The sequence below is a fragment of the Bombina bombina genome, chromosome 10 (assembly GCF_027579735.1).
Source record: "Bombina bombina isolate aBomBom1 chromosome 10, aBomBom1.pri, whole genome shotgun sequence".
In the NCBI taxonomy this organism is placed as follows: Eukaryota; Metazoa; Chordata; class Amphibia; order Anura; family Bombinatoridae; genus Bombina; species Bombina bombina.
The window spans coordinates 95,793,326-95,855,452 of NC_069508.1; the positions used below are offsets into that span (position 1 = coordinate 95,793,326).

A 62,127-nucleotide genomic window follows, 5' to 3' on the forward strand; every position below is an offset into this window, starting at 1 on the left:
TGTTAGCAAGTGAGGTGGTCGGGACGTGCTGTGGATTAAATTTTAGTTAACCCAATATTCCCTCAGACTCAGTTATCCTACCTAAGGTCCACTGTCCTCACACAAGTACTGACTGCAAGTGCAACTATCAATGATCATATGGGCCCGGTCCGGTCTCAGCAATGGCGACTGCATTCTGACTGCAAGTAGTTGTGTAGTTACGCCCCTGCTTCCTCTCCTCCCACACACATAGTCAGCTCAGCTCTTAGTGTGCGAGTGTCATGTGACAGCTGGCTCCCGCACACTAAGAGCTGTGTGAACAGGAAGGCTATGGGCTGGCTTGTAGGTGGCGCTGCAGTCAATGCAGTTTTAAAGTGAAAAGTGCTTTTGCCTATACTTCTATGTATCGCACTGCACAGTATGTGCGATACATAGAAGTATAGGCAAAACAGCCCTTTCCACATTCAGGTTTCAGCCTAATATGCATGATAGTTACACTGCACAGTCTCACAGACACAGACAGCACACAGGAAAATAATACATTTATTAATAAACATAATATAAAATAATATAAAAATAAAAATTTTCATAATTTTTTCTCCTCATTTTTTTTCTTCTGCTCATTCCCCCCCTCCTCTGCCCCTTGGGGGTTCACGTGCGACAGTGCACATATGGAGGAGCCTCCACTGATGGGAACTAGATTCCACAAATGGTCTTAAGAATTTATCCAGGAAAATGGATGAATTAGACAAGATGGACCCAATTCCAGCCACTATTGGGTGTCCAAGTGGAGAATTTTTCTCGGGTCTAAATAGAGCTACCCTTAATATCAAGTTTAAGCTGGTGTTCAGTGAGGAGTATATGAACTTCCTAGATACCAAGGTATATAAGTCAGCAGATGGTTTGTCTGTAGAGCTATACAGTAAAGAAACTGACTGTAATAATAAGCTACATTACATCAGTGCACATCCACCCACTCTCACTCAGTCTATACCGAAAAGCCAATTTTTGCATGTGAGACGCATTGTATCAGATGAGGTTTTGGCACAAAAAAGACTGAATGAGATTGGGGAGGCATTTCTAAAAAGAAGATATCCACCAACATTGATACAAAAAGGTATTGAGAGTGTTATTGAAACCCCTAGACAGAAATTATTAGAACAAAAGAGGAAAGAAAATAAGGAGATGAATAAGATGGTCTTTGTAAGTCAGTATTCTCATTTGAGCAATAAGATCCAAGGTATTTTGTGCAAACACTGGAAAGTTTTGAGTGAGTGTAACCCAGAAGTGAGGGAGTTTTAGGAATACCCACCTATAAAAGGTGTAAAAACCTAAAGGATACCCTGGTGAGGGCTGATGTAGGCCCAAAACAGAGAATGGTTCAGGGGTATATTAGTAAGAAGAACAATAGGGGTTTGCCATGTTTAAATTGTATCAACTGCACTAACATGATATGTGGTCCAACATTTACCCGTCCATGTACTGGCAAAAAATATTATATCGGGGGGGGGGGGTATTTTACCTGTAACACAGAGTATGCTGTGTACCTGATAAAATGCCCGTGTGGGTGGGGCTATGTAGGGGAGACCATCCACAAGGTGCCTAAAAGGATGAACCAGCATAAGAGCAGTATCAGAACTGAACAGTTGGATGCACCAGTGGCACACCATTTTATAACAGCAGGCCATAGCCTTAGCCAAATAAGGTTTCAAATAATAGAACAGGTGCAAAAACCTAGGAGAGGTGGGGATAGGGAATACTCTTGCCAGGTGGTATGAATAGGGAAATGGACTGGACTGTTTTTAATTGAGTCAGCTTAAATGAAAAGGGAATAATATTGACCTGAATATGTTACCTTTCTGCCCCATTTTACAATATATATTTGACTTGAATAAAATTAAAAAAAAAATTAAAAATGTATTGTGAATATAGGTATATAAAGGAGTAAAATGTATATATTGTGGGAATAATGTCCAAATTGGCTAGATTAAAGAACATAGAATATTGAGTGTTTAGCACTAGGGAGAACTATGTACAGGAGTGTGTTTACTTGATGTGATTAGGAGTGTGTGGTTTTTAGGTATATAATGTGGATTTGCACTGTTGTATCCTTATACATGACTAAGGACTGAGGTCCGAAACGTTGTATGTTGGAATTGGCTTGTTTCAATAGGATTTACCCCTGTTCATGGGAGGGAGGGAGGTTATTGTTAAAGGGACATTAAACCCTAAATAAATGCCAGACAGAATGGTGTATTTAAGAAAAGATTACCCTGATAATAATATGTAGATGCATTTTTTAAAAAATATATTATATTAGATGGAAAAAAATATGTAAAGTTTTTGTCTCAAAAACAGTGAGATTGAGTTTTTTTTATCTCCACTGCAACAAACTATGAACCATTATAAACAAGTCATTAGAATCTGCAACCAATTACTTTGTGGAATATAGCAGTGTTAAAAGTTTGGTCTGCACTTTTGACAGGAGTTAGAAACATCACAATTTTTAGAATTAAATTACTGTTAATATGAAACATTCGACAAAATAAATAATATAGTTTATTACAAAGTTGTTTTACTACATATAACATTATATATTATGTTCAAAGTGTGTAATATCCCTTTAATGCATACTTTTAACTATACCAATATATAATAAGAATAATTTATAAAATATTTTATTTTTTATATCCATATGTATACAGCATGCATATGCATAGAATATTTGGACAATATAGATTCAATAAAAAAAAAGTAAACTGAATTTCTTTTTTGATATATTGATCCCAGAGATTTCACATGGACAAATATGCATCAATTTACCTTGTTTAAAATAATAACAACCTTCTAATAATACATAGTTTAAAGGGACACAGTACTCAAAAAATCTGTAATCTGTTTGAAAAAGCAGAATCTAAACATGTTGAATACTTTTTTGAATGAAAAAAGTAATATCTTTTCTAACAATTGGTCAAAACAAAGAGGCAAACCAAAAAGACTTCTTATGACTCCAAAAAATGATACGTGGCTTTAAAACTTCTAGTTTTAAGATGCTGCATTGTCTTATGAAAGGGATATAATAGTCAAAAAATATATATTTTTTATATATATATATGAAAGAACATCCATTAATCATGTTAGAAATGTTTATTTTAAATGAAAACGGTTAAGTAAAAGCCATTTACATTTCATTTGAAACTATCAGGAAGTGAATGATTGTGTACAACTGTGTCCCAGGACTCTATTGGCTTATAAGGGCAACTCACTTAGAAAAATGTGGTTATATTATTCAGTATAATTTAACAAAAAAACACTATAATACATGTTGAAACATTGCCTTTTAGATGGTACAGAGAGCATAAGTGCCCAATACACTAGAGCAGGTTCAACTCCATGGTCAGCTTAAGATGTCTCTCTGAGGACTTGTGCAGGACAGTAGTTTATCTACTGATAGTTTGTCTGCAGAACTTCCAATATCTGTGCCTTTCTTGAGGCCAATTTTAGGAGGTTTGCTTTCCATTCTCGGGACCAATCGCAATTCTTTAATCAAGTCAAATTATTTATCTACAAAAAGCCCCCATAGACTTTATTGGTGAATTCTGTTGGAAAACCATTAGATAAAATTTTCTGAAGCAGTGTGATCGACCCATATGTTAGCATCTAATAATTTATATCTGTTTTTGGCATGTTTATGTGCATTTTGACGTATTCTTCCCGTCTTTGTATTTTACTTCTCTGTTAATGGCTGGTACTAGTTTTCTCAACATTAATTAATTTGTTCTTGCCAAAATTTCCATCGCAATTGAGTTCCCTTATTCGCTCTCTTTTATTGCTGATATCTAATGTAGATGGTAAGTAGCAGGAGGAGTGTGAGAACTTAAAGAACAGAGCCAAGATATGAAAAATGTAAGTATAATTTAATTTAAATTTTAGTTTTTATTTTTTTTTTATTATTTAGGGTTGACTAATTTATCTCCTAAATTAGTCTAATGTTAAGGAGTCCTATATTTTAATGGTATTTAGTTTGTGATGGATTTACCTTGTTAACATAATCTTATTTCATTTTTTAAGATTCCTATATTTGTATATCATTTAGTTTATGATGTACTTAAAGGAATATTAAACACTAAAAAATGCTGGATAGAATGATGCATTGAAAGAAAAGATTAGTCTGAGAATAACATGTAAATGTATTTTTTTAAAGTTTCATTAGCTGTTTAAATATTGGCAAAATAAGTGTAAAGTTTTAGTGTCTGTAAAACAATGGGAGCTGCCATGTTGTAACTTAGGTTACCTTCTCTGCTGTGGCCAATTAGGGACAATTATAAATAGGTCACTAGAGTGTGCAGCCAATGGTTGTGTGGAATATAACAGTATTCTGCACTTCTATTTCTAAGAGGAACTGAAAAGCTCACACATTTCAGAATGGAATTACAGGAAAATGGGACAAAATAAATAATGAAAGTATATTGCAAAGTGTTTTTTTTATATATATATATATATATACGAATTATCATTTTATATTACCATCTCAAAGTGTTAATGGAACTTTTTTTCCTATTTATTTCCCAATACAAAATATCTTGCAATTGTCATATTCAGATACCATTTAGTATTTTTCATTCTGTGTTTTCTCAAATATAATTATTGCATTTCTTATGTAATTTAAGTGATTTCACGTATATACAGTACATAAAATATTTTATTTTAATATACATACTTATACTGTGAGGAACATGTTCATGGGACCTTTTATTTTGTGTGTGTTTGTGTTTGTGTGTGTGTGTGTTTGTGTATGTGTGTTTGTGTGTGTTTCCCACACATTTCCCATTCAAAATATCTTGCTATTTTCATATTTAAATGCCATGCATTTTTCCTTTTGTGTTGACTTAAAAATAAATTGTGTTATACAGAATATCATAAAGGTTAAATATTTCAACCAAACAAAGAATAAGGAGCGCCACGTAGATAAATCCACTGGAAAGATTTAACAGTACAAAATAAAATGTTGCAAAATGTACAAAACAGTAGCAAATTTAACAGATAAATATATATATATATATATATATATATATATATATATATATATATATATATATATATATATATAAAAAGTCAGTATGTATATCAAGGGATACTTAGTCCTTTTAGAATAGTGAAATCCTCTTTGTTACGCGCAGCTCTTTCTTAGCACACTGGTGTGATCTCCATGGCTGAAAAAGGAATCCCAAATAATCTGAAAGACACAACAAATGGAGCACAGCAAAATGAACACAGGCGATCTAAGTGTAGATGTAGAGTTCAACAACTTTTAATAAAACAAATAAAGTATTACACTCACAAAGGTGACCTCAAACGTATGAGGTTTGTGTCAGCAAACGTATAGATGATTCCCTTGGAACCGTGGGACAGAAGCCACCTCCATATCAGATCTCCAAATGTCCACACCTGTCTTTGACCGGAAGTGCTCACAAGGAAGTTCCCAATAGTCCAAATACCAGGGGCACAGTAGAGTGAGGGTACTAACCCCAAGGGGTATATTTATCAATGTGCGAGCGGACATGATACAAAGTAGTGTATCATGTCTGCCGCACATCGATAAATGCCGACAGCATAGGCTGTTGGCATTCATCATTGCACCAGCAGTTCTTGTGACTGCCGATTCACGGCCAATCGGCCGCTAGCAGACGGTGTCAATCAACCCGATTGTATTCGATGGGGGTTGATTTCTGTCCGCGGCCTCAGAGCAGGCGGACAAGTTATGGAGCAGCGGGCTCGCCGGAAACAAAGGGCATCGAGCTCTATACTGAGCTTGATAAATATGCCCCCAAGTGTTAAAAATTATGAACTTGCTTGTGATCGCTTCCAGCCAAAGACAGGTGTGGACGTGTGATACGGAGGTGTGCTTCTGTCCTACCGTTCCAAGGGAATCATCTATACGTTTGCTGACACAAACCTCATACGTTTGAGGTCACCTTTGTGAGTGTAATACTTTATTTGTTTTATTAAAAGTTGTTGAACTTTAAATATACACTTAGATCGCCTGTGTTCTTTTTGCTGCGCTCTATTTGTTCTGTCTTGCCGATTATTTGGGATTAATATTTCAACCACTTTGATTTGACTGAGCATCATTAATCTTACCCAGCAGGCACATTTTGAGTATGTGAAATATAACTTTAAGACAAAAAAATATGTTTGAATTGAAATAAAATAATACTTTTTCAGTGTGCTTGCAATATGAAGAAAAAAATTAGAGGAAAACAGAAACAAAGAATCTGAAAGGACTACAAAAGCAATGTATTCAACTTTTTATATCTGTAGTGTAGGCTTAAAGGGGCATATATGTCAAAATAAAAGTTTAATGATTATCAAAAGTTTAATCTATAATCAAATATACCTTTTTTTTCCCTCCTTTTCATGAGAGCATACTGATAGGGACATTTCAACAAAGGATAGGAAGGTGAAGTTATATGTTTAATAACACAAGTAATTTGATTATTAAAAGTAATTTGGTTTTTAAACTGTGTGTTCTTTCTGAATCATGAAACTTTAAATTTGACTTGGATGTCCCTTTAATTAATGTTCACACTAGCCCTATACCTATCCAATGCATTCTTGAATATAAAAACCCTTTGTTCTGAAAGCAGAGGTTACCTTTTTGGATAGAGTTATTTTAAAACATGTTTTTAAATTCAAGACATGTATCGTAATGTGAACTCTATGAGTGCTGCTAATAATTAATAACATTAAAAGGCATTGACTTTGCAAGTGATGTGAAAGTTGACCTGAAAAATATTTGCACTTGTTTAAATGTCACTGTGACATCAGTATTGAAGTCAATGTAATGTCAAAGCATATTGCAAATTAAGATTTTTAACATTTATTTTAAGTGCTGACTATATATATTTTTCATTAAAAATGTTGTATTCATATATTTTTACAATTAACTTCCCTGCACAGTTCAGTTTTTACCAGGTCCAGGGGCGGACTGAGACCAATCAGAGCCCCGGCCCCTGGGCAAAATTAGGGAAAGACCCCCACTGTCTCACACGGACGGACCAAAATGTATTCACATTTATGCAAATGAACATGGTAACATCCCTGTCCCCACCAGGACCCCAAACCTCCAGGGTTAGGACCCCCAACATCAAGGGCCAGAGACAGGGCCCCAAACCTCCAGAGCCAGACCCCACACTCCATGGCCCTCACAGGGACAAATCCCCAACAGGATCCCCCACCCTCACACTCTAGGGCCCCTTTGAGCAACAAACCCCACATCCAAGCAGTCAACACTTTACTGCTTAGTAACTGATAGGGCAGCTGTGAAACCAAGCTTAAAGGGACATTAAACCCATTTTTTTAAAAAGGAAGATACAAGCCAAAGTTAAACTTTTATAGTTCAAATAGAGCATGACATTTCATAAAACTTTTTTAATTTAAATTTGTTAAAAATGTGACTCTATTCTTTTAGTATCCTTTGCTGAAAAGCATGCATAGGAAACCTTAGGAGCTGCAGTGCATTACTGGTAGTTAGATGGTGATTCATGGCTACACATATAAGAAATCTTCTCATTGGCTCACTGTGTGTGTTCTGCTAACTCAGTAGTGTATCGCTGCTCTGGAGATTACTTTAACTATGTGTTTAACATTTTTTTAGGCGTTAAACACATAGATATATGCAAGCAATAGTGCAATAATGAAATGCTCAAATGCATTAGAACATTTCTTTTTGTACTTTTTACGTCCTTTTAATGTGAAACTTTATTTTATTTTACTGTCAATTTTTTTATGGTGGCACCTAAAACAGTAGATAGTAATGTTTGTGAGCATTTTCCTTTTTGTACATTTATGTCTCAATTCTTATTAAAAAAATAATATATATATATATATATATATATATATATATATATATATATATATATTTATAATTGTTCACGTTTTATCAGTTATATTTATTGAGGGCCAGATTACAAGTGGAGCTCTATTTAAAGGGATAGTCTAGTCAAAATTGAACTTTCATGATTCAGAAAGGGCATACAATTTTAAGCAACTTTACAATTTACTTTTATCATCACATTTTCTTTGTTCTCTTGGTATTCTTTGTTGAAAGCTAAACCTAGGTAGGCTCAAACTGATTTCTAAACTGTTAAAAAATGTCTCTTCTCTCATTTTGACAGTTTTCACAGTAAGACAGTGCTAGTTCATGTGTTCCATATATATAACATTGTGCTCGCTTCCGTGGCATTATTTAGGAGACAGCACTGATTGGCTAAAGTGCAAGTCTGTCAAAAGCACTGAGATAAGGGGGCAGTCTGCAGAGGCTTATGCATGGTTATGCAAAACTGGGGAATGGGTAATAAAGGGAATATCTATCTTTTTAAACAATACAAATTTTCAAGTAGATTATCCCTTTAACACCCGCTAAAATTTGCCTTTCTAATATTCTTTGAAGAACCTAAAAGTACTGAAAAAACTTCTTAGATGATCTTGTCAGACAAATTTAGAGAATCGGCTCTTAGGCTTAATAAATCTAGGATTCTATCTAACCCAGTGGTAAGATAAGATAAGGTAATAGGTACTTAGATGAATAAAATCAATGAAATTAATCTAATCTACGAAACAATAACATCACAATAATATTGCAATTCAATGCAAATCATCCTAACTACACCTCTCTAAAGAATTTTAGTTCAATAAATAAAATCTAATTCTGATTTTGACCAAAAAGATCCAATTGTATGTTTGTTCCAATCTGAAGTTTAAACAAAATTCATATCACATTTCCAACTGAATTGAAATGTAACATTTTGATGATTTTGTGCAAAAAAAAAGCATCTTTTTGGGCATAAGACACATCTGTCTAACAAAAGGGGATAGAGAATATATTAAGTACGTTTATCAACTTCCCCTTAATTTTTCTGGTCACCCAATCAGCAGTGTTATTCAAGTAGCTCGGTTGGGGCACAAGCGTTGCTGATTGGTCATTGGAAGTTTCGCACAAGACTATCAACTCTCTGAGACTATTGAGGGTACTTTAACTATGTGGGAGTTAAACACACAGCTTTGATGGGTTGGCTGTGCTAAAATTGCATGCTGTTACAAATTAGAGTGTAATTTTTGCACTACAATTATCAAACAACCAATCAGATATTGGGGCCTATTTATCAAAGGTCTTGCAGACCTGATCCGACAGTGCGGATCAGGTCCACAAGATCTCGCTGAATGCGGAGAGCAATACGCTCTCCGCATTTAACATTGCACCAGCAGCTCACAAGAGCTGCTGGTGCAACGCTGCCCCCTGCTGACTTGCGGCCAATCTGCCTCCAGCAGGGAGGTGTCAATCAACCCGATTGTACTCAATCGGGTTGATTTCCGGCGATTCCTGTCCGCCTCATCAGAGCAGGCGGACAGGGTTATGAAGCAGCGGTCTTCAGACCGCTGCTTCATAACTGGTGTTTCTGGCGAGTCTGAAGACTCGCCAGAAACACAGGCCCACAAGCTCCGTTCGGAGCTTGATAAATGGGCCCCATTAACTGACTGGATTATGTAGGCACAAAAAAAGTTACAATACTCTCTAAAAGCTTTTAATCATGCACTTCTTTATATTATTTATAAAATAACAAACAAAATAACACACTGAATAACTGATTTAAAAACAATTATATAGAAATGTATCTCAATTTACAAACTTTAATTTTTTACTATTTCCCCACCTTTATCATTTCTTTCATGTAATTGGCAAGGGTCCATGAGCTAGTGACGTATGGGATATACAATCCTACCAGGAGGGGCAAAGTTTCCCAAACCTTAAAATGCCTACAAATACACCCCTCACCACACCCACAATTCAGTTTTACAAACTTTGCCTCCTATGGAGGTGGTGAAGTAAGTTTGTGCTAGATTCTACGTTGATATGCGCTCCGCAGCAGGCTGAAGCCCGGTTTTCCTCTCAGAGTGCAGTGAATGTCAGAGGGATGTGAAGAGAGTATTGCCTATTTGAATACCATGGTCTTCCTCTAGGGGATCTATTTCATAGGTTCTCTGTTATCGGTTGTAAAGATTTCTTCTCCTACCTCCCTTTTCAGATCGACGATATACTCTTATATACCATTACCTCTACTGATTCTCGTTTCAGTACTGGTTTGGCTATCTACTATATGTAGATGAGTGTCCTGGGGTAAGTAAGTCTTATTTTATTCATGACACTCTAAGCTATGGTTGGGCACTTTATATGTAAAGTTCTAAATATATGTGTTAAACTTATATTTGCCATGATTCAGGATAATAAGTATTCCTTCTTTCAGACTGTCAGTTTCATTTTTTTGGGGAAAATGCATATGAATTTATATTTTTCTTACCTTAAAAATTTTCGATTTACTTTTTTTCTAAATTGCGGGCTGTTAGGCTCGCGGGTGCAGAAAATGCTTCAATTTATATAGACTTTTTTTGGGCGCAAAAATTTTGTCATTTCCGGTGACATAGTTGACCCCGGAAGTTTTCACGTGGTTGCGTCATTTTTTTTACGTATGTGTGTTGCGGACGTTTTTGGCGCCAAAAATATGGGTGTCATTCTTGGTGCCAAAATATCTGGGCGTTATACTTGGTGCCAAAAATGTGGGCGTCATACTTGACGCCAGTTTTTTTCACATTATTTCAGTCTCACTTTTTAGTTGCTTCTGGTTTCTAGAGGCTTGTTTTGTTTTGCATTTTTTCCCATTCCTGAAACTGTCATTTAAGGAATTTGATCATTTTGCTTTATATGTTGTTTTTTCTATTACATATTGCAAGATGTCACTTCCTGACCCTGGATCAGAATCTACTTCTGGAAAGACGCTGCCTGATGTTGGTTCTACCAAAGCTAAGTGCATTTGTTGTAAACTTTTGGTAACTGTTCCTCCGGCTGTAGTTTGTGTTAGTTGTCATGATAAACTATCAAACGCAGATAATATTTCCATTAGTAATAATCCATTACCTGTTGTTGTTCCTTCAACATCTAATGTTCAGGATGTTCCTGTTAATGTAAGAGAATTTGTTTCTAATTCTATTCGGAAGGCTCTGTCTGTTATTCCTCCTTCTAGTAAACGTAAAAGGTCTTTTAAAACTTCTCATATTTCAGATGATTTTTTAAATGACCGCCATCATTCTGACTTATCTATATCTGATGATGATCTATCTGGTTCAGAAGATTCTGCCTCAGATATTGACACTGATAAATCTTCATATTTGTTTAAGATGGAGTTTATTCGTTCTTTACTTAAATAAGTGTTAATTGCATTAGATATGGAGGAGTCTAGTCCTCTTGATATTAAAACTAATAAGCGTCTAAATTCAGTTTTTAAACCTCATGTAGTTATTCCAGAAGTTTTTCCAGTTCCTGATGCTATTTCAGAAGTAATTTCTAGGGAATGGAATAGTCTGGTACTTCATTTACTCCTTCTCCAAGGTTTAAGAAATTGTACCCTTTGCCATCTGATAGATTAGAGTTTTGGGAGAAAATCCCCAAAGTTGATGGGGCTATCTCTACTCTTGCTAAATGTACTACTATTCCTACGGCAGAAAGTACTTCTTTTAAGGATCCTTTAGATAGGAAGCTTGAATCTTTTCTAAGGAAGGCTTATTTATGTTCAGGTAATCTTCTCAGACCTGCTATTTCTTTGGCTGATGTTGCTGCAGCTTCCACCTTCTGGTTGGAGGCTTTAGCGCAACAAGTGTCAGACCATAATGCTTATAGCATTGTTAAACTTCTTCAAAATGCTAATAACTTTGTTTTTGATGCCATTTTTTATATCATTAGAATTGATGTCAGGTATATGTCTTTAGCTATTTTAGCTAGAAGAGCTTTATGGCTTAAGTCTTGGAATGCAGATATGACTTCTAAGTCAACGTTGCTTTCTCTTTCTTTCCAAGGTAATAAATTATTTGGTTCTCAGTTGGATTCAATAATTTCAACTGTTACTGGGGGGAAGGGAGCCTTTTTGCCTCAGGACAAAAAAATCTAAAGGTAAATATAGGGCTGCTAATCGTTTTTGTTCCTCTTTTCTCAACAGATGTGAGTCTTTTAGGTTGGGGAGCTGTATGGGGATCTCTGACAGCGCAGGGGGTTTGGGAATCTCAGGAGGCGAGATTACCAATTAACATTTTGGAACTCCGTGTGATTTTCAGAGCTCTTCAGTTCTGGCCTCTTCTGAAGAGAGAATCGTTAATTTGTTTTCAGACAGACAATGTCACAACCGTGGCATATGTCAATCATCAAGGTGGGACTCACAGTCCTCTGGCTATGAAAGAAGTATCTCGGATACTTGTATGGGCGGAATCCAGCTCCTGTCTAACTTCTGCGGTTAACATTCCAGGTATAGACAATTGGGAAGCGGATTATCTCAGTCGCCAGACGTTACATCTGGGCGAATGGTCTCTTCACCCAAAGGTATTTCTTCAGATTGTTCAAATCTGGGGACTTCCAGAAATAGATCTGATGGCTTCTCATCTAAACAAGAAACTTCCCAGGTATCTGTCCAGATCCAGGGATCCTCAGGCGGAAGCGGTGGACGCGTTGTCACTTTCTTGGAATTATCAACCTGCTTATATCTTTCCGCCTCTAGTTCTTCTTCCAAAAGTGATTTCCAAAATCCTAATGGAGCATTCGTTTGTAATGCTGGTGGCTCCAGCATGGCCACACAGGTTTTGGTATGCGGATCTCGTTCGGATGGCCAGTTGCAAAACTTGGACACTTCCATTAAGGCCAGACCTTCTATCTCAAGGCCCATTTTTCCATCAGGATCTCAAATCATTAAATTTGAAGGTATGGAGATTGAACGCTTAATACTTAATCATAGAGGTTTCTCTGATTCAGTGATTAATACTATGTTACAGGCTCGTAAATCTGTGTCTAGAAAGATTTATTACCGAGTTTGGAAGACTTACATTTCTTGGTGTTCTCATAAATTCTCTTGGCATTCTTTTAGAATTCCTAGAATTTTACAGTTTCTTCAGGTTGGTTTGGAAAAAGGATTGTCTGCAAGTTCCTTGAAAGGACAAATCTCTGCTCTTTCTGTACTTTTTCACAGAAAGATTGCTAATCATCCTGATATTCATTGTTTTGTACAGGCTTTAGTTCATATTAAGCCTGTCATTAAGTCAATTTCTCCTCCTTGGAGTCTTAATTTGGTTCTGAGGGCTTTACAGGCTCCTCCGTTTGAACCTATTCATTCTCTGGATATTAAATTACTTTCTTAGGAAGTTTTTTTTTTTTTTTTTTTTTTTTTTTTTTTTTTTTTTTTTTTTTTTTTTTTTTTTTTTTTTTTTTTTATTTTTTAAATATTTTTTATTGAGGTAAAGAATATAACAGTACATAGTAATCATTTAGAAAAACCCTCAACCCGTGAGGATATATAATAAGGTATACAGTACTGTACATATAGCATACATCTCCACAAAACTATAAACATAAATAAAGTCTTGCACTTCTACATGTAGAGAAAACAAAAACTAAAAACTGAACCAAACACTAGTAAACAAGTGCTACCTATGTGGTTAATAAAAGTAAAAAGGACTAACCTCAGATTTTCAAATAAAAATATGGGGCCCTTTTGGAGCCCTTATGACTGTAATTGCCAAAAGTTATGAAAAGAATTCAAATCTATAGCCTATAGGGCCATAATTAAGCCCATACAAATATAAATCTCCTTAGACGAGTGAAATCATTAGAAAATATACAATAAGAAAGGGGATTAGCAAGACTATTATTATGTAATACTTGAATGAGGCTATTACTAGCCGCTACATTGTACCAGTCTTGTGTTATATAGAAGGGAAATTCAAGGGAATCTACGTTCCTTGGTTTACTAAGTAAACATATACTAAGGCGGGAGCCCTAGGGGGGGAATCAGAGCCAACCAGTTTATAATATATAGTTAGACAGTTGAGGCTATAGAGGTAGACCACATATACCTACACTCTGTAACATGGATAATAACTTGCCAAATATAAGCAGCCACGGGCTATCATTGTTGTTTTACCTAAATCTAAATTATCTATATGGACTGGCAATTTTCATGTCTGGGAAGAGAATATAATTTATTTAGTCTCAATTCTGCTAAACTGAAGACACCTTATATTATTAGATTAGAGTACACTAGGGGTGTTGCTAAGCACTTCAAATTAAAAAAAAGACAGCATATTGGAAAGCCATGAATTACATATTAAACTAAATAAGAAAACTATAACACTGAAACTTAAACTATCAGAACAGTAGCATTACTAGTGTAGGGGGTATTAATCATATGTATTTGCATCAAAATACATCTACAAAGTAGATCAGAAAGTGTATAGTACCCCTACTTTTAATAATTAAATAAAACCTGTTCCCTAAAAACATATACTGAATAACTGCAGAAATCGGTGATATATCCTAGCGAATTCTTAAGAAGGTCTTATGTTAATATTATCCAATTGGTATATAGAATGTTAGAGTATAGATGTTCTAAAGCTAATTTTGACTGTAATAAGCCCAAGGGCTAGAATATGCTGTCCCGGCCGCAGGCAGCACACCAGCCCACATGACAGGTAGTGATGTAACACAAATACAGTAATACCTATTACACTAAAATTAGAAGCCTGGCAATGCTTAAATAATTTCAATAACGTAATTATTGCTACAATATAGGCCTACAATAGATTCAGTGCTAACATAGTAGCTGATGATTACAAGTCCACAATGCTTATATTCAACAAGGGACTTTCCAGAAAACCTATGTTTCAGACATTAACATCTTATCAGACTGTCCTAGCAAATATATAAATTTAAATGTTCGAAAGTCTTATCAGTACTATATATACTATACCCTAAAAGGGGTAGGGCAGTAGTCTATTATATAAATATACCCAGTGCAGATGCTCATTCAACATGTGGGTTTAAAAGCATACAAAAGCAAAACTAAACTGCCTGGATCGTAATAAATAATCTTATTTAAGCCCAGTATACTTCAGAATAAGCCTTAGGTCAATCTTATAAACCAATGTTCTACAGAGCTACAGCATTAAATAACATTGGTCTGTAGTACCCAGAGGTATTTGTACTGAAATGTTAGACTATACTATAGCTAGATATGTAAGTCAGGGATCATATTAGACATATAGAAACAATAAACTCCCCAGTATTAGGCACATAGATATTAGCAAAATAAACATGACAGAACTATCCTAGCACTAAAAGGGGTACAGAAAAAAAAAGGATTTAGAGTCCAAATATATTATTACAGTCCCAGGACAGCATTTCCATGAATAGATAATAAAAACATTTATAGCAACTGATCTTTGTCCATCCAGTGGTAAAAAGTGAGATTTATAATAGGTGTCAAACTAAATGATTAATCAACCTCTATTGAACTAGCTATGTTATGCATCAAAATCCAAAAGAACAGTCACACTAACTCACATACATGGGTTCAGAGGGCTGGAGGGAATATCGTTCTTACCAGTATCTTAGACACGGCTGGGAAATCTTATGTGTCTATACTGCCATCTAGTGGGCCAGGGAAGATATGAGCAGCAGAGGGGAAAAAAGGAAACCGATCACATTTAAATGAACACGGGCTCTATTAACTCAGAATGTTACCTATTCCCCCAATAAAGTAGCTACCTGAACATCAGAATATTGAAACCTACCCAGAGAACAGTCCAGAAATATACATTACAATCTAGAAAACAAAGTGTATGTAAACATTGTGAAAAAACTCTGCGTTAAACATCTAACATCATGAATCTGCCTATACCATATAACCCACATCTGCCATTCGATTTGTAGAAACAAAAAAACAAACAAAAAAAAAAAAAACACAGACTTAGAATATATTTGATCAATTCCTTGCTGGGGAAGATCAGTTCCATCATAAGTTCAACCAACTCCTTGCCTGGGGCTGCTCAGTCCGGTAAGCAATAAAAGAGAAAGGCAATAAAATATATAAGATAAATGACCTGACTAATATTTCAAACATGGGAGAATGATCTAGGAGCAGCTCCCAGTAAAGGGGACTCCCCTCCACATATCAGAACCTTTATCCGACACCAGCCCTGTTATGCTGGGGTAAAGTCTCAGCCATATCTCCGCCACCAAAATAAACAGTCCAGGTAACGTTCTCAGGGCCTTGACACTTGTAGAAAGAAACCTTCAGAACGATCATGTTAGTATCCAGGCCTCCACCACTGAGCACTTTGCAGATGTTCACTGCTGATACCATCTCAGTGTCTCCCATCCTCTCAGTAGTGATTAGTACAGATAGCCAGCTAGCACCAGGATCCTCATCTTTGTCAAATGAAAGTGAGACCGCACTGTCTCCCCGCAACTCTCGCTCTACTCCCATCACCTGTCTCACTGCAGATACACTATCCACCGATGGTGAAACAAACGGTTGTGGTTTTTGCTGGCTCTGTGCCACATATCCTCCGGTACTATGAGCGGGATCCCTCTCCAGTTTCACCTGTTGCTCAGCGCCGAGGTGCTGAGGGTAGGAATAGTTGGTAATAATCTGTAGAAGCTCTCTCCTCAGCTCCCCAAACACAGCATGCACGGTATTACAAAGATCTTCCATGGCTCAAGGTCTATTTCGGGATAGTGCTAGTAAACAATGTACAAAGGAGTCAGAATAGACTGGGCTATAGTGTGCCACGAGGGCAGTAGAAAGAACAAACAGGCAAGATGGCCGCTACCCCAGAGCTTCTATAACGATCAGTCCATTAACCAAGTATGCAGCTCTGTTGTCTCCGTAGCTCGCAGCATAAGTAACACCAGTAGTCAGGGCAGTCTCACCAGAGGTTGAACTCACTTTTAACGTATTATTCGTTCAGCTGGATGGCCATTGTAAGCATAAAAGGATAAAAGTTATATGGAGCTCTACTCATGTGCGTCCATTCTGTTGCCGAGCTAGCTCCGCCCCCCTTTCTTAGGAAGTTTTATTCCTTTTGGCCATCTCTTCTGCTAGAAGAGTTTCTGAGTTATCTGCTCTTTCTAGTGAATCTCCTTTTCTGATTTTTCATCAGGATAAGGCGGTGTTGCGGACTTCATTTAATTTTTTACCTAAAGTTGTGAATTCTAACAACATTAGTAAAGAAATTGTTGTCCCTTCTTTGTGTCCTAATCCTAAGAATTCTCTGAAGAGATCTTTACATTCTTTGGATGTAGTGAGAGCTTTGAAATATTATGTTGAAGCTACTAAAGATCTCAGGAAGACTTCTAGTCTATTTGTTATCTTTTCTGGTTCTAGGAAAGGTCAGAAGTCTTCTGCCATTTCTTTGGCATCTTGGTTAAAGTCTTTGATTCATCATGCTTATGTGGAGTCGGGTAAATCCCCGCCTCAAAGGATTACGGCTCATTCTACTAGGTCAGTTTCTACTTCCTGGGCTTTTAAGAATGAAGCTTCTGTTGATCAGATTTGCAAAGCAGCAACTTGGTCTTCTTTGCATACTTTTACTAAATTCTACCATTTTGATGTGTTTTCTTCTTCTGAAGCAGTTTTTGGTAGAAAGTACTTCAGGCAGCTGTTTCAGTTTGATTCTTCTGCTTATAATTTCAGTTTTTTTCATTATATGATTAAAACTTTTTGATTTGGGTTGTGGATTATTTTTTCAGTGGAATTGGCTGTCTTTATTTTATTTCTCCCTCTCTAGTGACTCTTGCGTGGAAGTTCCACATCTTGGGTATGTGCTATCCCATACGTCACTAGCTCATGGACTCTTGCCAATTACATAAAAGAAAGCATAATTTATGTAAGAACTTACCTGATAAATTAATTTCTTTCATATTGGCAAGAGTCCATGAGGCCCACCCTTTTTGTGGTGGTTATGATTTTTTTGTATAAAGCACAATTATTCCAATTTCTTTTTGATGCTTTCGCTCATTTCTTATCACCACACTTCTTGGCTATTCATTAAACTGAATTGTGGGTGTGGTGAGGGGTGTATTTATAGGCATTTTGAGGTTTGGGAAACTTTGCCTCTCCTGGTAGGAATGTATATCCCATACGTCACTAGCTCATGGACTCTTGCCAATATGAAAGAAATGAATTTATCAGGTAAGTTCTTACATAAATTATGTTTTTCTTTCATGATTCAGATAGAACATACACTTTTAGACAACATTCCAATTTACTTTTATTAGCAAAATATATTTATTATCTTGGTATCAGATGATCCAATGACAAGAGGCATATAGGTGCAGCCACCAATCACTAGTTAGCTCCCAGTAGAGCATTGCTGCTCTTGAGTTTGCCTATGTATGTTTTTCAACAAAGAAGTAGGTTTATCAACTTCCCCTTTATTTTTGCTGGTCACCCAATCAACAGTGTTATTCGAGTAGCTTGGTTGTGGCACAAACGTTGCTGATTGGTCATTGGAAGTTTCCACACAAGACTAACAGTTGTCTGAGACTCTTGAGGGGTACCTTAACTATATGGGAGCTAAACACATAACCTTGCAGGGTTGGTCGTTCTAAAATTGCATTCTATTACAAATTAGAGTGTAATTTTTGCATTACAAGAAGCAAACGACCAATCAGAAGTTTACTGACTGAATTATGTAAGCTCAAAAAAGTTAACTGCTTTTACTACAATACTCTCTAAAAGCTTTTAATCATGCACTTATTTATATTATTTATATAGGTATACAAATAACACACTGAATAACTGATTTAAAAACAATTATTTAGAAATTTAACTCAATTTACAAACTTAAATTTTTGACTATATCCACACCTTTATTTAAAAAGGATATTAAACCCATTTTCTTTCTTTCATGACTCAGATAGAACATAGAATTTTAGAAAACATTTTAATTTACTATTATTAGCTAACTATTTTTATTCTCTTGGTATCCTTTGTTGAAGGCACAATACTGGGAACTACCAGAATACATCAGATGAGCCAATGACAAGAGGCATGTAGGTGCCCAATCACCAGTTAGCTCCTAGTAGAACATTGTTGCTCTTGAGTCTGCCTATGTATATTTTTCAACAAAGAAGACCAAAAGAACAAAGCAAATTTGATAACAGAAGTAAATTGGAACTTTGTTTTAAATATCATGACTTTACTGTCCCTTTAATAATCCCACTAAACAAATCTATAAAATAATAAAATTAATAACTAATTAAAGATTTAGCATATTTCAAACCCTATTTTTTTTTCTAAATCAAATAAAAGTTTATAATTAGTTCCACCTCAAGGTGACAATAAAGCTAAATACATTATTTTGTATGAACTATCTGCATGTAAAACACTGAAGTGTTTTTCCACTGTTAAATCCTTGTTATACAGTTCTACATCATTAAAGGGACATGGGAGTCAAAGTAAAAAAAATGGTTTCAATAGATCATACAATTTTTTATAAAGTAGCCAAGAAAAATATACCTCTTTCTCATTATATGCTTTGTTAAAACCTAGCTACTTTACATGACTGCAACCTAGGAATACTCAGGAGTGTGCACTAAATGGCATCAGTGTTTGCAACAAAGTTTGTAACAGTGCTTTACATACAGTGTTCAAGATAGGTTCTCATGAGCCTCTCTGGGTATGCTCTTATAGAAAAAAAAAAACTTTCTACTAAGGATACAAAGAGTAAAGTGGTGATTTAATGATATAATCAAATTATAACATGTCTAAGATAACTGTTGTCTTCCATATCCATTTAAGGTAGTCTAGTCTAGTCATTTTTCCTACATACTGTACAGTACGAAAACAACACTCTAATAGGCAAATTCTAAAATTTGCATATCAATTAATGTCAGCACTTTCTCCTGTTAAAAGGTTTTACATTTTTTATCACCTTTAACATTTTACACCCATTGGATCCACATGTCCAATATCCCTTTGTTGTTAACCAATTGCGTCTAGGGTCTTTCTTATATATAATTAGACTCTAAGAAAGTTGTACAGTTAAGGTTTCTTAGAACACTTTTCACATTTTTTTTTACAAATAGTATGAAATTCTAAAATACTAAGTGTAAAAACAATATTTTCCTTTGTTTTGTTCTACAGTTTTTCTAAAGCTATTTTTTGTCTTGTTAGTTTACCCAAATCCCTTTATTTTCTTCTGTAATATTTCTTTCTCTGCATCTAAAACAATTTATGACATTTATTTAAATAAATCTGTATTAGATTTAAATAAAATACTCATACTACATCTTCACCAATTAGGAATACCTTTATTTTCTCTGCCCTAAGTCACCAAAAATCTGGAATAGAAAAATTCTAGCCCACTTTAAAAAACACTTTTCGATCACGCGCTAACCTGCCATCATATTAAACCCACAGGGCTATACCTGACAGGATTATTAATATTTCCCACATTTCAATGTTCTTCACATACAGGAAAATGTTCTTTTTATTTAAAAAAATAAATAAAATATATATATATATATATATATATATATATATATATATATATATATATATATATATATAAATAATATTTCTAAAATAATATTTAATATTGTGTTTAATTGTGAACTTACTGTAAATATTTCACATTAAATATGTTTTTAATAATATAAATAAAAAAAGTATTTGTAAAGAATCTAGGAATGTAAAATCTGCGTAACACTTTGGGTTTCGCGCTTTAGGTCTAACGCGGTGTTGGGTTAGTTAAAAATAGTGTCATTGAAATATTAAATATTAAAAAATAATTATTAAAGTAATTATTAAAATGATGATAGATTCTGTAAAAAATATATATATTCTCTGGATTATTTAGAATAGATTTAAGATAACTAACTCTTCATGTGTGCAAACCAGACACCACGTTAGACCTAAAGCGCAAAACCCGAAATGCATTACACATAGTTTACATTCCCATGTTCTTAAAATAGAATTTGTTTTAATTTGTATTATTAAATATATATTTCTATATACATATATGTGATTATGTAAATGTAAAATATATACCCATAGCTATATATCTATAGGAAAAGATATACAGATATATATGTAGAATTATCTATTTAAAATAAAAATTTCCTGTATGTTAAAAATATTGGAATGTGATATTTTAATAACTTCTGTCGGTCTAGCGTGTGAGCGATAAGTGTTAGTTTTATTTTCTTCAGCGCTGTCCATTAAAATCTATGGGGAGAAAAAGTGTGGTTGCGATATCTGAGGTCCTTAAATTAGTGCATGGTGGGTTTTGCTTATGTTTTAATAACGTCTGTCAGCCTAACGTGTAAGCGATAAGTGTTAGTTTTTTTTCTTTGGCGTTGTCCATTAAAATCTATGGGGAGAAAAAGTGTGGTTGCGATATCTGAGGTCCTTAAATTAGTGTGTGGTGGTTTTTGCTTATGATATAATAACTTCTGTCAGCCTAGCGTGTGAGCGATAAGTGTTAGTTTTATTTTCTTCAGCGCTGTCCATTAAAATCTATGGGGAGAAAAAGTGTGGTTGCGATATCTGAGGTCCTTAAATTAGTGCATGGTGGGTTTTGCTTATGTTTTAATAACGTCTGTCAGCCTAACGTGTAAGCGATAAGTGTTAGTTTTTTTTTTTCAGCATTGTCCATTAAAATCTATGGGGAGAAAAAGTGTGGTTGCGATATCTGAGGTCCTTAAATTAGTGCGTGGTGGGTTTTGCTCGTGCGCAACACTTTTACTTTCAAGTAGTAATACGCGTGCTAACCCATGTGCGCAAAAAGATTACGTTCGAGCAAGAGTGCTAAATAGCACGCCACTTGTAATCTAGTCCTATATATTTTTTTATATTTTATTTTTACACTAATTTGCTTCAAATTTTTCTAGTCTGGGTATAGTGGAATTTATTTTTCAGTCCTCCATGTAAATTTATATCTTTCTACTTTATAATTAATTTAAATCTATATAATTTAATATTGTGCCAATGATTGTAGATTGAATTCACATTTATATAAGAATGTATCTATTCCAAATTGAAATGAGCACATAGTTATTGATTAGCCTATTTTTGACACATGTACATTACCTAATTAGTAAAATATTTATTTCTTCATTTAAATCTTTATTACTATAAGGTATTTTTTATATCCTGCTTTAAAGTATTAATTTAAACAAGTCACACAAGGGACAGATATATATATAATTCTAAATTTGAAAAATGCTGTTAAAAATATTTGTATTATTGTGAATGTAGCTTTTAATAATAAAAAGTCTGCACTATGGCTTAAATTTTTTGTGTCCTTCATGCTGATATTTGTTTGATTATTCACAATCATTTTCAAAAGATAACAGTAGTTGATCATTATTGGGTCATTTTGACCCTGGCAAAGTTAATCTAATCTGTAACTTATCTAAAACCAGAATTTATACAATGATACAAAATACAATTATTCTTTTTTTAAGAACTAAATTAAAATTGAATTTAATTAGATATGTTTTGTTACTGCTGTTAACATATATTTGTTGTAGTTTTTTTTTTTTTTAAGAAATGTTCACAATTTTCTCTGAAATTCTTTTTCAATGTGAATTAAGAATTGTTTGCACAAACTGATAAAGAGATGTGAATGAGCCAAAATTGTATCACGTGTTTCAGATTTACTATTATAAATAGAGCAGGTTGCTCTTAGTTCTGCATTCGCCACCATGAGGGGAATCATCCTAGCATTTCTGCTTGCTGTGGCGGGTAAGTAAAATAATTCATAAATAAGGGATTCACATATGTGTACTGGGCTCAGTTTGGTTCATTCAGAAATCAACTCAACCATTGAATAATAATTATTTCACCAATACTTATGCTATCTTTTAAAATTTATTTGAGATGTGAAGTGACTTTCCAGATCTTTGTGGGCCAGCTCCATTTATAAATGTAGAAATCACAGAAAATAAAAGCAGCATTAGAGAGCATGAATCGTTCGGGGTTGCCATACTATTTGTCTTTATTGGCATGGCCAATATAGTATTAAAATCAATCCTATCAGCTATTATGCATGCTAACCAACTCTACTTGGGGTGATAATTATACAATCATATAGAAGTATATGTGGGTAAAGCAGTCTTTCATGTCCTAAATAAAACACACTTCTACCTTACTTTAAACATTCGAGAAGGTCACACAAAACATAAAAAAGACAGTAAGTTACATACAAGTAAGTCTACATACTTAAGCAAGTCAGCAGATGATATATATACACTAATCTCTGACTAGTAAGTAGTAATTGCAGCAGTTGAGATGATAAATTATGTATCCCCTCTATCTTTAAAAGGACACTAAACACTAAATAAACAAATGTTAGATAGAATGATGTATTCAAAGCAAAATTAGCCTGAGATTAATATATATATACATTATGTATAAATATATATACTGTATGTATATATATATATATATATATATATATATATATATATATATATATATATATATATATATATATATATGTATGTATATATATATATATATATATATAATTTTTTTTTAAATTAATATTATAATTTTAAATATTAAATAAAATAAGTGTCTTCATAAAGCAATGGGCAACACCATAATGTAACCTAGGTTTCCTTCTCTGTTCAGGCCAATCAGCGACAGCTGATTCACTAGAGTGTTCAACCAATGATTTCCACTTATAACTGTAATGGGAAATTTTTAGAATTAAATTGCAGGGAAAGGTGATACAATTATTTAATAAAAATAATAAAAATTAAAGTATATTACTAAGTTGTTTTTACTACATAAACAAAAAATGTTTAATGTCCCTATAGCTTTGACTGGACAACTTTTTATCCACTAACTAATAATCCTTGGAATTCAATTTCAGTTTCTAAAACTTAATATTAAAATTTCAAATTAATTATAGCTAGTCTAAAGGGTTAGAAACAAATATTTGTATCTATCCATTTAACCATAGTTTTGATATAATTAGGCCTTTAAGATCAACAGTATGTTCAAATTATGATCCCTGGCTTTAAATTTGGATGGATTTGGCAATATGGTTGCAAATTGAATATTTATGGATTTATGAATATTTGACTTGTTTTCATTCTAAAAGCAAGTCATATATATATTTATTTTAAATAACCAACTTGTACTGATTTTGGCTATGCATGTTGGATGTGAAGGGTGATTTAACAACTAATTTGAATTTACAAAATAGGTTACATAATTTTTCTCCAAATCGTATATTAGTGTATACTTATAATGTTATAAATAAATATCAGTCTTTAACTGGTGTGTTTGGGACCCCCAAGTGTAGAGCAGATTCAAGCAGATCTTTGTTTTGCAATACTATATTTTATTTTAAGAAATATTTGGACCTAATTTTCCTGTAATAAAATCCAGTACAATTCTGACAAATCTCATAAGTTTGTTTCTGTTTTACTTATAGGCTCTGAACGATCAGATATAGGTAGGTCTAACATATCTTATATGTATGCTGTTTTGTGTAATGCTATAAATGTAATAGCTGATTGATTAATACTATAATGTTAATATATTTTAGAGCCCGTTTTTAGCCAAAGCAAAACTATTGTATATAACTATGAGGCTGTTATTCTGAATGGACTTCCTGAAAATGGCTTGGCACGGTCTGGTATTAAAGTGAACTGCAAATTTGAGATCAAATCCTTTGCTCAGAGGATGTACCTTCTCAAGGTAAAAAATAAACATTTAAATGTTGATACTAAATATTGGATATTAATTGTACTTTTAACCAGAACTGGAATGGCTATTTTATTAATGAAGATTTCTGTTGAGGACCACTGGTCCGACTGGTAGTTTTTGGCTGTCCTCACCCATTTGCCATATAAGCTGTAGCTGCAAGAAAACCAGTCTTGCACATATTAAAATATGTCACTGGATACAAGTGGGATACAATGGCATAATAGCTAAGAAAATGTCCTCACTTTTTTACATTTTTTGTTTTCTATAAAATTTAAATGTGTCTCATATTCCAGTACATCGTACATGTTGTAAAATAGGTGTGTTCCACCAATGAGGAACCTATGTCAGGTCAGGTCTCCTTGCCTGCACATTTTTTGCACTGCTATACTTTTCCAGGCAGGGGCTGGACCTGACATAAGCCCTGCTTTGGGATCTAACATGTATTTGTTGCTGGCATTAACACATTTAATGTATGGTGTAGTTGTACTTTAAATTTCTACCCTGTAGATGGTATCTCTGTACGAGTTTTGTAACTAAATGTCTACTGTTTATCCTGCCCAAGATCTTATCCAGACAGAAATATATTAGCAAATATTTCAATTTATTCCATTGGTGAGAAACAATATCTCTAAATTCAATTATGAGATATATTGAGTTACAATCAAAAGTTGACAACGTTTCCACCCATCTGTGCCCAGGCTTGACCAGCTGCCATGGTAGGTATTTAATTTGAGCCAGGCACACTGGCTGAAGTAATAAATATTTATTCAAAGGGCAATGGAAATTTGTTTTTAAGAACTAGTACTAAAAATATTTCTAATAAAATAAATGCAATTGTAAAATTGACTAGAATTTTATAGATCTTTCAGGGATTTAATATTTTTTATTGGGTATAATATGTTGCCTTCATTGTCTACAGAATCATTTTAGTAATAGTGTACATTGTATTATATATCTAGCTAAATCCATCATCTTTTTGTGCACCTTCAAAGAAAAAAATCTATTTTTTTTAGATTCAATCTCCAGAAATAAAGGAGTACAATGGTGTGTGGCCAAAGGATCCATTTACGCGGTCATCCAAGTTGACAAAAATAATTGCTGATCAGCTTACAAAACCTGTAAAGTTTGAATACCACAATGGACGGGTTGGAAACATCTATGCCTCTGATGATGTCTCAGACACTGTTGTCAACATTTACAGAGGAATCTTGAACTTGTTCCAAATGACCATAAAAAAGACACAAAATGTTTATGACTTGCAAGAGGTTAGTTTTGTGTTTAATAACATATTGCTCAGTAAAATGATAACAATTGCTAAAATTTCATTGGCTAAGGTTGGGCAAATGTTATGGTACATTAATTAAAAGTAATAAATGCTGTCTGCAAATGTTGAATTACTTGTCAAACATTCATTACTTGTTTTGCAAGCTAAAAAGTTCATATAAAATGTAGCATTAGATTATAGAATGCAAATTCAATTGTTGATTGTCTTAAACGTCATGGAGAGAGAGTACAGGAATCAGCGATATATGCAATATGTATATGTTGCAATGTCATAATCAAATGTTGAATTTTAATATGCTGCTGTTACATTCAATATTCATATGCTGGTGTGACAGAAACATTCAAATTTCAAAACATATGTCAAGAGGAATTAATACTACAATTTGATTGACACAATTTCAGCATTTGCTTTCTATACTGTTGACTTCTTAAAGAATGAAACTTATGTTAATATGTACAGGATGATTTAATTAGTTATTTTGTAGTATTTCTTAAACTCTACTTAAGTGGGTCTGTGATTTGCTGATGGATTTTACATGATACGGGGGGGGGGGTTAAGTAGCTTTTTAAGTTTGCCTTTTAAAAATCCAGTTTCATCAAATAATTGCTATTGAATTGTATTTTTTTTGTTATGCACTTGTTGATTTCTGCTGTGTTTTTAGTCCTTTAAATTTAACTGTACTTTCATTGCACATATCTGTATTGTAGATCCATTTATTATTTTATCATCTTTTAAATACAAACCTAACATTTCTCTGCTTACATTTCTAATTATATATATTTGTGTCTTAGTCAAGCATTGGTGGGGTTTGCCACACCAGATATGTTGTTCAAGAGGACAGAAGAGGAGATCAAATCATTGTAGATAAGTCTACAGACCTGAACAACTGTCAAGACAAAGTATCTAAGAATGTTGGCATTGCCTTCTTGGAGTCCTGCATAGCTTGTAAACATGTACGTACTGTTTATGTTTAGCTTTTATAGAGGAAAAGGAAAATAACGCATCACTTCAACTAAATACGTCTTATATATTTTAATTTAGCTGGGAAAAAATTTACGTGGAACAGCAACATACACCTACAAGTTGAAGAAGAGGGAACAAGGCGCTTTTATAATGGAAGTTTCAGCACGGCAGATATATCATTATTCTCCATTTGCTGAACTCAATGGTGCTGCTGTTATGGAAGCCAGGTTTGTATTTGTAATATTATGGCGTATTTTGTCATCTTATGTTGACATTATATCCAAATACACACTTCACCTGTATTTTGTATTTGGTTAAGCTAAACTCATCTGTCTTCTGGAGAATGTGATCTGTTAGATCAGTGTTTTTCAACTCCATTCTTCAAGTAACAAGCTGGGTTTTCATGAAATCTGAACTAGATAAAAGGTGAAATAATCTCCTGATGTGCAAGAGCAGGTTAGTTACCATGGTTACCGATCAAGTGATTATTTTACCTATGCTCTCAGATTTCATGAAAATTTGGCCTGTTAGGGGTACTTTGAGGACTGAATTTAGGCAACACTGTATTAGACCATGTCTATGTTTCTTCTTTGTTACAATGAAGAGATGATAAAAACATTTAAATTGATATAAAATGTTATATGCTCATTATTTGATAAGACTGTACAATATTTTGAGCACATTTTTCAGAATTAGCTCTTACATATCCTAAACCTATTTCAATTTTCTTTATCATTTTATACTTCCACCCATGTAGAAAGGCTGTTCAGTATAACTATCTCTATTGCATTTACCTAGATGATTTGTATACCATACACATTTATTGCCCAAATATCAACCACGTTTTCTGTAAAATAATGCTCTTTTTCACAATGGTTAGAAAATTGTAACCAAATTCTAATGCTGTTATGTCTATGAAGTTGGGGTTAATCACATTTTACAGTAATTATGTTGTTATGGTAAACTAAAATATTTTTGTATTTTTTTGGGCTAATCATTTAAGAATATTTTTTTGGTGTTGTCAGTCACAAGGTTAACTCCATTATTCATAGTGTGAGTATTATATTTAGAGAAATGATAAAACCATTGGAAGATGTATATGTCTATCCAGCTATAACATGGTTGACATATTCACTAGTCTAAAAAAATAATATTTTTAAAAAAAAAACAAGAAATCTCATTCAGTAAGAAATAAATATAATTGACCTATACTATATTTGCTTATTTAATGCATATTTAACTATCTATATGGCTATATCTATCTTTCTATATATGTAGTAAATCTTCCATCTAGAGTTGGTGGAACATTCATTTTGAATGATAATTAGAAAAAAAAATAATTCAGGTTCAGGAACCAGCCTATAGACTTTGTCTGTATTATTTTATTTATTCATAAAATATTTTACCAGGAAGGATACATTGAGATTGATCTCGTTTTCAATTATGTTTTGAATAATTATACTAAATGACTAGATGAGCATAATTTATAGAAAATAATTTGAATTGCAGAATATAAATTAGCATATTTAATATTTGATATTCTTTCTACACCATAGACAAGTAATAACTTGGGCAGGAACCAAAGGTGGTCAGACGTATGCACCACAGATTCAGCTGCAGAACCGTGGTGGGCTTCATTATCAGGTGGCTTCTGAGGTGTACCAAATTCCTATCCATCTTATGAGAACCAAGAGCCCTGAAGGACAGGTACATAATAATTATTAAAAATCATTAAACTAAACCACAAATCATAGCATTTCAAGATCTTTTTGCTAAATAAAGCAATATATTGTGAAGGTGAGACAGATACATTGCAATATAATTATCAAAAAAGCCCCTAAAAAATGTGTGTGATTTTTCACCATTCTGATGAGTTTTTGATCATCTTGACTTTAGTCTAACTAATTTCTTGCATGATTAAGAATCTCACACCAGTGTTAATTTTCCCCAGGTAATTCAGTGCTTTTTTAAATTTCTATAAAATGATAAATGATTGGAATTTTGTATTTATGATTGTTTTTTATCATCAATAAAATAGATAGAGGAAACTCTGCAACACCTGGTACAGAATAATCAACAGCAAGTGCACAATGATGCTCCAGCCAAATTTTTGGAACTTACTCAGCTTCTACGTTTATCATCTACTGAAGGCCTCCAGGGCATTTGGAAGCAGTATTCTGCTAGACCTCAGTACAGGTATGAACCAATCAAATGCTCAAAATGCTCAAAGGTCCCATCTAGTGTAATCTTTTGTGCTGATCCCAAAGTATGTTGCAAACGTTATAAAGTAACCCATAATAGTTTGCACTGGAATTCCCTTTAGTGTCACATTTGAAATACACAGTTATGCAAACATTTTTCTTTAAACATTATCACTGCTACAATATCTCTTAACATGTTAGCAACCTGCTATTGATACAGCCAGAGGTCATGTGCATGTGCATAGGTAAGGAGCATGTGCCAGTCATGTCACCAAATATGTCACTTTTGAAAGCTTCAAGCGCTCCCTAAAGACTCTATTTAGGGATGCATACAACCTACACTAACCTTTCTTAACTCCATTGCTATCCACTTGAACCCCTTAGCATGTAAGCCTTTGAGCCCAGCTGTTTGTAGGTCACGTTCATAAGAGCCGACTACAAAAGTGCAACTCTCGGCAGGGCCCTCTACCCATTTGATCCCTTAAATGGTATCTTGTATACCACCTATGTTATAGCGGAATCTGTTGGCGCTCTACAAATATCTGATAATGATGACCTGCTGTACTCAAACCATGTGTAGGAAGAAAATAGCACTGAACAATGAATAATTTAGATTTGTGAATATAATTTTGTAGATCTGATCATTAGAAATAAATAAGATTCATCCAGGATTTTTTATATATAAAATACTTTGATAATCACTTTTGTAGTTGAAGCCTATAATAAACCTGAATGATCATACTGAGCTTTATGTTTGATCCAGACGTTGGCTCTTGAATGCTATCCCTGTTGCTGGAACAATGGATTCCCTGAAGTTTATTAAGCAGAGTCTTCACAACCAGGACCTGAGCCCTCATGAAGCAGCAGTAACAATTACACTGGCAATGCAATTTGCAAGATCCAATCAACGTGCTTTCCAAGTGTCCGCTGTAAGTTATTTCAGATATAGATATATCTTTTATCCTACTTCTGGTATGTTGGTAATACCGTTAAAGGTAAAAACAAATTTAAACTTAAATGGGTTGAATAGAGCATGAAATTTAAAACAACTTTCCCATTTACTTCTATTATTCATTTTGCTTAGTTCTCTTGGTCATCTTTGTTAAAGAGTAATCCCAGTTGATCTCAGGAGCGTGAAGGTGTCTTTAGTTATCTGGTAGCAGTGTTTGCAACAATGTTTATGGCAATGTTATATAGTGTTGCAAATACTGCTGCCATAGAATGATAAGGACACGTGCATGTTTCTAAGGTCCAATTAGCCAACCTAGGTTGGGTCTTTAAAGGGACATTAAAGTCAAAATTAAACTTTCATGTTTTAGATAGAGCATGCATTTTTAAACAACAACTTTCCAATTTACTTCTGTTATCAAATTTGCTTTGTTCTCTTGGCATCTTTTATTGAAGAGTAAAACTAGGTAGGCTCATAAGAGCTCAGGAGTGTGCACGTTTCTTTAGTACTCTATGGCAGCAGTGTTTTACAAAATATATAACAAACCTACAAATAATGTTGCAAAACACTGCTGCCATAGATTACTAAAGACACGTGCACACTCCTGAGCTCTTATGAGCCTACCTAGTTTTACTCTTCTATAAAAGAGAAAAAAGCAAATTTAATAACAGATTAAAATTGGAAAGTTGTTAAAAAATTGCATGGTCCATACAAATCATGAAAGTTTCATTTTGACTTTACTTTCCCTTTAACATAAGATACCATAAGAGAACAAACCAAATTTGATAATATAATAGAAGTAAATTTGAAATTTGTTTTAAATTTTATTATGCTCTGTTTGAATTATTGTTTAATTTTAACTTTACTGTCCCTTTAAAATAGCATAACTTATGTAATTAGTATTCAATCAGCTTTAAAATTAAACACATCAAATATAGATAAACAAAAGAATATAAACAAATACAAATATAAAAACAGTATTTTAATTATAACTGATTTGAAACAAATCCTTAAAGGGATAGTAAACCCAATTTTTTTTCTTTCATGATTCGGGTAGAGCATGCAATTTTAAGCAATTTTCTAATATACTCATATTATCATTTTTTTTCGTTCTTTTGCTATCTTTATTTGAAAAGGCAGGAATGAAAGCTTTGGAGCCGGCCTATTTTTTGTTCAGTACCCTGGATAGGGCTTGCTGATTGGTGCTTGCATTTAGCCATCCAATCAAGAAGCGCAACCCAGGTTCTCAACCTAAAATGGGCCGGCTCCAAAGTTTTTATTCCTGCTTTTTCAAATAAAGATAGCAAGAGTACAAAGAAAAAATGATAATAGAAGTAAATTAGAAAGCTGCTTAAAATTGCATGCTCTATCTGAATCATGAAAGAAAAATATTTGGTTTAGTATCCCTTTAATCATAGTAACATGAAAACTAGATTTTGAAGCCACTCTAGTTTGCTCATATTTATAATTCAAAGTATTTAGACAAATATGAGTTTTTTAAAAAAAATATTTTAATTCTATATTTATTTAAAAAAGTACTTAATTGCATATATAATTGTATGTATATATGCAAATATATAAGATATTCCACACATCCAAAAATGGGTTCCATGTAATTAAGCAGCAAATTCTGCCATGGAGCCCTTTTTGACTGCTGCTTCTTACTATTTCTGGCACCTTTGAGATGGTGGATAGAAATCACACCAAACATTTAATTTTGGGTGATTGACAGGCCCTTCTCTCACATGATTAGTCACACGAGAGAAGGAGGATTCATTACCCACTTGAGTGTGTAAAGGTACATATGGGCAGCAGACATACAGTGTAAGTTGCCGATTCACTGTGAAACTGGGCGGACAAATTCTGAAGTTGGGAACCTCGTCCACATCTGCTTTGTACATGGGGCCCAATTTGTGCATTTACAAACATTTTCTTTGTAGAACATCTATTAACTATTTGTTTCGGTGTTGTAGGAATTAGTAAAAGATCCAAAGATACAGAAATATCGTCAAGTGTACAAAGCTGCAATCCTTGCTTATGGCTCCATGGTGAATAAGTACTGTGAACATCTGAGTGGCTGTCCAGAAGCAGCTTTAGAGGTGAGTATTTGTTAATGTTGTGTAACAAAGGCAAGGCCAATCCTAATAGTAATCCTGCTGTGCTTTCTAGAACACACATTTGACTGTTTTAACTGATTATAATTGAAAATTCTAATTACAGTGGCTAGCTAACAGAAGGATAATAATATGAATTTGTTGTGTTAGACTTGTGATAGTTATTAATTCCAGCTTAGGTATTTTTAATTTGTATAGAAAAATCATAAATTATTGTTACTCCCATTCACATAAAATATTTTCATTAGGTTGAACCAGGCAAATCTCCTCCCATTTTCTGCCCTACTGTCTGCATATTTTGGGAATCTGTGGATCAATGTTGTCCTCATTGCTTCTTATAGTTCATTCCATTCTATTTTAGCCCCTCCATGATTTAGTGGCTGAGGCCCACAGCAAGGCACATGAAGAGGATATCTCCCTGGCACTAAAGGCTTTGGGTAATGCAGGGCAACCTCAAAGTATCAAACGGATCCAGAAGTTCTTGCCCGGCTTTTCCTCTGCTGCTTCCCAGCTCCCAGTCAGGATTCAGACTGATGCTGTCATGGCTCTGAGAAACATTGCCCAACAAGATCAAAGAAAAGTAAGTGATATTTATTTCTAAAGCAGTAACATTTTCTTCAGTGATGTTGCCATTGGAAAACTAGCAAAAATCAGATACAAAATGAGGAAAGGATAGACGATCATTTGATATGGCTCCTTCTGTGTGACTGTGGTGTACAGGACTGGTGGGCTTTTCAGCTTACATGCTAAAAGTAGAAATGAGGGGTTTATAAGATAGGGAGAGGGAACTAAGGTGATAAATAAGAGAACTCAGTTAGTGTAAGTGGTATGTATTCCTTAACACTAGTGTTTTAGGCAACACATGAAGCTCTGAAAGTCTGGGGGGCAAGTGGGTCGAGGTATAGAATTCCAGAAAATAAGTGCAGTTATAGAAACTTCCTGTAGGTGGCAATGTGAGGAGGTAGTAAGAGAGGAGGAAAGAATAAAGTTTTGGGCACAGTGATAGGAGTGCAAAAAGAATATTTGAATTAAATATCCCCTATTAATATATTGGTGCAATGTTGTTTTCTTACTATCTTAGGTGCAAGAAATCCTACTCCAGGTCTTCATGAACCGCAATGCACGTACAGAAGTCCGACAGATGGCATGTTTGGCATTGTTTGAGACTAAGCCAGGTCTGGCTTTAGTAACAACCATTGCCAATGTGGTGGTAAAGGAGAGCAAAATAAATTTGCAACTTGCAAGTTTTACATTCAACCAAATAAAGGCCTTGTCCAGAAGCAGAGTGCCACATCTTGAACCCCTGTGAGTACAAGAGTAACAATGGTTGTTTTTCATTCCAATCAGATTATACATATAATAATAAGAAATACTTATTGTTATAAACTTCCATATTTATGATATCTGTTTTATATCTAGGGCTGCAGCTTGCAGTGTTGCCCTTAAGATAATGAATCCAGCTATTGACAAATTAGGATTCCGATACAGCAAAGTTTATCGAGTAGATCATTTCAAATGTAAGTAGGTGCATAAAAACATTCCTAGTTATCTTTACATGGTTTAAAATCTTTAATTTGGAGCCATTATGTTTTACTTCATGTAGATAAAAAATGTACTGAGTCATTTTATCCAGCCTTGTGTAAATATAATTTGCTAATTTAGCCCTCAGATACACTCTGAAGCTTTTCTATATTTTATTGATATATTTGATTCCTTAATGCCAGTGTGCATTTTTGAAATCTTTCTATGTAATGGACTGATCTACTTATATTTTGTCCTTTTTTTATCCTTTTTATTTTTGTTGTGTGTTTGCTAATATGATGTATTTGTATGTTAGTCATTATTTTATTCCTTGGCTGAGATATCATAGATGTTTATACAAATCATTACAAATAATCATTTCCTTACTGATCTGCTTAGTGGATCACGGTTCCTCATGTATAGTGCAGCATATTTGTTTTGCATTAATCTACTATATCTACTGTTTCATAAATATTTATGGTGTCTTCTCATAGATTCTCTAATGGCTGGTGCTGCTGCCAAAGTCTACATTATGAATAGTGCAAATACCATGTTCCCTGTGTTCATTCTCGCTAAAATCAGAACATATGTTGCGGGAGGAGCAACTGATATCATAGAGGTAAATTCTAAATTGCCTTTGGGGCAAGGCCCAGGGTAATCTTCAAAATCAAATGTAACTACAGTATTTCTGTGCTGCTTTTCAGCCCCCCCCCACACACACACACACATTGGAATGTGCATGAATTTAAAAGGGACATAATACCCAAATGTTTAAACACTTGAAAATGATGCAGCATAGCTGTAAAAAGCTGACTAGAAAATATCACCTGAACATCTTTATGTAAAAAAGAAAGATATTTTACCTCAAAAGTTCCTCAGTAGCCACATCGGATTGTAAAGGATTTCTAAGCAGCATATTAGTATGTCTGTCCTGGGACAGCTAAGGGGATGAGCCTCGTGCACTCTCATATTATTTCCCTATTCAGGCTAAAGGAAGCTTAATATGAATTCTCATGAGAGTTAGGTAAAATCTCATGAGATCACAGTAAAAGAGTTCATGACCTCAACACTGCTGATGCTGATTGGCTGCAGTTCATTTCTTCATATTTTTATTTTTTTTACCTGCAGCTGGGAGCAGCTGAGTATAACTTTTTACACAGAACTTACTCTGCTGAGCTGAGGAGATTGTGAGGTAAAATATCTTCCTTTTTTATATAGAGATGCTCAGGTGATATTTTCCTGTCAACTTTTTACAGTTATACTGCATCAGTTTCAAGTGATTTAGCATATGAGTATTATGCCCCTTTAAATAAACTCCCACTTCCATGAATAAGGACCAATATATGATGGTGTACATTATCAAAAATCTGACTGAATACAAAAACAAAATTTCAGTTGCCAAACTATGGAGCTTCTTTTTTTTATCACCAAGAGAGATTATTGACAAACTATAGAAAACACAATAATAAATTAGCACAAATTAGTTCTGCATTTATTCATGCCATTTACACTTTTTTCATTTTTAGAATAAATAAATAGAAAAATAATAAATCAAGAGAAAACTAGGAGCTAGCGAAGATAAAGAGGGAGAGAGAGAGAGAGGGAGAGGGAAAAAAAAGTTGAAAATGAAAGCTTCCCATTATTATTAGTAAAATGAGAGAAAAATAAATAAAAAGTGTACATTATATTTATGTAATTTAATCAAAGTTGGCATAAAACCCAATTAGTAGAAATGTGTGAAAAATAAATAAGTTTATTTATTAAATTATTTAATCAGGGACAACATATAGAAAATAAAAGGGATTGAAGTTGGAGGTTAAAAAAACAACCTTAAATATTGTGATAACTCATTATAATTGGTGTGTTATGCAATTACACTCTTAGGGGCCGAATTATCAAGCTCCGAATGGACTTTGATGCCCCTGTTTCCACGCGAGCGTTCAGGCTCGCCGGAAACAGTAGTTATGAAGCAGCGGTCTTAAGACTGTTGCTCCATAACTTAACCACTGCCTCTGAGACTGCGGTCTTCAATCCGCCCAATCTTATACGATCGGGCTGATTGGCAGCCCCTGCTAGTGGCCGATTGGTTGTGAATCTTCCCGGGAGCATCATTGCACAAGCAGTTCACCAGAACTGCTTGTGCAATGACAAATGTCGACAGCGTATGCTTTTGTCATTTATCGATCTGCGGCGGACATAATATGCTACAACATATCATGTCCGTCCGCACTTTAGCAAATCAGCCCCCATATATAAACATCATTACAATGTTTTTCTGTAGATTGGGATCAGAGGAGAAGGACTAGAGGAAATGCTCAGAAAACAGAACGTTCCCTTTTCGGAGTACCCAATGCGCAAGAAGATCATGCAGATTGTGAAAACAGTGAGAATTATGTTTTATACTTTTTTTTCTCCCTATAGAATGTATCTTTAATGGTGTGAATAATCTTTTTTTTTTTTTTTTTTAATAGCTATTGCGATTTAAATCACTGCCTTCCCAAGATCTTCTTATGTCTGGCTATATCAAGATATATGGTCAAGAACTTTCTTTCTCTAAAGTAAACAAAGAAGTCATTCAAACCATTATACAGGTATCCAGAAATACATGTCTACTTTGTGTAATTGTTGACATCACTGCATTTTTTTTTAGCTAAAAACTTTTTTTTACTGTATGTTTTAGGCACTCAATGAGCCAGCTGAAAGACATACAGTTGTCAAGAATGTGATGAACAAGCTTCTTGGAGGGTTTGCTGGACAATGGGCCTATGCATTGCTTGCCACAGAAGTTCGACACATTGTTCCCACATCTGTTGGTTTTCCTGCAGAGTTTAGCTTATATACTTGCGGTGTTGTCCATGCAGCCATCTCAAGTAAGTCATGATGTTTAATATTTAGTGCCAATGTTCTTGTTAATTTCTCATGATGACTTATTAATGTACTTTTGTTCAGATGATGTAAAGGTTACTCCAACTCCATCTTCGGATTTTAGCGTTTCACAGCTCTTGGAATCTCAAGTGCAACTTCGTACTGATTTAAACCCAAGGTAACAAAAGTCATATTTTTTTCATTATAGGAATTTTAGGAATGCATAATTTATTGTAAATCTAAATTATATTAATTTCTCTTGCAGTTTATTAGTGCATGCAGTGGCAACTATGGGAGTGAATACCCACTTGATTCAGAGTGGTCTTGAATTCCATGCCAGGCTACGTACAAACCTACCTGCAAAATTGTCTGCTCGTCTTGATATGAAAGAGAAAAATTTTAAAATTGAAACATCACCATGCCAGCAAGAAGATGACCTTGTTGTAGTAAGGTAATTGAAATTTAATCAACTACTCCAAATAACTATCAAACATTTCTTTCAATGACAGCTACATTTTCTTTATTAATGTCTAAGTAATTTAATTTTTATTATGGAAAGGCTAAGTGTAAAGAAATATGGGTTTACTTTACAGGAACATTTGTGCATAGCTAACTGTACTCTAGCTTTGAGCAGCACAATTATAGGTTTAAGTTACAATCAGGGAAATATAGAGATTTTTGTTTCTAAGGTTGTATTATATTTCATTATCTTCCTTAGGACTCAGGCATTTGCTTTCACAAGAAATGTGGAAGAACTAGACACAGCCAAAAAGACACCAATTTTGCCAAGAGGAGCAGAGCCAGACATTCAGAAGAAACACTTTGAGACAACAGGAAAAGCTTCAGCAGAAGGAGCTAGCATGATGGTAATGAACACAAAAAGTATATTATAAAATCAGTGTTTTAATGATTATACTTCATATCTATCTATCTATCTATCTATCTATCTATCTATCTATCTATATCTATCTATATCTATCTATCTATCTATCTATATAGCCATCTATCATCTATCTATCTTTCTATCTATCTTTGTATTCTTATATGGCTCATAGAAAGGGTCACACTTGCTTCTAGTTTATTTGTATAACATTTCTTTACTTGTTATCCTTTGTAGGATGTGTCCTCAGAAATTGTATCCAAGAAATATGCCTATTCTGCAGAAGTAGTACAACACCAGTCTTCACAAAGACGTATTGCATCATATCATTATTGTGTTAAAGCTAAAAATTTTGGCTTCCAAATATGCTTTGATGCTAAACAACAAAATGCTGCTTTTCTCAGAAATTCTCCTCTATATCAGGCTGTTGGAGAACATGAATTCAAAGTCACAATGAAACCAGGTACAGTGCTACTCAACAGAAATTAAGTTGCTTGTCATAAATATATGAATCAAGAAGTTATGTAAGATTTTGATTGTGTATGTTACACAGCTCGCACTGATGCACCAATTGAAAAACTGCAGCTTGAAATCACAACTGGACCAAAAGCTGCTTCTAAGATCAATGCCCTGGTAAAAGTAGAAGAAAATGAAGATGAACAGCTTGAAGACTCAGAAGTCCAAATAAGACTGAAAAAGATTTTAGGATTAGATGATGAGTTTATGGTAAGTGAATTTGTGAACAGGTTGACTTTGGACCAATTGTTAACTTTTTGGAGAAGTATGTTTTTATATACTATTATTTCTATATATACAGTCCAGAAATGGAAGCTTACGTCAGAGGAAGAGACAAGACAGAAAACAACAAAACCAACAGCAAAAACATCATAATTCTAGACAGGTAGTTGATGAAATTGTAGAGGCTAAGAGACCTGGTCCATCGAGCAGCTCCAGCTCTTCTTCATCATCTTCACCCTCATCTTCTTCATCATCTTCTTCATCATCTTCTTCTTCATCATCTTCATCCTCTATGTCAAACCGGAGAGATAAGCAGAGAGGGCAACATGGCCATCAACAAAGAAGCTCAAGCAGTGAATCAAGCAGCAACCAGGAACAAAACAAAAATAACCAAAATCCCGGGCATAATAGAAGGGCCAAGAGTCAAAGCAGTAGTAGCAGTAGTGAAAGCAGCAGCAGTAGCAGCAGCAGTGGTAGCAGCAGCAGCAGCAGCAATCGACAAGGACATAGACACAGAGGCAAACAGAGTAGCAGCAGCAGCAGCAGCAGCAGCAGCAGCAGCAGCAGCAGCTCTGTTAGAGGCAGCAAACAAAGACACCAACAACAACACCATCAGCAGCAACCAAACAAAGGAAACAAACAAACAGGCAGCAGCAGCAGCAGTAGTAGTAGCAGCAGCAGTTCAGAAAGCAGCAGTCAACAGCTGTCTAAGGACAGGGTGAGTTACACTCTACTCTATGATTACAACAATTTAATTAACAATAACTATATTTATGCAATAATCGTCTATTGATTATTAAATAATTAACTAATAATTATGCAATTAACAATTATTAAATATTATTTATTAGAATACTTTGAAAGATTTGAAAGTGGTATCACCAGTATAATATTTTAACAAATAAAATCTTGGAGCCTAGAAGTTTATTCCTCATGCGTTTTGATAATGATGTAATTAAAACTGTTTCCATTATGTGTCTTATACAAATCTGGACTTTTTTTTTTTTTTTTAGAAGCATAGACAATTTTACAATCTTCGCTTCAATCCAGCAAACAGACAAAAAGTAAGTTTTTAAAAATATAATTCTGTTCTATGTCCTGGACACCTCAATCTACTATTTAAATTCCCATTTGGCAAATTATAATGTGTTACAATCAAGTTAAAGACTTTGTTATTTTTTATTCTGCATTTTGGTGTGGATTAAAATTAATTTAATGGATGCTAATTAGACAGTAACAACAAATTATCTTTGCATATACATATAACATAGGACTACACCTTTTAAATATTTCTGATGAACACTTGGGGGCTGATTTATCAAGCTCCATATGGAGTTTTGATGACCTTTTTTTCTAAAGACCGCTGCTCCATAACTTGTTCACCTGCTCTGAGGCTGTGGACAGAAATCAACCTGATCAAATACGATCGGGTTGATTGACACCCCCTGCTAGCGGCCGTATGCTGTCTGCATTTATCAATGTGCAGCGAGCATGATACGCTACATCGTATCATGTCCACTCGCACTTTCATAAATATACCCCTTGGAGTTGCAGTAACATTTTTTTAAAGTTTATTTTGATACATTTTACAGAATACTGGTAAACAAGGTTCACAGTCTTCTTCATCATCATCTTCATCGTCATCTTCCAGCAGCAGAGCTTCCGCTGTACAACAGAGAGTAAGTTTTATGACCTACAGTATAACACCACAGTCAAATGGTTATTTCACCTAAAACACCAGTAATCATTTTTTTTTTTTTTAGAGGAAATTCATGGGTGACAATAAACCCCCTGTTCTGGTTATCACGGCACGGGCTATAAGAAATGATAACAAAGAGCAAGGTTTCCAGATAATCACTTATGCAGATTACTCAAGCTCTAAGCCTCAAGTACAAGCCTTTATTGTGGATATCCAAAGAACAAGCAGATGGAGAGCTTGCTTTGATGGCATTGTTGTTAATCCTCATCAAGCTGAGGTAAATATTAAAATACATACATATACATTTAGCATTGCCTAACTTACAAAGAACAACATGATACCATTTTTTGCAATACAACATTTTTTTTCTCTACTTTGCATTCATAGGCAAGTCTCAAATGGGGCCAGAATTGTCAAGACTACAAGATTAAACTGAAAGCACAAACCGGTCATTTTGGTAATCAGCCTGCAATGAAGATGACTGTGAACTGGCCTAAAATTCCATCAAAACTGAAATCATTTAGTCGAAAGTAAGTTTATATAAGCAGCATCCATTTTAGATTGTTATGGGTAATCTTAACCTGCCTATCTGACAATGGTCCTTTAAGGAACATAATGAGGAATATTCATGTACAGGTAGGCTTCTCTGCACATTTTTTTTCATGAGACTTGAACTGTTTTTCACAGCCCAGATCATAATGAATTTGCAAGGGAGCCTATTGGCTCTCTTCCTTGTTGAATGGCACACTTTCCTTAAAAAAATCAACAGTCAAAGAAAAACTTTGGTCTTTGACATGCAAACAACGGGTCCGTAAAGGAACTTTGCAGAATAAAATCACCTGTCAAGTTTTAATTTAAAATTATAATCAAACAGTGGAAATAGGATCCAGTGTCCTATATATTATGTTAAAATGTACCAAATACATTTTTGGGATACAATTGCTTGTTTTCAAGGGCTCATATTGATGGTTCATTCATGTATTAATTCATTCATTTAATTTTTAGAGTCTCCCAGTTTGTTCCCGGAGCTGCTTATATGCTTGGATTTTCCGAGAAGCTAAAGAAAAACTCTCAGCGTCAAGCAAAACTTGTTCTGTCCTTAAGTTCTCCTAGGACTCTTGATGTTCTTGTCCAAGTGCCTTGGGTAAATACATACTTTTATTTCACAATAAATAATGTTACTTAATACATCATCGATACCCAACCTTTTCAAATGAGGGACCATTTTCCAAATTTAGTAAATTATCTTAGGGATTCTTCAAAATTATATACTTCTGTATAAACAAGCTTCAACTGAGCAACTCACTAGTAAAATATCTTCCACAAATATGTAAGTAAACATGGATCCATTCATATATACATTAGATCCACACAGACAAGGCAGGAATTAAAAAGATGCATTGTGACTCCTGAACTTTATGTTGGATAATCCTGATATGCCTGTAATCTTTTACTGACACTATCTGCCTGTCTCCTAAACCCCCATCATGATTTTTATGACACCCCTCCTCCCCCTGCATTCAGACCTCTGTAACACTTTCTGTCTTTTTAGTCTGTCTTTTAAGATATAATCTGTAAATTCTATCAAATTGGTCAGTATTGCTTCAGACTTGAAAAAGGAAGACACTCTTCTGAAAGCTTGTCATCTTATAAATGTATAGTTAGTCCAATAAAAAGTATCATTGTTCTACTCTTGTTATTTTAATATATATATATATATATATATATATATATATATATATATATATATATATATATATATATATATATATATATTATACACACACAATTGAATTTATTTTTTATGGCATTCATCATAGTTTAGTTATTATAATATTTTTTTTTCACATGTGTTTACTACTTATTACAATTGCAGTTTACAATGTATTACCGAGGTATGAAAATCCCAGTGTCCATCCCTGTTGGTCATCATATGCAGCAAGAAGTCCTGCAAGCACCAACATGGAATATGTTCTCAGAAGCACCACGTGTAATTATGGAGTCTTTGCAAGGTAGAATAAGCAATGTTATAAATTCAACTACTTTCATACATAATATAACTAGATAACTTTGCATATACATTATGTTTCGTACTTCCTAGGTCAATGTAAGGTCTCTCAAAGCCAAATCCAAACATTCAATGGGGTCAACTTAGCCTATGCTTCGCCTGAAAGATGTTCCCATGTTCTGGTGCAGGACTGCAGCCCTGAATTGAAATTTTTGGTGACAATGAAAAACTCAAAAGACTCCACTTTAAACAAAGACATAAATATTAATCTTGGCACTTAGTAAGTATAACAACTTCAGGTGGCTAATGATCACACTGTTACTAGCATCTGCTTCAGTATTTCTTGATTCTAAATAGTCTTCAGCAGCACATACACTCATCTAACACATTCTCCTAAAGCTTAGTAATAGTGACACAGTATGCTATATCAATATGGTATCAATACTTTTATTAATGATCCTTAAATCTGTATAAGTAAAATAACAAATGGCATTGCTCCATAATTAGAGATGCAGGTACCAGTGGAATAGGTTATTTGCCTCAATTTTAACACAGAATAAACACAGTGCTCTTGACCATGAGCTTCATTAATATTGTAGCTAGTAGCTAAAAAAAATGTTGAATTACAAATGGCTAAATTGTATTGCCTCATTGGATAGCACAACCACTAACCTCAACTGAGAAGAACAACAACAAAAATTACAAACATAAAATAGTATTTTTTTAAACATATGCTATTTATACTGTCTATTTCTAAGACAATAGATAACATCAACATATTTTTTGAGAAAAAAGTAAAGGTATATTACTTCACAACTGTACCTAACAATTGCAAATCAAAAATAAGGCTTTATTAATATTCTACATTATTGGGCATTAAAACTGACAATTAACTCAATTGACTCTTGGGGTAAGATGATTTAAAACTTGCTGACACAGAGGGAAATCACAAACAATCTTTGAGATTATTTAGACCTTACATTGTAAAGTAGGGGGTTTATTCTCTATCCTCTATGAATTTGTGTTTCAGTGCCTGGATGTTTTCCTTAATACATTCTTTAGGGAGCTTTAGGTTGACTTGTCCATATGGAATCAAAATTTAAGCTCAATGCAAAGAAGAATTCTCCATTTTTTTTTTTGCACCAGTCCCTGGTGATGGATATATTTAGCAAACATTTAACGGTTATTTCACAGTGGACTCTTGTGGAAGCAAACACTTCTGCATATTTTGATTACTGGGGCACCCAAAAATGGAGCCATAGCAGGTAATAATTTTTACCTTTAATAAAAGGGTACAAATTGGTGGCAAATATGATTGGAGAGTGGTAGAAATGAGTACCCTTTGGAACATTAGTTAGTATTTTTAAAGCTGTTGATATCTAAGTATTTTCAATTAATTTAAAATATGTATTTTTTGGTATCTGACTCTCAATGAGTCAAGTGTGTGGATGCACTTAATGTGAACTTGGTTTTGAAAATAACAAATAATGCTTGGAGAGATCATTATGATTTTTTCCTGTTGTTCATAAGGATAATATGTTGATAAAAGCTAAAATCGCATGAAACCATAGCCTCATATAATAAAACATGAAATGTATAGCTTAGTTTGTAGAAGTGAACTTAAAGTCATCTGAAAGATATGTGTTTGTTATATATCAGGTGTATGTTATTTGGGTAATTTATGTTATGTAGGCTTTTGTGGAGTGGATATTTGGCTTTGATGATTGGAGAATGTATATATTCAGGTTGGGCACTGTTTAAAGAATACAAAAATGTTTTTATAACTGGAACCCATACAGATATGTCCACTGCAAATTGTTGTTTCATACGCAACGTTTTAGAAAGCAAAGGATGAAACAAATGTGAGAACTGAGGAACTATTCTGAAGATAGAAGCTACCGGAAAAAATAAATAGTTCTCTTGATAAAAAAAGATATTGAAGGAATTAGATTAACATAGATGATGGGCCTTTTCATATTGCTGAACACAAAGCATTTCCCTTTTTTCATATTTTGGTATCCAAGGAACAGAGAAAGAAGTTTGAATTTAATAATCTAAATCACATCGAGCAGCATTTTGCTCCAACAATATTTAAGACTATCTTTCTATTAGTTTATAAACTTGAAGGAAATGGGCAAAATACGCCAACATACTGTCTAAAATATTTTTTTATAAGGGAACATCTCGTTGAGTTGTACCAATTGTCTTCAAGTCAGCTTCCATGAGTAAAGCTTCTGAGACATTTGGGTTTCTTATATTTATTTAAAAAAAGAAACATTTACAGGCTCGTTTCTGTAATGTGATATCCAACTGCTGATGTTTTGTGTCATTTTCAGTGGAATACAATATGGCAGTTGGTTCCGAACAAGGTGTCAGAAGGCGTGGAATGCCCAAATACGTAGTGCCCCCTGGTACGGGAAGATTAGCAGCTTTAGCAAAGACGTCCTTGGCATCAGGTACATAGAGTAGTTGCCTTAGGAACTGGCAGGATTGGAAGTCTCAGTGCTTTATTTTGTTGTTTAGATACATACTTTGGGACAAGAAAGAACCTTAACATTGTTTTTGATATGTAGTTTTACAGGGCAGTGGAGAAAAATAGAATGGCTTGATATCTTTGGTATTAAAGATGAAAAAATGGGCAGACTATAGAAAAATAAACAGAAAAATGAAAAGTTGGTAAAATGTTTTTAGTATATTATCTTGTGTGCACATTTTTGTGCTGAAAATTGTTTGTAGTTCAGATTATAAAGTTATTCTTTTCAATTACATTTTGGATGGCTTTTGCTCTAAAGACTTGGTAGTTGTGAGTTTATGATTTCCATTAAACATGGTTTGCTTTTTGAGGAATCATGTCCTGTCTGAGAATTAGAAAAATGATACTTTTCATAAGTCACTCCTAAAGGTATCATATGGAATGAGTATCTTTGGGTGTCAGTATTTGAAATGTACTATGTTAATGTTTTAGATTTATGTGGAGCCAGTAATTTGATCATTTATTTCTAAAGATATTTATTTAAAAATCTTACAGAATTGTAACCCAGTCTTCATAGGTCCGAAGTTATATGGAGATCAATAGCAAACATGCTCATGCATTTAAACAGTCTATTGTCAGAAAAATTCTACTGACTAAAGTTAAGATATTAAGAAAATATATGGCTTCTATTTTCCTGTACTTTTTTATAGGTCTTTTTTAGCTGCAGGATAGTGAGATACATAGACTAGTTCTTTGACAGTGCTTGTAACGCTGCATACTTGAAGACAATCGATGTGCAAGACAGTCCTACAAAAGCCAGAAAAGGGTCAAATTTTAAGTATGATCATTCTGGCTTACCAATTACACATGGAAAAAGATGATTGCTGTTAATCTGACCACATCTTCCACATTGCAAGTAGAACTTGTTTTATAAACCATAAAATGCATGGTTTACACACTCATGAACCTTTCTCTGATCCTGACAAATTGGTAGATGTCTTTTCTTGAAAGGGACATAATTAAAAGCTTGTTTTTATTATATGATTTTAAATTGGGTGGTTTTATGTTATCTCTCTTCAATCTATATCTGGTCATATGGATCCATCCACTCCTCATATCTACTTAATGATATAAAATGTCTACTAACTGGGCTATGGATTTTTTGTCAAATCTTCATCAGCTGAGTGAGGATACCAGAATGACCAGATGCCAGGTAAGGGGACAAGGCAGGCACATAAACAAAAACATGTTTAAAAAGTAAATAGACCAACATTTGCCTTTAAGATGTCCTAAATTTGTAAACATTTTGGGTTCTGCAATTTCTAACAGGTAAGAAGACTATGAGGGTAACTGTCTAGTTTGTTGTAGGACAAATAGAAACTATATAAAGAGCAAATGTTTGAAGGTCCTAAGAATCAATGAGTATGTCTACATTTCTAATAAAGGTCAACTAATATTTTCTGAATGGTTAGTTTGCTCCGAATACACAGTAACCGTAGTGCCATCAAATATCACCACAATTAATCAAACTACACCTATATCTTACCCTTTTTGGATTTTCAATATAACGGACTAGCAACAAAACACTAAACAACATTATATATGGTTGTCTTATGTAAATATATCTTTTACATATCTATATCTGGTTTTAATTCCTCAATACTGATATATATTTGCTTATGTCTATGTAGTGACATCGACTTATATTATGTAGAGAACAATCTGAAAATGAAAATAAATGGTGTAGAGTTATCTGAAGAAAACCTTCCATATAGATCACATGCTGGTAAGAATCCAAAAAACATTAAACAGTTTAAGCATTAAAAAGAATTATCCTAAGGATATGTAATTAGAGATAAAATATGATCTTTATCTGTTTTCAGATCCATCTGTCCTGATTCTTAAGGAGGAAACTGGTGTGTCTGTATTAGCCCCAGAATATGGTATTGAAGCTCTTCATTATGATGGTGAAAATATCAAGGTAATTGTTTATAACATAAAAGTCCAAGCATCATATTTTTTATTATGTAAAATATACTTCATTAGATGAATGTTTTGTACAGGAAGATTTTCTGCATGGTAAAGGAATCTTTCATAAAATGAATGATGTCTGTAGATATCTATTCTGAGTATGTTACACAGCTTATAGCTTGCTTTAGTTTGAACTAGATTTTGTTTTAGAAACAAAGACACATCCTTTAAAGTGATAATGGAACATGTATTTGCTCATTGGTGTACAACGTCACAGCAGCATAAGTTTCAAGATCCAAGATCCTGATTGGGCAATAAGTCTCATTAAGGGATGAGTAATGTTAAAGTTCTAAATTATGTATGTCCTGTGGCATCCAATAAAATAAATTTTACTTAGAATTGGTATGTTTTCTAATTGTCCTAAGTCAACTATAACATGGATTTGGACACACATAACTTCCAGAAAACCCATCTAGTTTTCCCATACACATATCAATAGTGTAAGCATGATTAATTGGACAGACTTCATACATATTGCAGGATTATTATTTTTTTTTCAATTAATTTATTGTATTTGTTACTACTTTATCTCATGGAATGCATTAGCTAACATTTCTGTAAAAAGGTGCCATAGAGAATTAGTCCATCACACCCTACCCATCAACTTTATATCACATTATAGCTTTTACTAAATTTAATTTTTCCATTAACTTCAATATTTCCATATACAGTATATATATATATATATATATATATATATATATATATATATATATATATATATATATATATATATATATATATATATATATATATATATATACATTAAAAAGGACATCATGAAAAAGTCTTACTTATTCATATCTGGAAAGAAAATATGTATTAAATACAAGAGGTCAAGATAATTATGGCCTTAAATTTGTCAATTATTGTAAAACTATCCTTTTCACATCCTTAATTCTAGACTTATGACATTTAAAATTCATCAAACAATGTTTGTAAATATATAGGTAAGAACTGCTATTTGGATGAAAGCCAAGACCTGTGGATTGTGTGGTCGCCATGATGATGAAAATGAACAGGAGTTCCAGACACCTGATGGTTATGTTGCCAAAGATGTTGTGAGCTTTGGTCATTCATGGATTCTGAATTCAGAAAGATGCTCTGAAGGTATATAACGTATATGTACTGCTGCAATATATATCTGTAATATCTATCTATCGATCTAATAAAATATTTAATTATATATATAAACAAATTTAAAAAAACGAATCCACCCTCCCAGAGCCCGCAACCTGGGTGCAAAAATGAATTAAGTATGTAAACAGAATGACGCACTTACAAGGATTTTAGACAAAAAGTGTCAGAGTATTTATTGACGTTTCAGGGATCTTATGTCCTTAAGGAATATATTGTCTTTTGAAATGCTAGAACTGTTAAATAGTATTTTTTAAACATATGCTATATATAATTTCTATTTCTAAGACAATAGATAACACCAACCTATTTTTAAGAAAACAGTAATGGTATATTACTTCACAGGTGTACCTACCAATTGCAAATAAAATACAAAAATGTTATTTTAATAATAAATAACCACAACCTAGGATATAGTAGAATCTCTTGAACTTGGACACAGCAACAATGAGAAATGCACTTGGTGAAATAAATCTGTTTAATTTAGTTTTTTATTTGTTTCATTTACTGAAAAAAATAATGTATAGAAGGATAACTGCATGAAACATTCTTACATTTTAGAGTTTTAAATTAATGATAACATGTAATATTCACATACAAATTATTACATTGTTTTGTAGACTGCAAAGTTAAGCACTCTCTGGTGAAATTTGACAAACCAGTAGGACTTGATGGAGAAAATGCAAAATGTTATTCAGTTCGTCCAGTTTTACAATGTCTCAAGGGATGTTCCCCAGTTAAGACTGCAGAGGTCACTACTGGTTTCCACTGTCTTCCTTCTGGTAAGTTTAAAGCTGCATTAATTCCCTAGACAATTATATTTATGCTGTTACATAGTATTGTAGTTCAACAACCAAAACAAGTAAACAACTTTGAAATAAAAACATCTTGGTTAGATTGTCAGTATATTTATGAACATCTTAGTAGTGCTATCCAAATAATATATCAGTTTATGGCAGGGTTATAAACACAATCTTATAATAATTTTCCTTAAAAATAGAAACCCTAATCAACCATGCATCTACTAGACCATACAATTAATATAAATACCTGAACTCTTTTATTTAGTTAATATCCATGAACATTTTTGAAATATATTTGCAATAAAAGAAATATGAAATAATATTATATGCGCTTGAAAACTATTTAAATATGCTATGCAATAATATATCAGCTTCTCTTAAACACCAGCCTTATTTACAAATCTTTTAACATCCAAGCAATACAATTTTTAAACTGTGCTCTTTGGCAATAGGATAATATATATATTATGCTATTTAACTGCAATTTATCCTAATACAAAATTAACTGACAATATCAGAACTTGCATAGATGAGTTACTTAGCCAGACACAGATTTAAACAATACCTAGGCTGTGAAATGCTAACTTGAAAAACACACTGCTTCTTTAAATCTATTAACTGTAAAGGCTATGCATATGACTTATCTTACAAAACCCAGAAAACTGTATCTTTAAACTGCAGTGACTTTAAAATATCACATGTAATTAGCAGCCCTTTTCTTATACTCTATATATACGTTACCAAAATGATATCCAGCTTCAAGATTTTTCACACCTCATATAAAATAAGTGTAATTGCAATGGAATAGGAGAAATATGGCCCACTTTGTTTTTATAGTTTGACTGTGTCCCACGCAAAACAGTTTCAGTCAGTTACAAAACTCTGCAGCCAGTCTTTCTTCCACCTTTTCCTGCATAGCACTATATAGTGTAATCATTGGTGTGAAATATGGGTGGCCCTTCGAAACCTTGTCCCTCTATTGGATAATCTGAATATCCCATTTCCAACAGCCAAAAAGCTTTCTGGCTGTAGTTCTCTCATGGCAACACCGGGTGGCAGCATTACAATTAGACAGCACAAACAAATGCAGCATGACAAAAAAAAATACAGCTATACATTTAAACATCTTTCTTTAAATGTATAATAACTACCATAATTTTCTTCATATTAATAAGTTTGCAATACCAATCGCAGCTGGGTAATATTATATTACCTCTCTGGTCATTTTAATATGAGACATGTGTCTAACATTATTTATATTGTATTATATTAGTTTATACTGCCAATTATTCTGAAATTAATGGCATTTATATATTCTAATATGTTTTCTTTCACTTAATATAATATGTTCTATGTCTCCGACAATTTCTGCATATATGAATTGATGCCTGCAATAGAAATGGAAACAATTATCAGAAATGGTTTAAGCATTCATTTGTCTATGGTCCATGTCTATGGTCCATCTGAAATAAGATTAAGTATTATTAATCATTTACTTTTAGGTCCACAAATATTTATTTATATTCTTAAAAACACAGAGGTTATTAAACATTTTTGACTGACTAAAACAGTTACCTCCCAGCTTAGCAAATACCCATGTAATAATAGAGAATTAGACAATTTCCCAACTTTCTATATTTAATACATTCTGGGGCATGCATTCAAAGAGAGAGAAAAAAAATGTTTATTTGTTATCTGTTTTAATGAGTTTCAGAGTCACACCTCAGCATCTGTCTTTTGTTTCCCAAGGCCTTCACTGCCCTTTCAGTAACTTCAGACTCCCTGTCTCCCATTTACTACATGGGGTCCCCTGCACTTAAGTGCAAATGCTGAAAACTCTCATAAAACATGTTACTTTTGAGATCCTATTACACCTTTTCAGTTGGAAGACAAATGGTATCCTGATTCCAGTCTGTGAATTCCCATCTCATTATCTCCTAAATCAGCAGCCTTAGACATTTATGTTTTTATTAACTGTATGATGGTAAGGTATGCTTGTAATTTTAATTAAGGAGCAAATGGTTTTGGTCCTGTCTCAAGCCACAAACTCTGTTTTCTTTCAAAATTACTTCCCCAACATTCCTCTAAGTGACTGTATTAAATTGGGGTAGACCAAATGTCTTAGAGTCATAAAACTCTGCATATAGTCAAATGAGCATGGTCACTGAGTTAGTTCCTTTTGGAAAATGTCTGTGTATTTTACACCGCAGGGGTCGTGCTTCAAAAGGCTATGCTGATTTCCAATCCTGATAAACGTGCATTTACCTAGCCAAAATCAGCTTGTAGGGGGTTTTGAGTTAAATCCTGACATCAGAATTTCTATTCTACAGCACATCTGATAAAATAGACGGCTTCATATATACACACATCCTTTTTATATTATTTCATTTACGTATATATATATATATATATATATATATATATATATATATATATATATATATATATATATATATATATATTATGTCATTGACCTTTACCCTGACAAGATAATGTTAACAGAGCACAATGCATAGTGAAATACCCTAATAAGATAAATAAATAAAACCATTAGTCCATTTGCAGTTAATCTTGAGTTGATTCTTGTACTTAAAATGTTGTATTCTTCATTAAAGGGACATTCCGGGCAAAATGTAAATGCACATTAATGAATTACATGTGTGAATAGAGACATATTTGCAATATATATGAATTGGCAAAATTGCTTCCATTAAAAGTGATAACTATTTTAATGACAACATTTTTTCTTTACATGTGCATGTGAAGGATAGCTGGATATTCTCAGTGCACTAGCATTTTAAATACTGCAGTTCCTCAGAGCGCCAGTGGGGGCTCATATTATATCAGCAATTAACAAATAAAACTCCAAAAGAAAGGGTGCTCCAGCCTTTGCCGTTAAAAGTAAAATGACCTTTATTGTTCCATGATCCACAAAATAAACAACGTTTCAGACCTACATTAGGTCCTTAGTCATGTCTATCTGGGTATGCAGAGAGACTGCCTTTATACAAGTAAACAGGTGTAAAACAATTACACAGGTGCAAATCAACTGACATTAATTGTACAACAGCGCCATCTAATGCTGACAATTTTTATAACATTCAAAGATGGTATTTCTTATCTTAAGCAAGCACTGTGTATAATGTGTATTGACAAATTTTCATAAAGGCGCAATTAAAACATATACATACAGTCCCTATACATATAATTAAAAAATTAGAAGCTACATTTGCTTTATCAAAAACAATCATGATAAAACAGAATCCAGAAATAATCCTAGTAGCAGAATAGTAACCATCATATATACAAAAATGCAGGTACAAAAGATATGAACAGCACAAGGATATATACAGATAGCCCAAGAATATATTGATGTATGTAATTTGTGCAAACATTCTGAATACCTTATATGTCAATTTTAAATTTTGAATTTTTAGCCTGTACGGGCAATCTTAAACATTTATATCAGATAGAATGTTAACCTAAAGAGAGACCAATCAAAATCTTTATTTAGACAATTAGGTTTCAAAGTTTGTAGTTTGTTAATCCAAAACATTTCCCTGACCTTAAGGAGAAATTCTCTGTCTCCACCCCTCCTGGGGATATATACTCTTTCTATAATTTGGAAGCGTAATTGGCTGATGTTATGGCCAGCTTCAATAAAATGTGACGATACTGCATGTATCCTTGCTCTGTTCATATCTTTTGTACCTGAATTTTTGTATATATGATGATGGTTGCTATTCTGCTACTAGGATTATTTCTGGATTCTGTCTTATCATGATTGTTTTTGATAATGTAAATGTAGCTTCTCATTTTTTAATTATATGTATAGGGACTGTATGTATATGTTTTAATTGTGCCTTTTTGAAATTCTGTCAATACACATTATACGCAGTGCTTGCTTAAGATAAGAAATACCATCTTTGAATGTTATAAAAATTGTCAGCATTAGATGGCGGTGTTGTACAATTAATGTGCAGTTGATTTGCACCAGTGTAATTGTTTTACACCTGTTTACTTGTATAAAGGCAGTCTCTCTGCATACACAGATAGCCATGACTAAGGACCTAATGTAGGTCTGAAACGTTGCTTGCTTTGTGGACCATGGCACAATAAAGGTCATTTTACTTTAAACGGCAAAGGCTGGCGCACCCTTTCTTTTGGAGTTTCATTTGATGTGGATGAGGTGGCTGCTTCCTGGCTCCTGTGCCTATTTGTTTTGGCTGTTGTTCTCTACCTTTTGCTTATTTAAGCAATTAAATGGAGTAATTATCCGATAGTACAAGCAAATTAGGCTCTCTGAGCAAGTGCGGCATTTAAAATGCTTTTGCAGGGTGCATACTTAACCCTTTCATGGGCTTGAGGACAGCCAAACGGCTATGACTTTGTATTTCGTCCTAACGACGCTAAAGCCCAGCACTGTTTTGATGGAATACAACGCCATAACGCCATTACAATTTTGGCTGGACTATCCCTTTACTAAGCAAGAGATTTATGGTCATTTTGGATTATTTGTGGATTAACGTAACTTCTCTCTTGCAGAAGCAACTCTTGACCTGGCTGATGAGCAAATTCACCTGGATAAATCTGAAGATTTCTCTGATAAGATTCAAGCTCACACAGCCTGTTCATGTGAATCATCCCCATGTGCATAAAAGACAATGCATTTTATTCTTTCTCAGGAAGACTGCATAGATTATATTGTAATTTTCTAAATACCGGGAAGCTGTTAATACATAATCTGTGTACGTGCGTGATTTTTATTTGAGGAATTATCAAAAAACCCAACAATATATGTGTTGTAATATATTGCATTCCAAATAAATATTTGCATTTGAAAAATAATTTTACAGATTCAGTATTCATTCTAAATTCATACATTTCTTGGTGCATTGTCTACATCATGTTTAACCACAAACATAAAAGTAGTTTATTTTAGTGCACACATCCAACATGCAATAATTAATACCGTATTAATAATAATATTGTCTATAGAAACTACACTTTCATAGGGACATATTGAGAATAAAAAACAATGAATACAATGTATGCATATGCACATAATTTATACACCTACCTACCTACTATGTAAGTCCCAGGAACACCTTTATTCCAGCTGAATTCCCCTCCACAGACCAGACCACAGATCAGATATTTACCCCTGTTTAATTCACCACCTTATGACAGCTATATGCAATATCAATCCTTAGACCAGATGCATACAGTTCCTAATGCCAGACATATGTCAGTGTCACATCTCAGACCAGTGCATGGCCCTGCAGCCTTTAATTCTACTTAAATCGCTGCATCACACAGGATATATGTGCCCTGCAGCCCCATTATGCTAGAGTATGCCAATATCATACATTGGAACAAATGACTGTCAGTTCAGTTCAGTTATGCTCACATAAGACTCAGCAGCAGCCTCTTGGGATCAAATTATGCTCACACATGGCCCCAGATCATTCACCTGCAGCCCTACAATGCCTGTATTATTGCCTAAAAGAGTCCTGCAGCCCCAGTAAGCCCACATCTTAAAAAGAACAGCGCTATGTACTTATCAGACCTTTAGAGCTGCCATCTGATGCCCCCAATATGTCCATATGATCACAATCCCCTACAGTTTTGTTATGTCCATGTTAGATTCCAGAGCAGAATGCAGAAGTTCTATATGGTCTAAATAAGTCCACTCAGTAGTCTCCTGTGGCCCCATTATGTTCATGCCAAGCTTCAGGATAAAAGACTGCAGCTGTAATATGTACATACCGAGCTTCATCAAAACTCCCAACAGCTGTATTAAGTTAATACCAAGCTTCAACAAATCTCCTTGCAGCCACATTATGTATATACCAAGCTTCAGCAAATCCCCTTGCAGCCATATTATGTACATACCAAGCTTAAGCAAATCCATCTGCAGCCATATTATGTACATACCAAGCTTCAGCAAATCCCCTTGCAGCCATATTATGTACATACCAAGCTTCAGCAAATCCCCTTGCAGCCATAATATGTACATACCAAGCTTCAGCAAATCCCTTTGCAGCCATATTATGTACATACCAAGCTTCAACAAATCCCCTTGCAGCCATATTATGTACATACCAAGCTTCAGCAAATCCCCTTGCAGCCATATTATGTACATACCAAGCATCAGCAAATCCCCTTGCAGCCATATTATGTACATACAAAGCTTCAGCAAATCCCCTTGCAGCCATATTATGTACATACCAAGCTTCAGCAAATCCCCTTGCAGCCATAATATGTACATACAAATCTTCAGCAAAGCCATCTGCAGCCATATTATGTATATACCAAGCTTCAGCAAATCCCCTTGCAGTCATATCATGTACATACCAAGCTTCAGCAAATCCCCTTGCAGCCATATTATGTACATACAAAGCTTCAGCAAATCCCCTTGCAGCCATATTATGTATATACCAAGCTTCAACAAATCCCCTTGCAGCCATATTATGTATATACCAAGCTTCAGCAAATCCCCTTGCAGCCATATTATGTACATACCAAGCTTCAGCAAATATCTTTGCAGCCATATTATGTGCATACCAAGCTTCAGCAAACCCCCTTGCAGCCATATTATGTACATACACAGCTTCAGCAAATCCCCTTGCAGCCATATTATGTATATACCAAGCTTCAGCAAATCCCCTTGCAGCCATATTATGTATATACCAAGCTTCAGCAAATCCCCTTGCAGCCATATTATGTACATACCAAGCTTCAGCAAATATCCTTGCAGCCAGGATATATGTGCCCTGCAGCCCCATTATGCTAGAGTATGCCAATATCATACATTGGAACAAATGACTGTCAGTTCAGTTCAGTTATGCTCACATAAGACTCAGCAGCAGCCTCTTGGGATCAAATTATGCTCACACATGGCCCCAGATCATTCACCTGCAGCCCTACAATGCCTGTATTATTGCCTAAAAGAGTCCTGCAGCCCCAGTAAGCCCACATCTTAAAAAGAACAGCGCTATGTACTTATAAGACCTTTAGAGCTGCCATCTGATGCCCCCAATATGTCCATAAGATCACAATCCCCTACAGTTTTGTTATGTCCATGTTAGATTCCAGAGCAGAATGCAGAAGTTCTATATGGTCTAAATAAGTCCACTCAGTAGCCTCCTGTGGCCCCATTATGTTCATGCCAAGCTTCAGGATAAAAGACTGCAGCTGTAATATGTACATACCGAGCTTCATCAAAACTCCCAACAGCTGTATTAAGTTAATACCAAGCTTCAACAAATCTCCTTGCAGCCATATTATGTATATACCAAGCTTCAGCAAATCCCCTTGCAGCCATATTATGTACATACCAAGCTTAAGCAAATCCATCTGCAGCCATATTATGTACATACCAAGCTTCAGCAAATCCCCTTGCAGCCATATTATGTACATACCAAGCTTCAGCAAATCCCCTTGCAGCCATAATATGTACATACCAAGCTTCAGCAAATCCCTTTGCAGCCATATTATGTACATATCAAACTTCAACAAATCCCCTTGCAGCCATATTATGTACATACCAAGCTTCAGCAAATCCCCTTGCAGCCATATTATGTACATACCAAGCTTCAGAAAATCCCCTTGCAGCCATATTATGTACATACCAAGCTTCAGCAAATCTCCTTGCAGCCATATTATGTACATACCAAGCTTCAGCAAAGCCATCTGCAGCCATATTATGTATATACCAAGCTTCAGCAAATCCCCTTGCACCCATATTATGTACATATCAAGCTTCAGCAAATCCCCTTGCAGCCATATTATGTACATACCAAGCTTCAGCAAATCTCCTTGCAGCCATATTATGTACATACCAAGCTTCAGCAAATCCCCTTGCAGCCATATTATGTACATACAAAGCTTCAGCAAAGCCACTTGCAGCCATATTATGTACATACCAAGCTTCAGCAAATCCCCTTGCAGCCATATTATGTACATACCAAGCTTCAGCAAATCCCCTTGCAGCCATATTATGTACATACCAAGCTTCAGCAAATCTCCTTGCAGCCATATTATGTACATACCAAGCTTCAGCAAATCCCCTTGCAGCCATATTATGTACATACCAAGCTTCAGCAAATCTCCTTGCAGCCATATTATGTATATACCAAGCTTCAGCAAATCCCCTTGCAGCCATATTATGTATATACCAAGCTTCAGCAAATCCCTTTGCAGCCATATTATGTACATACAAAGCTTCAGCAAATATCCTTGCAGCCATATTATGTACATACCAAGCTTCAGCAAATCCCTTGCAGCCATATTATGTACATACCAAGCTTCAGCAAATCCCCTTGCAGCCATATTATGTACATACCAAGCTTCAGCAAATCTCCTTGCAGCCATATTATGTACATACCAAGCTTCAGCAAATATCCTTGCAGCCATATTATGTACATACCAAGCTTCAGCAAATCCCCTTGCAGCCATATTATGTACATACCAAGCTTCAGCAAATCCCCTTGCAGCCATATTATGTACATACCAAGCTTCAGCAAATCCCTTGCAGCCATATTATGTATATACCAAGCTTCAGCAAATCCCCTTGCAGCCATATTATGTACATACCAAGCTTCAGCAAATCTCCTTGCAGCCATATTATGTACATACCAAGCTTCAGCAAATCTCCTTGCAGCCATATTATGTACATACCAAGCTTCAGCAAATCCCCTTGCAGCCATATTATGTACATACAAAGCTTCAGCAAAGCCATCTGCAGCCATATTATGTATATACCAAGCTTCAGCAAATCCCCTTGCAGCCATATTATGTACATACCAAGCTTCAGCAAATCCCCTTGCAGCCATATTATGTACATACACAGCTTCAGCAAATTCCCTTGCAGCCATATTATGTATATACCAAGCTTCAGCAAATCCCCTTGCAGCCATATTATGTATATACCAAGCTTCAGCAAATCCCCTTGCAGCCATATTATGTACATACCAAGCTTCAGCAAATATCCTTGCAGCCATATTATGTGCATAACAAGCTTCAGCAAATCTCCTTGCAGCCATATTATGTACATACCAAGCTTCAGCAAATCCCTTGCAGCCATATTATGTATATACCAAGCTTCAGCAAATCCCCTTGCAGCCATATTATGTACATACCAAGCTTCAGCAAATCCCCTTGCAGCCATATTATGTACATACCAAGCTTCAGCAAATCCCCTTGCAGCCATATTATGTACATACAAAGCTTCAGCAAATCCCCTTGCAGCCATATTATGTATATACCAAGCTTCAGCAAATCCCCTTGCAGCCATATTATGTATATACCAAGCTTCAGCAAATCCCTTTGCAGCCATATTATGTACATACCAAGCTTCAGCAAATATCCTTGCAGCCATATTATGTACATACCAAGCTTCAGCAAATCTCCTTGCAGCCATATTATGTACATACCAAGCTTCAGCAAAGCCATCTGCAGCCATATTATGTATATACCAAGCTTCAGCAAATCCCCTTGCACCCATATTATGTACATACCAAGCTTCAGCAAATCCCCTTGCAGCCATATTATGTACATACCAAGCTTCAGCAAATATCCTTGCAGCCATATTATGTACATACCAAGCTTCAGCAAATCCCATTGCAGCCATATTATGTATATACCAAGCTTCAGCAAATCCCCTTGCAGCCATATTATGTATATACCAAGCTTCAGCAAATCTCCTTGCAGCCATATTATGTATATACAAAGCTTCAGCAAATCCCCTTGCAGCCATATTATGTACATACCAAGCTTCGGCAAATCCCCTTGCAGCCATATTATGTACATACCAAGCTTCAGCAAATCCCCTTGCAGCCATATTATGTACATACCAAGCTACAGCAAATCCCCTTGCAGCCATATTATGTATATACCAAGCTTCAGCAAATCCCCTTGCAGCCATATTATGTACATACCAAGCTTCAGCAAATATCCTTGCAGCCATATTATGTACATACCAAGCTTCAGCAAATCTCCTTGCAGCCATATTATGTATATACCAAGCTTCAGCAAATCCCCTTGCACCCATATTATGTACATACCAAGCTTCAGCAAATCCCCTTGCACCCATATTATGTACATACCAAGCTTCAGCAAATCCCCTTGCAGCCATATTATGTACATACCAAGCTTCAGCAAATCTCCTTGCAGCCATATTATGTATATACCAAGCTTCAGCAAATCCCCTTGCAGCCATATTGTGTACATACCAAGCTTCAGCAAATATCCTTGCAGCCATATTATGTGCATACCAAGCTTCAGCAAATCTCCTTGCAGCTAAATTATGTATATACCAAGCTTCAGCAAATCCCCTTGCAGCCATATTATGTACATACCAAGCTTCAGCAAATCCCCTTGCAGCCATATTATGTACATACCAAGCTTCAGCAAATCCCCTTGCAGCCATATTATGTACATACAAAGCTTCAGCAAATCCCCTTGCAGCCATATTATGTATATAACAAGCTTCAGCAAATCCCCTTGCAGCCATATTATGTATATACCAAGCTTCAGCAAATCACTTTGCAGCCATATTATGTACATACCAAGCTTCAGCAAATATCCTTGCAGCCATATTATGTACATACCAAGCTTCAGCAAATCTCCTTGCAGCCATATTATGTACATACCAAGCTTCAGCAAAGCCATCTGCAGCCATATTATGTATATACCAAGCTTCAGCAAATCCCCTTGCAGCCATATTATGTACATACCAAGCTTCAGCAAATCCCTTGCAGCCATATTATGTACATACCAAGCTTCAGCAAATCTCCTTGCAGCCATATTATGTACATACCAAGCTTCAGCAAATCCCCTTGCAGCCATATTATGTACATACCAAGCTTCAGCAAATCCCTTTGCAGCCATATTATGTACTTACCAAGCTTCAGCAAATCCCCTTGCAGCCATATTATGTACATACCAAGCTTCAGCAAATCCCCTTGCAGCCATATTATGTATATACCAAGCTTCAGCAAATCCCCTTGCAGCCATATTATGTACATACCAAGCTTCAGCAAATCCCCTTGCAGCCATATAATGTACTTACCAAGCTTCAGCAAATCCCCTTGCAGCCATATTATGTACATACAAAGCTTCAGCAAATCCCCTTGCAGCCATATTATGTATATACCAAGCTTCAGCAAATCCCCTTGCAGCCATATTATGTATATACCAAGCTTCAGCAAATCCCTTTGCAGCCATATTATGTACATACCAAGCTTCAGCAAATATCCTTGCAGCCATATTATGTACATACCAAGCTTCAGCAAATCTCCTTGCAGCCATATTATGTACATACCAAGCTTCAGCAAAGCCATCTGCAGCCATATTATGTATATACCAAGCTTCAGCAAATCCCCTTGCACCCATATTATGTACATACCAAGCTTCAGCAAATCCCCTTGCAGCCATATTATGTACATACCAAGCTTCAGCAAATATCCTTGCAGCCATATTATGTACATACCAAGCTTCAGCAAATCCCATTGCAGCCATATTATGTATATACCAAGCTTCAGCAAATCCCCTTGCAGCCATATTATGTATATACCAAGCTTCAGCAAATCTCCTTGCAGCCATATTATGTATATACAAAGCTTCAGCAAATCCCCTTGCAGCCATATTATGTACATACCAAGCTTCGGCAAATCCCCTTGCAGCCATATTATGTACATACCAAGCTTCAGCAAATCCCCTTGCAGCCATATTATGTACATACCAAGCTACAGCAAATCCCCTTGCAGCCATATTATGTATATACCAAGCTTCAGCAAATCCCCTTGCAGCCATATTATGTACATACCAAGCTTCAGCAAATATCCTTGCTGCCATATTATGTATATACCAAGCTTCAGCAAATCTCCTTGCAGCCATATTATGTATATACCAAGCTTCAGCAAATCCCCTTGCACCCATATTATGTACATACCAAGCTTCAGCAAATCCCCTTGCACCCATATTATGTACATACCAAGCTTCAGCAAATCCCCTTGCAGCCATATTATGTACATACCAAGCTTCAGCAAATCTCCTTGCAGCCATATTATGTATATACCAAGCTTCAGCAAATCCCCTTGCAGCCATATTGTGTACATACCAAGCTTCAGCAAATATCCTTGCAGCCATATTATATGCATACCAAGCTTCAGCAATTCTCCTTGCAGCTAAATTATGTATATACCAAGCTTCAGCAAATCCCCTTGCAGCCATATTATGTACATACCAAGCTTCAGCAAATCCCCTTGCAGCCATATTATGTACATACCAAGCTTCAGCAAATCCCCTTGCAGCCATATTATGTACATACAAAGCTTCAGCAAATCCCCTTGCAGCCATATTATTTATATAACAAGCTTCAGCAAATCCCCTTGCAGCCATATTATGTATATACCAAGCTTCAGCAAATCACTTTGCAGCCATATTATGTACATACCAAGCTTCAGCAAATATCCTTGCAGCCATATTATGTACATACCAAGCTTCAGCAAATCTCCTTGCAGCCATATTATGTACATACCAAGCTTCAGCAAAGCTATCTGCAGACATATTATGTATATACCAAGCTTCAGCAAATCCCCTTGCAGCCATATTATGTACATACCAAGCTTCAGCAAATATTCTTACAGCCATATTATGTGCATAACAAGCTTCAGCAAATCTCCTTGCAGCCATATTATGTGCATACCAAGCTTCAGCAAATCTCCTTGCAGCTATATTATGTGTATACCAAGCTTCAGCAAATCCCCTTGCAGCCATATTATGTACATACCAAGCTTCAGCAAATCCCCTTGCAGCAATATAATGTACTTAGCAAGCTTCAGGAAATCCCCTTGCAGCCATATTATGTACATACAAAGCTTCAGCAAACCCCCTTGCAGCCATATTATGTATATACCAAGCTTCAGCAAATCCCCTTGCAGCCATATTATGTATATACCAAGCTTCAGCAAATCCCTTTGCAGCCATATTATGTACATACCAAGCTTCAGCAAATATCCTTGCAGCCATATTATGTACATACCAAGCTTCAGCAAATATCCTTGCAGCCATATTATGTACATACCAAGCTTCAGCAAATCTCCTTGCAGCCATATTATGTACATACCAAGCTTCAGCAAAGCCATCTGCAGCCATATTATGTATAGTGATGTCGCGAACCTAAAATTTTCGGTAATGGCGGTAACCGCCATTGAATTCAATAGGCAGGCGAACTTTAAAACCTACAAGGACTCTTTCTGGCCACAATAGTGATGGAAATGTTGTTTCAAGGGTCCTAACACCTGGACTGTTGCATGCTGGAGGGGGATCCCTGGCAAAACTCCCATGGAAAATTACATAGTTGATGCAGAGTCTGCTTTTAAGCCATAATGGGTCTAAATCAACTAACATTCCCAAAGTGGCTGTCTCAAAACATCCCGGACAGAAGATAGATTGATAGTGATAGATAGGATAGATAGATATACATAGATTGATAGTTAGATAGAATCGATAGAAGAGAAATAGATATATTTGTTAGATATATAATTACCCTAATAAATTCTAATAATCAAACATGCATTCTTGGACCCAACTAGCTTGTGTCAATTAGTACTTTTCTTAGCACTTTAATCCCTGTCCCCCCCCCCCCCCCTATCGTGGGAGTTCTATATGGCCTGCCAGATTACCCTGAAAAATTATAATAATAAGACATGTGGTCTGCTACCTATTTTAACGAGGTTGTGTTTTAAGTACTACCATTCTTAGCACTTTAATCTCTGTAACTCCCCCTATTTGGTGAGGTCTATACGGCCTGGATGATTACCCATACAAAATATAATAATAAGACATCTGCTCTTGGTCTGCGACCCATGAG

At 34.8% G+C, this 62,127-nt stretch overlaps 1 protein-coding gene across 1 annotated transcript; it reads left to right on the top strand.

Annotated features, from left to right (window-relative positions):
• The first annotated feature begins 22,558 nt into the window (after nt 1–22,558).
• LOC128640820 (vitellogenin-A2) lies at nt 22,559–53,096 on the top strand. The gene is made up of 35 exons (XM_053693244.1): nt 22,559–22,604; nt 24,307–24,327; nt 24,421–24,572; nt 25,595–25,846; nt 26,658–26,819; nt 26,908–27,056; nt 28,386–28,536; nt 28,868–29,025; nt 29,794–29,959; nt 31,953–32,078; nt 32,455–32,673; nt 33,175–33,398; nt 33,513–33,610; nt 34,109–34,233; nt 35,896–35,997; nt 36,086–36,205; nt 36,295–36,484; nt 36,564–36,657; nt 36,745–36,930; nt 37,198–37,345; nt 37,597–37,822; nt 37,913–38,085; nt 38,177–38,815; nt 39,111–39,161; nt 39,690–39,776; nt 39,861–40,073; nt 40,184–40,326; nt 40,802–40,940; nt 41,673–41,808; nt 41,898–42,084; nt 45,969–46,063; nt 46,161–46,258; nt 47,259–47,418; nt 48,066–48,227; nt 52,794–53,096. The coding sequence occupies exons 1-35, from the start codon at nt 22,565–22,567 to the stop codon at nt 52,904–52,906; spliced, it is 5,505 nt and encodes a 1,834-aa protein (XP_053549219.1). The 5' UTR covers nt 22,559–22,564; the 3' UTR covers nt 52,907–53,096.
• The last annotated feature ends 9,031 nt before the right edge of the window (nt 53,097–62,127 follow it).

Coding starts and splice junctions, on each gene's coding strand:
- LOC128640820 (XM_053693244.1), top strand. CDS start 22,565: ATGAGGGGAATCATCCTAGCATTTCTGCTTGCTGTGGCGG. Junction 22,605..24,306: donor ATTTCTGCTTGCTGTGGCGG/GTAAGTAAAATA, acceptor TTTTACTTATAG/GCTCTGAACGATCAGATATA. Junction 41,809..41,897: donor AATTATGGAGTCTTTGCAAG/GTAGAATAAGCA, acceptor CGTACTTCCTAG/GTCAATGTAAGGTCTCTCAA.